Source organism: Solanum verrucosum, unplaced genomic scaffold, assembly GCF_900185275.1.
Source record: "Solanum verrucosum unplaced genomic scaffold, falcon-dt-bn FXZP01000263.1, whole genome shotgun sequence".
NCBI lineage: Eukaryota > Viridiplantae > Streptophyta > Magnoliopsida > Solanales > Solanaceae > Solanum > Solanum verrucosum.
The window spans coordinates 241,385-313,473 of NW_026020353.1; the positions used below are offsets into that span (position 1 = coordinate 241,385).

Sequence of the window (72,089 nt, forward strand, 5' to 3'; positions counted from 1 at the left end):
CTTGATATGATCTTAGGCAACTTCGAAGAGTATGAACCAATTTGACATATACTTCTTTTGTGACCTACCTTGTAAGTGTGGTATTCTCTCTTGAACACCACTTGAGCCTTACCTTTCATTGGAAGAAACTTGATGAAAACTAAACATTTCTTAATCCATCACCCATAATCCTTATGAAATTGTGGTTAGTTTGAATAAGCCTAAGTCGGGGGTGTGGTGAAAGAGAAGGCAAATCAAGAAGTGCAAGAAAGTCCCTCCTACCCATGTTTTTGAGGAAAATGGAACCCCTCCATATAAAAATAAAAGAAGAAGAAAAAGAAAAAGAATGAAAAAGAAAAGTTTTGGAATAAAGTTGAAAAATGAAAGGGGGTTTCCAAACAATTCTTGGAAAGTATATAATAGGATGACTTATAAGCACTAATGAAAATGATGAAGGAGAAATGAAAGGAAGTGTTGTAAGTACCACATCTCATGAGGATGAAAGTCACTGAGCCTAAATGACCATACTTTTGCACTCAACCCTATTACAAGATTTGAAAAGACCTTTTTGATCTTGAGTGAGCTGAAACAAGTGTTTATTGGAAAATACAAGCAAACCTATGGGTGACAATTATGGATTATGTTTTTCTTTGTGAGTGTGAGCGTTGCATCTGATTCCAAAGCTTTAAACTGTGAAACCATTGTGTGAATATGGAATCATTCTGTGTGAGAGAATTTGAACACTATAGTTGAGCTTGAACTTGCATTTGAAGCAAGTATTGTGAGCATGAGATTCGTTGATATTGGTGAGTCACAACTTGAATCTTTGAGTGCACATTTGATCTTTGCATAAATAAATTGAGTCTTGTCATGTGAATTCATGATTGATTCTTGTGTAGCATTGTTCTGATTGAGGACAAGCAAAAGTTTAAGTTGGGGGTGTTGATGAGTCCACAATTTGGACCCATTTTGGGGTATATTTTGATGAAATTAGTGTCCTCAAATGCATGTTTTACCTCAATATCTGATAAAAAACCTTGAAGATTTAGGTGTTTGATGTTCGAGGGTAAGCATGGACACTATCAAGCAACAAGGAGCAAAAGAAACTAAAAGAACGAAGAAATAAAGAACGGCGAATCGCTGAACCCATTCGTCCAATCGCCAATAGATCGCATATTCGCCTTTTGTTCCAGTGTGCCAAGCCGTGAAGGAAAGGAGCAAATCGGCGATGAAAAGGAGCAGTCAGCGTATCGCCGAGCAACTCCGCGAAGCAGTGCTACATCACCCAATTATCCATGACACAAAGATGCTAAAGGCAACTGATGAAAGGTGATGAAGTATACCAAAGGGCGGATCGCCGAATGCATCGGCGATACCCACTAACGTCGCCGAAAGATCCTTCGGAGCACATTTTATGAAATCAATAAATACTAGTTTAGTTTTTATTCTTAGCAGCGAATTTTACCTTGTTTTACCTAGGTTAAAGATTATTAAGTTTGAGACAGAGTTTTTGAGATATTCTCTCTAAGTTTTTGAGAGGATTTGGAAGAACTCGGAGCTTTCAAGGGTTTCATTTTCAAGAAATTGGACTTAGGTCTCTTGGATTCTTCACTTTTGGCTTGTTTTAAGAATTAATCTTGCATACCCATTAATGGAAACTGATATTGGTATACGTCTTTATCTCTTTTACATGCGTAGCTAAAACCCAGATTCTTGGGGTGTGATTTTGTGAATATGGGTTAGATTAGTTGTTAGGTCTTGCTTGATGATAATTTATTCGTAGTTTAAATGTGATTTCGTTTAGTGGTTGTTGATGAATTTAATGAAATTTTAGTTGCAAATACAAGTTTATTTATGTGTTTTCGGCTTGCTTGAGAGAGAGGTAATAAAACTTAAACCACTAAATTAATGGCCAGTGTGAGTGGGTCAACTTGAGGTTCAGCTCGAGAGAGTGAACCCTAGTCCCATGTCCACACACTTAGCTCGAGAGAGGGAGTGGGTTAAGGAGGAGGTTGTTCTTCATGCGGTAAGTGGGTGTTATGTTGCCCAAGAATCCCACCTCCATACTTGTATTTTTATTTATTTTCATTGTTTTAGTTGTTTCTTGCTTACAAACCCCTATTTGATACTTGACGCTTGCGTCACCCTTTTCAATTTGTTATGTTTTCATTTGCCAAAATCTTTAGCTACGATTAGTCTTAGAAATTTTCGCACTTAACCACTAATTTGCACGCCCACTCCCTTGGGACTCAACCCCAACCCTTGGTTGGGTTACTAAACTAATGTACGATCATACACACTTGCATCGGAAGTTGTGTCTTGATTACCTAAATATCAACGTGTTGCATATTGATGCCTTCGTGGCCACCCATAGAAATTCACTCTCCAAATCCTCCAGGTCTTTGTACACGACATCCTCACGAGCCTCTAACTCCTCCTCATTCGTCTCAGGCATGTCGGACTCCTCATCCTCATCAACCGTAGCAACTCCAGTAGTAGCTGGAACAGTAGGCATCTCAGAACTGGGGTTCTCAGCGATATCTATACCACCCCATAAAAACTATATGTACATGAATTTCAAATCATCCACATCCCAATGTAAACCAGTAATATCAGCCTATGAGGCCGTCAAATCAGTGAAGTTTTGGTCTGTCGTCTTACACACCTCAACCCGAGCGGTGAGGTGATCCAATGCACGTCAATGGGCCATAATTAACTCTTATTTTTCCCTAAACTCCTCCCGAATAAAAGCCATTGCAAAAACTATAGCTCAATCAATCATGGACAGGACGACAACCTCAACCCGAGAAGCCCTCACATCGACTGAATGGGAAATGTTGCCCATTTTGTAAATCATGGCCTTAGTCAAAGGAAGACGGGAGACAGCAGCAGGAGCAGCAACGGTAGAAGATGAGGGGGCAGGTATACATGAGGGCTAAACTACTGAAGCGGACTGAGTATGGCCAGCCTCCATGGACTCTACATCAACTACAAGGGACGTGTCCACCGAAGCTTTATTCTTCTCCGCCTCATCATTCATTTACTGCGCTTCAATCCAATGAATATCACAAGGCGAGGAGGGAGTAACCTCAATATCCGTCTTTGTCAAAAAGGGCACACCTGCTCTGTGAAATAAGGCATTGATCAAGACTGGAAATAGCAATGAGATTTGATTTTGTTTGGCCTGTATACCATTTCATGTGCAATGATGGACCTAAGATTTAGCCTCTCCTAGGTGATGATACACCGCAGAAGTGCAGCTTTTGTATGCCGGATGATGGACTCATTCTGTGATGACATCAATATGTTGCTAATAAACTGAACTAGTATTGCGTCGCGATGTCCAGGTTCTTCTTCTCAATAACTCCCCCGCTTCAGTCCATAGGGGTGTGGTATCACAAAAGTGGGGCAAGCCACCCCTTTAGATCATCTAGAGTCTGAATATTGATTTATCGGCCAGAGAGTGTCGAATATGTACCGTGTAGTCTAACTCATCATTTACGTCTGTTTCAATGCACTTAACAATCTTTCATCACATCTCTACAAAATCAATTGGTGCTATCGACCCTGTCTTTCTTTTCCATTTCCGGATCAACTTTGCACATCCCTCATTGAATTTTCGAACCTATGTAAGCACATAATATGAGGGTTCGGTGAACTTCTATTTGTTGTATTGCAGGGTCTCCCAAATTGTAGGATATCTTTCCGCCCTCCGTCAATGGACAACCGTTTCTCCTCAAGTATCGTTTGCAAGCCAACGACCTTCAACCTATAAATGGACCGAGGAGGATGTGCTGGAACATGAGGCACTTGTTGTGCCTGTGATGCTGGAGGCAATGTCAATGGATAATGAGCTACTTTAGACCACATCTATGAACGTTTCGATTAACCAACTCAAATTCGGGCACTGGTGAATATATTGGAGTCTCGGACCCTGCAACTTCCTTATTTTTAGACTCGGAGGATGTGAGGTGGACGGAATCAATGCCCAAACAGTCATATGAGCTGGACTCTGACACGATCTGCTTTTTACCCCTTCCCTTACCACTCACCTGAGGAGGTTTAGGACGAGTAGTTCGGGGAGTCTCAACCTCCACCGCGATCACAATCCGTTTAGCCTTCTTCTAGGGTGGTGGACCTCGTACTGGAACCTTAGGTCTAGCCATACCTGTAAAATCACACAAAAGAGAATAAATGAGGTTGCAGAGGGCTAGTGAAATAGAGTTCTCAAAAAATGCAGACAGACTAGCCAAACGGTTCGGTGAACAAAAGAGGACTCACCAAATGTTACAGAAAATATAAGCAAAAATTTCAATTAAAAAAGGTGAGACCAATATCTATTCAGCGAGTCGCCGAGCACACTCAGTGACTGAGAGAGATCTCACCAAATATTCCAAAAATATTTAGCAAAAACAAAGGTCAAAAAGGTGATATTAGTACGATTCGGTGACTCGCCAAATCACTCTGGTGAGCTGAAGAGTCATTGCTGAAAGTAACAGTGACTCCCTCTCATTAACCTGGCAAATAGGCGATGGGGAGGATTTTTGGCGATACAATGAGTCAACTCGGCGAACTCGACGAAGCTTGTTGAAATGGCAAACGCATCACCTCCCCAATCATTTTTTTATTTACAACCAACATCCTATGACACACCAATTTAAGCATAATGTCCAACAATTCCAATGTACCCACTATGAATTTTTAAGCTTGTGTACTCAGACTTCCCCTAATTGATTCAAATTCAACAAAACGATTATTTTGCCCTTAAGAACGATGTCACACAATCTATCATTGGGCAAAATCAAGTCATTTGGTCGAATTTGGGTTACTCAGACTTCATATGTACACTAGCCAACATGCAACACCAACAAATTCAACATCAGACACGAGGAACTAACACAAATTGGCCCACAAGATTGATTTAACATGTTCGATTCGAATTAAAACTATATAATTCAATGAGCATACAATCAAGGCAGAAAATTCAAATAAGCATGATAGACCCATTACACTAACCATTAGCATTTCCAGTATAGTATTAAAATAAACAATATTAGGGAATCCAACCTCAAATGAATCAGAGAAAAACTAGGCAATGAGAAAAGGGAAAGAGATTACCACGACTCTTTAGATGCAATGCACATGATACGCAAACAAACAAACTGTATTTTAAAGTTTGGTTGAAAGAGTAGATGAGTAGAAAATTTCAAATAAAAGAGAAGATTTCAATTTAAAAGGCGAGGGACCCTTCAGTTCGTTCCCCATTCGATGACCTTATTAACGTCGCCGAGTCAATTCGGCAATTCGCTAAATGGGCCGCAGCCCACCAAATCTTACAGAACCTATAGCCCTTTAGAAGGTGAAAAAGGTGATCTCGATCGGGTCCACCGATCCAACTCAGTGACTCATCGAGTGAGTTGTGAGCTCACTCAATTTTGACATTCAAGGGGTGATGCATTTGGGTGATTCAGGGGACCATTCGCCGACTCACCGAGTGTTCTAGTCTCTTGCCCATTTATCTTTGTTCCAAAATACGAACTCCAACCTGCATATCCAGCAAACGTTATTCAAATAACAAAAAAGTAAAACTTAGGTTTCCTCCTAGAAAATGCCTTAGTTAACGTCGTGACACGACGTGGACATGCATGCAAGCATCATCCAAATACACCACATTAATCACTATCACATTGGGCCATTCTCCAAAGTAAAGCTTCAACCTTTGCCTATTCATCTTGAACATTAACCCACCTTCATTCTCAACTTAGATTGCCCCGTTTGCAAACACGCGACTTACTTTGAATGGACCTGACCATTTTGACTTGAGTTTTCCTAGAAAGAGCCCGAGACGATAGTTGTAAAGTAACACAAGATTACCAACATTAAACTCTTGATGAAGGATTTTTGCATAATGTCATTTCTTCATTTTCTCCTTATAAAGGGCTAAACTCTCATTAGCTCAAAGCCGAAACTCTTCCAAAGAATGGAGTTTGTCAACTCAATCCTTCGACGGATTCTCCCAATTCAAGTTTATGGCCTTCAAGGCCCACAAAGCTTTATTCTCAAGTTCAACCGGTAGATGACAAGATTTACCAAACACCAATTGGTACATGGACATACAAATCAGGGTCTTTAATGTATTTCTATACGGTCAAAGAGAGTCATCTAACTTCCGGGACCAATCAGTTTGATTTGCATTTACGGTCTTGGCCAAGATTCCTTTGATTTCTTGGTTTGACACCTCAACTTGCCCACTTGTTTGTGGATGATAAGGAGTAGCAACCTTATGCTTGACTCAAAACTTGCTTAACAATGATGCGATCATTCAGTTACAAAAATGAGAGCCCCCATCACTAATGATTGCACGTGGAGTGCCAAACCTCGTGAAAATTTTCACGACCGGGATTACCCCCTAGGAGCAACACGGTGTACTTGACCCCGAAGGGGTCTCATACAAGCTCTTAGCATAATCATAAACATTAAGTCATAGAAATGATGCGGAAAAATTTAAAAATTTTACAATTCAAGTCAACTTCTTTTTCATAAACGAATATAAGAGTCTAGACCTTGTCTCAACACCATCTAGTACAATAGAGAATACAATTGGGTCAAAGCCCTTTACAATAAAGTCTCCAAAAATAGAAAGTACAATAAAAGCTAGAAAAGAATCACATCTTATCCTCGAACCATAAGGACTCACCAAGCTTAGGGAATGGTCAACCCAAGCTTTACTTGAAAGGAGAAGTACGTCTCAATGAACAGAACCTACACTCATAGTAAATGTAGAAATATTGGTTAGCACATAAAGTACTAAGTATGGAAGCCATACATAAAATTCCTTAAAACATGTGAAAAGGGACATTTAGTTGAAATCATGCATTTATCAAGTTTAAAAGTCATCATGCACATATAAGGAGCAACATAAGTCAAACCATATCATAAGCAATTTCAAAGCTATGCTAGTGCAATGCAAAGACAAGATCCCATAACCCTACCATATACCAAGTACCACTTTTAGGTCACCAACATCATACATAACATATCTTGTCCTCATCCATAGCCAATACTATATACAAGGAAACATTCAAGTTCATACTTGTAGCAAGTAAGGTCAATCTTAACAATCATACATATCATGCATATATAATCCATGAGTCCTCATAGCATAAGAGAAACCACCTCACAACCCTTTTATAAGTCTATTTGTGCAATGTACAAGTGAAGTCTCATACCCCCACTCACACCAAGTAAAACTCAATAAGAAGTCATAAGTATAGTTCATGTTCATGTTCATATTAATATTCTTGTTCTTGTTCATATTCTTATCATATAGGGAAATTTAGCCTTAACCGACATAGACCATGTAAGCTACATGGAATCCGTTGTCATGACCCCACACCGAAAAGAGGTGTCCTACTTGCCTAAGGTAGAACTAACATGTATAGCATTTAGGTGGATCCTCTAGCTAAAGACTTATGTAGGCACATAGTTATGGGATAAGGAGATTGCTACTACAAACCCGGACTTTCTAACGTAAAAGGTTTCCATCTCATGAGATAACTTGTATTGGGAAGCCAGACTTTCTAACGTAAAAGCTTCCATCTCATTTTCATATCCACTCGATGCTAAACATAATTCCCTTTAAAGTCATATTAAGTCTTTACTTAAATTCATGTTCATGAAAGAATGCACTAGGCACTCAAGTCCACATGGTATCATAATAGCTCATAGATTCATTTGGTGAGAATGTCCTTTCAACCTTAGAATCATCAGTACATGAGTAAACCTTTCACATCATATCTATATAGTGTGTTTTGAGAATAGCCTTTCATTCAACACAACAATATTAACATAGTCATAAACATATCATACATAGTCATGTGTAAGGGTAGGGGGAAAACAATATTACAACCATACCACATTTACACAATAATCGTAAGATCTTCACTTTCTAAGTGAATCATAAGATGATTCATAAATTCTCATAAAGATGTACAAACCCTCATACTTTGCCCTTCAAGGGTCTTGAATCACAATCAACTCAACCATATACAATTACTACACAATATAGGAGGAATTTCATGATTCAATAGCTTAATCAACATAAACATATTCAATTTACATACTTATAATATCAACCAACCCACATCATCAATTCATGATTTATCAATATGGGGGAAACATGGGTCTATGGGGAATTTTCATCATAAAACTTCAATACTCCATTAATTAAACCATAATTCATCATAACAAACCATAATCAACTATAAATAAACAATTGAAAACGTTTTGGAAGGAGACCCATGTCATAGATTGAAAACCCTAGAATTGGGGAAATTGAAATCTTGAAAACCAACTTTTGAGGGGACTCTATGGTGGAGACTACCCATAGATGAAAAGCATCCATACCTTGATTAGAAATCCCCAAGAAATTTGACGAAGAACCTATGAAATCCACAAACCCTAGCTCCAATGGCTTCCTTCTTCTTCTTTGAGTTTAGACAGAGAAATATTGAGAGATGAGGGAACTTTTTTATTTGATTTTGGCATTTGTGTATAATGAATTGTTTTGGGTGAATTTGGACTTAAAATTACTTATATATTACTCCTAAAAATACCCAAAATGACCTCACTTTAATTGGATTAAAATAGGAAAAGACTAAACTAACCCTCACTTAATGACCACGCCCATGTGTCACGAGCCACCTTTACGAGCCGTGGTGAGGACCATGACTCGTGGTCCTACCCATGAAGTTAAGGTAGTGGCTAGGCACATGATTCCTTAGGCTCACAAGCCCAAGGCATTACCACGAGGGGCTCCACGAGCCATGGTCCTTGAGGCAGTGAGCTTGCCACTTTGTGCCCTTAGCTTTAATGCCTAAGGAATCTTCACGAAGGGCTCCATGAGCCATGGTCAAGACCACGAGCCGTGGTCCCTTTCGTGAAGTTGAGGCAGTAGCTAGGCCAAAGGGTGGCCACTTTAACATGGCCAAGGAAACTTCACGAGCCCCTTCACGAGCGGTGGAGTGGACCACGTTCTATGGTCCCACTCGTGAAGGTGGGGCAGTGTGCTCCTAGCTAGGAGCGGCCTTTGCCTTTTGCCTTGGGTTAGCCCCTTTGCCTTGGCACTTGCCCCTTGGCCTTGACTCACATAATCTCCCTTTCAATTCTAGAAGGTCTTCTAATCCATACGGAGTCATTTTATAATTTTTAAACTTACGTTTACACTCTAGTTTAACCTACCATTTTCCGGAGTGCTACAAAAACCTACCTCTTGAGGAATCGAACCACACTTCTTACTTCATTGTTGGGAAAGCCCACCACCTCTACCCATTTAGAGACATAATCAACGACTACCAAGATGTATTTGTTTCCATAAGAACTCATAAACGATGCCATGAAATCAATTCCCCAAACATCAAACAACTCTACCTCTAGAATAGGAGAGAGAGGTAATTCATGCTTTCGTGAAACTCCCCCTTGCTTTTGGCATTGCACACACTTCTTAACAAGGGGGTTTGCATCTTGATATAACGTTGGCCAATAATAACCATTTTGGATTACCTTAGCAGTTGTACGCACTTCACTATGGTGCCCACCAACCGGTGACGCCTGACAAGCGTCAAGAATAGCATCTACCTCAACTTCTGGAACACGTATCCTAATTATGCTGAAAAAGGTAAGGTTCATCCCAAAAGTACTTCTTAAACATATAAAAAAGAATCTCTTTTGTAAGTAAAAATTCAGCCCATCGTGAAGAATCCCACACACCACGTAATTTTTAAAATCAACATTCCAAGATGGAGTACCATTCGAAATAATCATCACCGGGTCATCGGGAAAGGCTTCCTCAATATATTTTTCGCCGGAAACAACCATATTTGGTTCAATCCTTAACAAGTGGAATGCAACTTGGTTCTCACACCCCTTTCGATCTTTGATCAAAGTCATGATCTTACAACAATAATACCCATCAAATCAATCTTGATTTTGCATCTTTCTTAGCCATCAAGTAACGTATAGCACCATGGTCGGTGTGTACCACCACCTTGGTCCCCAAAAGATAAGCTATAAATTTTTCAAAAGCATACACCACAGCTAACAACTCTTTCTTAGTGACAGTGTAGTTCTTTTGAGCTACATTCAAAGTCATGCTTGCATAGTAGACCAGCTGAAACAAATTTCCCTTGCATTGGCCAAGCACAGACACCAAAGCCACACCGCTCACATAACAGATTCAAATGGAATGCCCCACTCCAGAGCAACAATAAATAGGAGCCCAAACAAGCTTCTCTTTTAAACAAAAAAACACATTGACACAAGCTTCATCAAATTTGAAGACGTTTTCCTTTTCAAGTAGCTTGCAAAAAGGGTGAGCCACCTTAGAGAAATCTTTTATGAACCTTCAGTAGAAACCATCATGACCCAAGAAACTTTTAACACCTTTAACCAAGATAGGAGGAGGCAATTTGGTGATAACTTCAACTTTAGCTTGATAAACTTGTATGTCTTCCCCTGAAATTTTGTTCCCCAATACAATACCTTCCTTGACCATGAAATGACATTTTTGCCACTTAAGAAAATGGTTTGTTTCGACATATCTTTGCAAGACTCTACCAAGGTATTCAAGGCACGCTTCAAATGTATTCCCACAACCAAAAAATCATCCATGAAAACCTCTATCGAATATTCTACCATATCGGCAAAATAATACATCGTTGAAATGTCGCTGGTGCATTACACAATAGAAAGGTCATTCTTTTGAAAGAAAACGTCCCACAAGGATATGTGAATGTTGTCTTTTCTTGATTTTCCCCTGCAATGGAGATTTGATTATAACCAGAGTAACCATCTAGGAAGCAATACCATCCACGACCAACAAGTCTATCAAGCATTTGATCTATGAAGGGCATCGGGAAATGATCCTTCTTGATCCACACATTCAACTTCTGATAGTCCATACATATACACCAACATGTAACTAGTCATATTGGCATAAGCTCCCTTTTTTCATTAGGGACCACAGTCATACCACCTTTCTTTGGAATGCATTGAACGGGACTAGCCCACTTGCTATCTGCAATAGGGTAGACAACCCCCACATTGAGCCACTTAATAATCTCTTTCTTGACCACTTCTTTCATTGGATGGTTCAACCTCCTTTGATGTTCAATACTTGTCTTACAATCACTAGCCAAAACTTGAACCTAGTTAATACAAATACCAGGAGGGATTCCCATAATGTCGGCAATCGTCCACCCAATAGATGTGATAAACCTTTTCAACACACTAATAAGCTCTTGCACTTTCAATTCAAGCAAATCCGTTGCAATAATCACGGGCAAAGTATTATTGGCTCCCATGAACACATAATGAATGTGAGGTGGAAGTACCTTTAATTCTAACTTTATTGCTTCCTCAATAGATGGCTTTGCCGGAGGACCTTCCCTATTTTGCAAATCGATATCAAGTTTCAAAGGACTCTTAGAATAAGAACCTAAACTTGATAGAGCATTCCCTATCTTATGATAATCTTGAATTTCCTCCCCATCATAGTTCAAGAGGACGGCAACCAAAGATTCACCAACACAAGAGACTTCTCTCATACTAGCAACCGCTTCATCAATCACGTCAATGACCGATATCACATAGAGGTCACTTGGTTTCTTCATAGATTTACAAATATTGAATGTAACTTCCTCAACATATACTCGGATTTTAGCTCACCAGTTTCCACATCAACTAGGGCTTTCAAGTGGCAAGAAATGACCTACAAAGAATAATAGGGGCCTCGGCATCAATCTTGCAATCGAAGATCACAAAATCAGCCAGAAATATATGTTTGTCTTCCTTCACCAAAACATCATATGAATACCAATAGGGCGTTTGATAGAACAGTCGGCCAGGAGAGATGTATAGTGGTAGGCTTAGACTCATGTAGCCCAAGTTTCTTGAAAATGGCATAGGGCATCAAGTTTATACTAGCCCCCAAATCACATAATGATTTACCGAATTGAAATATTCTGATAGTGCAAGATATAGTAAATGCCCTCCGGTGATCCTTCTTGAGAACCACGTTGTTCGACATAAACTATTGGATACCTCAATCGTCTCGAATTCCATACTTCTCTTTTTTGTGACCAATTCTTTCATAGACTTTGAATAACCGGGAATTTCTAACAACGCCTCCACCAAAGGAAGATTAAGGGAAAGAGTTTTAAAGATGGAAAGAAATTTTTGGAACTTTGCGTCTTCATCCCTCTTCTTCAATCTTTGAGGAAATGGTGGATTAATTTTGGGCAGAAACTTTGTAGGTACCAAGGAAGGTACGACCCCCAAATTTGACTTTTTAGCATCACCGGAGTTAACAGTTTTCGGTTCATCATCAAACTCATTGGAGGCTTCCTTGTTCAACTCTTCGGCAAGTGCATCATTCTCAGAAACAATAGCTTTCCCTTTGCTTGAACTTGCATTACTTTCTACAACTTTCCCTCTCTAGGTCACGATGGCTATGCATTGTGCATATTCATTCTTCGGGTTTTCCATGGTATCACTAGGAAGGTCCCCTTTTGGCCTCGGATTCAAGTGAGCCATAACTCGGCCCATTTGGGTCTCAAGTTGTTTTACAGACACCGACTGAGAGGTAACCGTTTGATTCAAATCCGAGAAATCAACCTTCATCTCCTTGAGTATTTTGTCTGATCCTTCCACCTTGTTTAGGATGCGGTCAAGCATATCTTCGTTCTGAAAGCTTTCGGGATCGGCATTTGGTTCCTTAGATTTTGGAAGGTCGTGAGGAGGCACAGAACGATCTTTCTCACACCAATCTCGTTCCCTATCTCTCCAACCACCATCACGGTCTTTAGTCCAAACTTGATTCCCCCCTGACCTTTGATAGCTCGGACGAGAACCTCCGTTTGGTTCAACAAGAATTGTATATTTTCATTATACACGAGTTCAAATCATGCATCATCCGGGCTCATCCCACTACAAGCACCAACTGCATTCACGGCCTTATGACCACCTCACATGACATGTTTCGTTAACAAGTCCTATTGGGTAATCATCTTGGCCATATTTTCATGTTGCTCTTGGTTCTTTTCCATTTTTTCTTTCATCAACCCAACACTTAGAGGAGACACTTGATCCTCCCTTGTATGCCACACCCAGGTAATCTTGGTCATCTCATCAAGCAAAGCTGACACCACGACAAATGGTTGTCTAATAATTCCACCCCAAATAAGTTGATCGACGACACCTATTGAAGGTATGATTTCGATAGAAATATTGCAAGAGCACATTATCCGACAATACATGAGTAGGACATTTAAGAAGTATCTTTTAAAACCTCAACCACATTTCATGAATAAGTTCACCATCAATCCGCTTGAAGTTTTGAATGTTATTCCTCAACTTCTCCATCTTTGAGGGAGGAAAAAATCATTCATAAAACCCATCCGTGAATTCCTCCCAAGAGGTAAAAGAGTCTCTAGGTAGCTCAACCAACCACTTCATTGCTTTCCCCACTAGAGAGAAGGGAAACAAACGGAGTCGGATTGACTCTTGAGAGATATTCTTGAAAGAGAAGATCCACACACAATCACAAAATTCTGAATGTGATCATGAGGATCTTCATGAGCAAGTAACACAAAGAAACCTTTCATTTGGAGGAGCTGAAGAATAGTTCCAGTCACATGAAAAATAATGTTGCCCACAGTTGGGGGCAAACAAATAGCACCGGCATTTCCCATTTGATCCACATTGACATTGTGTAAATTTCTGATGTCATCATTGTTTCCAAGTTGTCTAGCAGTGTTGCTTCCATTCACACTCATTTCTTCACCTATAGAGAGCAAACAGCAAAAACACTAATAAGAAAATTCTACTACAACCAAACTAGTTCACAGAATCACTTCAATAAAAGAATTCTAAACACCACTCCCCCGCAGCGGTGTAATTTTTGATAATGCTCAACTATATCTCTTATAATTTATAGTGTAGGCGGTTGCTAGAAAGTATAAACCAAATGATGAGTTGGGCTCGATCCCACAAGGAGTGATATGGAAAAGAATTCAAGTACGAAGTATAGAAGTGCTCTAATTTCTTGTAGAACGGAAGTAAATAACACGTAATATAATTTAAAACAATAGGTTTCAATGATCAATATCAAGAGAGTTTAGTATCCAATTGTTAACGAAACAAATAGTTCAGAGTTTGACAAAGTATAAAGAGGACATTAGGAGTGTGTGAGCAATCAAAGACTAATTTCCCTTAATGGGTAATTAGTAATTACTAGAAGTCGTTGAATCTCAACGGGTAGGATGGATTTTACTTATAATAGTCATTTGTCAATCAACTATTATGCTTCAAGTGAGCTCCTTCGAACCTCAACAAGCTTAACACAAAATAGCCAAATTCTTTAATTTAACCCACTTTATGAAGCTCGGTTGTAAAGACACAAGTCATTACAATTATCAGTCATTTATTCTACTCTACCCAACTTTCACAAGCAAGAATCGAGAGCTAATTCTATAACTAAACTTGTAACTTCAGTTTATAAGTGAAAACACGAAAAAACAACTGAACTCATTTCAAAACAACATTAAATCTAGTAATCAAAAATACACACAAGCTAATTTATGCATTTGATTACATAGTAACACCCCCAAAGGAAAGGGGGATTAGCAAAACATAACGAAAAGCAAGAAATAGTTACCAAAATGATGTTCCATTCGAATGATCAAAATCCCCAATGCTCAATGCAAAAATTATGACTCAAAACCCTTTCCAAGAATGTTCAGTATTGTCAAAGTATGTCCAAAATCCGTAGGAATAGTGTAAACCCTTTTTCTCTTTTCAAAAATCAATTTATACATTTCCAAGAACTTCTCAAAATTTTAGTATGCATTCTAAATGGAAAAATTAGTCACGATCGCTGAACAAATTGGTGATTCTCCGATTACTACGCGTCATCGCGTTTTGGCTTGATGCATGCATCCAGTTGTTCTGTTCAATTAGGCGAGCTGGGTCGAGCTCACCGTTCTATTCGGTGCATTGCCGATGTGCATTTTCCGTCGCCAAGTTGGCTTAGTTCATGAGACAACTCGTTGGAATTTTTGGTGACCTGGAAGTTCACTCACCGAGTCGTCGAGTGGCGTATGCAAGGTCCAGCCTTCTTTTTCTTTAGTTTTTCCAATTTTTTTGCTTCTTTTCACATTCTAATGTCCTTGCCTTGTTCTTAAGGCTTCATTGTTGCACATAAATAATTTAACATCAGTTATGAACTCAAAATATGCATTGAGGATACTAATTCATTACGTAACAAGCCAATAATGAGTCAAAGTTCCCGACTCATCAGGTGCCGAATTCCTTTTGGACAGAAGCACTCAATACTGCTAGCTATATTATTAATTTTACTCCTACTATTGCTTTGAATGGTGATATCCCTGATAGAGTTTGATCTGGAAAGAATGTTGTTCAAGATCATCTTAAAGTTTTTGTGTGTAAAGCCTTTGTGCATGTTCCTAAGGATGACAGGTCAAAGTTGGATGTTAAAACTATGCAATGTATTTTGTTGGTTATGGTTAAGATGAATTTGGCTATCGTTTCTGTCACACCTCTTTTTCGACCGGAGGAAGGGTTTTTTCAATTAAAGTGACGGTATTGATTAAGGGATCATTTTATTTGTTTCAAAGTCACCACTTGGAATTGAGTGGTGGTTTCCAAGTCACCTTTTTATTTAATCCCTAATTAGAAGGAAATCACACTTTATTTGGTCTGCGAACTAGAAATTTGGGTAAGGAATTTTGTTGATCGAGGGGAAGGTATTAGGCATCCCTCCAGTCCCATGGTTCTAGCACGGTCGCTTTTATTAACTTTTACTTATTTTAACTATTTTTTGGATTTACTTTTTATAGGCCATGATTTACTTATTTTTATTAGTCTGAACCTAGATGCGTAACCGCATTCTTGGTCTTGATATTTAGAGGCATAACTGCCTTTTCCTCTCGAGTACCTCACACCTAATAATCCCTATTTACACCTCTTGATTTGAATTAATGAAAGTTTAATTATTAAAATAATTTGTCTAAGGTGCGTAACCGCATCCTTGAATATGGCCAAGGTGCGTAACCGCATCCTTGAATTTGGCCAAGGTGCGTAACTGCATCCTTGAGTTTCTTAAGTATGTCAAAAAGATGTGGAACCGCATTCTTAATTGAGATGAAATTTAAATATTATTGTTACATGAACTAACAAAAATTTAAAAAAAATATTTTCTAATACATAATGAGTTATTCTTATAATAGTTGTCAATATACTACATTAAAAATATTTCCTTAAATATTAGAATAAATAGTTTCAACATTCTAAAGATCTTCATTGTTTAGTGATATGTAAGATTTAAACAATTATATTTCAACATTATAATATCAAAATTAAACACACATAAATTTCGAGCAATTTCATAATATTGGAATCATGTCTTATATAATCATGAAATAAAACTATACTATGAACATTTATTACGTAGGAAACATCCTTATTCTTAAGGAGTTGGACAGATACAATAAACACTAAGTCAATAAACACTAGTACCCTATTTAGATTATTATATTTTATGAACAAATTCACCATTAAAACAAAACCAAATTAAATCAATATAGTATATCATTGTGCCCAGCAAAATAACATAAGTCAAACTACAATTAATACGAGTTGATGTCAATTATACCACCTACTAATAATCATTATTATACCAGAAAATGATCCATAATAATCCACATATAAAAAGCTAATAAGCATACGTACAGGAGAACAATTAACACAAAAATTTGAAATGTATCTTATCAAAATCTCAACTATTTTATAAAAGTAGAATATAGCATCCACACGCCCAATAAAAATAAGTGAATATCATACCCCTTTTTTAGCATACAATGAATAATTATCATATTATACAAATATTATTCTAAACTTAAGGATATAGCAGGTTCACATATATTTAAATATTATAACATTAAAGAATATTAACAGATTAAACACATACGAAATCTGAACAACTTTAATATATTGAAATCAATTCTTGCACAATCATGGCATAACATCATACAAAAATAAAATATAAATAAGTGTTACCTCTTGTGAAAATTAGTTCACGAGAAGAAAAGACTAACAATCAGGAGCCACAAACTTGAAACCGCGAAAATAAACCTCGAATTCAACCTTTTTTTTTAGTGGAAAGGAAAAGAAAAATATATGTAATACGAAGACGAATACATATGTTGTATGTGTGGGAGGATAAGTATGTTGCTGAATTTTTCTTCTTCTGTTTTCATGTACGTTTTTGTGTGTGATGTGTTGTATCTGTATCAGTATGTGTTGGTATTGTAGTATGTATATATATGTAGGTATTGTGTGTGGAGAGGGAAAATGGTGGGGTGGTGAATGTAGTGGGGTGTAGTATAGGGATAGTGGGGTTGTGGTGGGTATTGTGCAGGTTACTTAGATTATTATTTTTATTTTTTTAGTTTTCTTATTTTTTAAAAGAAGGGGATAATAATTAACTATACATATAAAGTAATAAATTATAATAAAATATAAACTAATTATTTTAAATTAATAAAAATCTAAGAAAAAGTCAAATAGCTAGTAAAAAAATTATAATTAAAAAAATCTAGCTTATTTATAAAAACATAATTTTAAAATAATATATATTTTTGTAATCTTTCATTTATTTTTAAAAAATTGAAAATAAAACCTACCTTAAAGTGTGACTCTATTTTTTTGTAGTTTTCAAATCTTTTAAAATAAACTTAATAAAATAAGGTAAAATTCAAAATATTTAATTTAGATTTTTATAAAATATCTGAGCTCTAAAAATGGTGTTAAACTTAAGTTCGATCAAAAATTACGTGTCTATAGTTTTCCCCTCTTTGACTGGAAACACGAAGAGTTTTCAGACAAAAAAGTAGACAATGCGACAAATTTTGACCGGACTCTTATTTGAAAGAAAAAATATGTTCAACCGAGTCTTGGTTTTGGACATCCTGCATATCCCGGGTTATAAGAAAATCATGTCACATGTAGTTCAAGGAGATGAGGTGATGAGTTGGAAGTTAAGTGAGGTTCCATCGAGGCTCCAGGTCGCGGCTCTTATCCTTACATAAAAAAATGAAAGCTAATAGTCAAAAGGAAAATAAAAGTACAAGCTCCTATCTACGCAGCATCTCTTGAGTCTTCACTTGAGTCTTGAATTTGTGATATCACCTTGACTTTGGTGAGTATCTTGATCTTGAATGGATTCGATGTTTAACTTGCCACTTAAGGTGAGTTTTGGGCACTCTTCAAAATGACAATTTGAATATATTCTTGAATGACTGCATGTTTCTTGATTAGAAGCTGAATAGAAATAGATGTCAGGAAGTGAGGCTGCTACATGCATTGAAGAAGTTGATTCTGGCTATCATGGGATTGATCGTTTTGATAAGAGTTGAAACTTTGTTCTTGAATTTCAAATCCATGTTTCTCTTGAAGAAACCTGAAACCATCACAAACAAAAGAAATAAACAAAAAAATTTGCCCCAGTTTTCACTAAAAAAAATTTGTGAGTTATTAGCGAATGTAAATTAAAAAATAAAATAAAAATAAATAAATTCAAACTAGCAAATGTTTATCCTAGGAGAAAGTAATCAACTATCATTATGTAAGAGAGTCCTATTTATCCCATTGTCCAGGAGGGTCCTGCTAATCTAAATCTCATTGTTCAGGAGGGTCCTGCTACGCTAATTCCCATTGTTTATGAGGGTCCTGCTACTCTAATTCCCATAGTTTATGAGGGTCCTGCTACACTAATTCCCATTGTTTAGGACAATCTTGCTACTCTTATTCACATTGTTTAGGAGGGCCCTGCAACACTAATTCTCATTGTTTAGGATGGTCCTGCTACACTAATTCCCATTGTTTAGGAGGGTCCGGCTACTTTAATTCTCATTCTTTAGGACGGTCCTGCTAGTCTAATTCTCATTGTTTAGGAGGGTCCTACTACATTAATTCCCATTGTTTAGAAGGGTCCTGCTAGTCTAATTTCCATTGTTTAGAAGAGTTCTACTACTATAATTCTCATTGTTTAGGAGGGTCCTGCTACACTAATTCCCATTGTTTAGGAGAGTCCTGCTACACTAATTCCCATTGTTTAGGAGAGTCCTGCTACACTAAATTCCATTGTTTAGGAGGGTCCTACTACTTTAATTCCCATTGCTTAGGAGGGTCCTGCTACTCTAATTCCCATTTATTTAGGAGGGTCCTCCTACACTAATTCCCATTGTTCATGAGGGTCCTGCTACACTAATTCTCATTGTTTAGGAGGGTCCTGCTACTATAATTCTCATTGTTTAGGAGGGTCCTGCTACAGTAATTCCCATTTTTTAGGAGGGTCCTGCTACACTAAATCTCATTGTTTAGGAGGGTCCTACTACTTTAATTCCCATTGCTTAGGAGGGTCCTGCTACTCTAATTCCTATTATTTAGGAGGGTCCTGCTACACTAATTCACATTGTTTATGAGGGTAGTGCTACACTAATTCCCATTATTTAGGAGGGTCCTGCTACTCTAATTCCCATTATTTAGGAGGTTCCTGCTACACTAATTCTCATTGTTTAGGAGGGTCCAGCTACTCTAATCTCCATTGTTTAGGTTGGTCCTGTTACGCTAATTCCCATTATTTAGAAGGGTCCTTCTACGTTAATTCCCATTGTTTATGAGGGTCCTGCTACGCTAATTCCCATTGTTTAGGAGGGTCCTGATACACTAATTCCCATTGTTTAGGAGGGTCCTGCAACGCTAATTCTCATTGGTTAGGAGGGTCCTGCTAGTCCCATTATTTAGGAGGGTCCTGCTACTCTAATCCTCATTGTTTAAGAGGGTCCTGCTTACACTAATTCCCATTGTTTAGGAGGGTCCTGCTATACTAAATCTCATTGTTTAGGAGGGTCCTGTTACTCTAATTCTCATTGTTTAGGAGAGTCCTGCTACACTAATTCTAATTGTTTAGGAGGGTCTTACTACACTAAATCCCATTGTTTTGAAGGGTCTTAGTAGTCCCAATATGAGGAGGGTCCTGCTAAACTAAATCATCAAATACAAATACCATAACTTTTTTTAAAAAAGAAAATAGTTTCTTTAAAACTTTTTAGATTAGAAAATGTTTATCCTAAAAGAAAAAATGAAAAATAACTGCCTCTAACTAGAAAATATTTATTCTAAGATAGAGAAAATAAATAAATAAATAAAACAATAATACTAATAATGGTCTCCTACAAGGAAGTGTTTATCCTAGGAGAAAATGAGAAATAAATGTCTCAAACTAGGAAATGTTTATCCTAGGAAAAAAATGCAGTATATTTTACTTTATTTTTGCAATAATGTTCACAAATTTCAGTCTTCAATTTTTTTATTTTTTTTTTAATGGCCGTCGATTTGTGGCATTGGCTTTGAGGATAGTTTCTCTTATTGTTGCCATGTTTGAAGATAATTTTAGCTTTGAGATAGATTGCTTTCGTTTGCTAGTCAGCTCACCTTGATAATCTTGAAAACATCTCTAGTTGTTCAGAACTTCCAACTTCATACTTGTTATATTATTTCCACCCTCCAACAATCGTTGAATCTTGTATTCATATAAATTCTCAAAATTTGTCAATTATTGGCAAGTTACTACGCATATCAATATTTCTTGAATCATGTCACATTTGAGGTGCTGACCAAACTTTGCTTTGTGCAATTGAAAAGATGGTAGCAATTTTGAAATCATTTGCTGATTGCTTTAATGAAGGCTAACCCAAGGGAAAAAATGAAACCGAATTGATTGATACAAAATAAGAAGAAGGAAAGTAAAAATAAAAATTAACCCTTTAGAGAAAAAAATGAAAATAAAAAGAGACTCATTTGAGAGTGATGGTCAATTCTAATGATCATGATATGCATGTGAGATTAAATGGCTTGATTTGTCCAATCAATCTAAACTTTATCTTTGTCAAACTTTCAACCTTCTAAAGTCAGACTTTTATAATCCAATTTTTGCACTAGATTCATACCACACATTCGACTTGTGGTGCCTCGAAAGTTTTTTCACCACTAACCTCTCTCATTTTGTATGTCTCTCACTCACCATCGTCTTATAGTGCCCTAAGTGTTTTCACCAATAAGGCTCTCTCATTTTTCACTTTCTCTCAACACAAATAATGCCTTACAGTGCTTTCGAGGATTTTCGTCGATAAGATTCCCTCATTTCTCGCTCCTTATGCGAGGGACATGACGTTTTTCCTTATATGATAATCAATACTAAAAGCTTGCTTAACTTGTCATTGTTAAAAATTGATTAGAAGGTCTTTATTTGGATTATAACGTGGCTTTTGGATAGGGTTACAAAGAAAGGGTGAAAGCTCAAATATAATACTTATAAAACGGTTAAGACTTACAACTTTTGGAATCGACTCTATTTTGCTAAAATAAACAAATAAACAAAATAAAATAATAATAATAATAATAATTTTATTATTATTATTATTATTATTATTATTATTATTATTGCCCCAGTTTTGGTGATGAGGATCTTAAAGATTTTTTCTTGTGTTGACCGAACCTCAGAATAAGGCTGCCTACGTATCCTGTCAAAGCAAGAATCAGGTCAAATGTAGTTCAGGAAGTTGGTTCTTTTGTTGTTATTGATTTTTTCAACCTTCTTTTTTCACTTTTTATCCTTGACTCTTTTTTGTGACTTCTGTTTTTTTTTCTTTTTTCTTTTTTTGAAGTTCTCACTCTTTTTTCTTTTTTCTTTTTCTTTTTTGAATTTGTGACTCTTTTTTCTTTTTCTATTTTGACTGTATTTTGATTCCAAAAGAGGGGTATGAAAGAAAATAAAATTAAGGCTCAAAAGGGACAACAAAGGATTATACGATGATTGGATAGTAGAATGAAATGCCTTCGTCATATCAATTATTACAAATGTCAAATACAAGCATGCCCTTTAAGATGTGAAAATCATATATTATCTCTTTGCAACATATGCCTTGATGGATATGTTTATCAATTTTGTTCCATATTTGTCAGCTTGAAATCTCCATTTGAGTAACACCTTCTTGACAAATGGCATACGTCAATTTGAATGAAATTTTTTCCTTTAATTTAACCATTTCTGATACTAAAGGTCGTATCAAGGTGTTTAAGTCCTTTATTCATTTCCTCGAATGATTTCCTCTTTGACTTCAATGGTGTACCATGGCTAGATATAATCTTAAGATCTTACCAAATCCTCTTGCATATCATGTCACAAAAATTGAATTGAAAAGAGATGTATATGTGGAAAGACAAATAGAACAGGTCACTTTGACACATAATAAAGATATATTAAAATAAAAAGACTTGATGACATGACAACAAACTAAATTTTCGATTACAACTCTGTAATAACCCAAACTACGACAAGACTCAACAAACAAACACATAAGAGAAATGATAGAAAGGTCTGACTTACTATAATAAAATAAAAAAGAATTGCATAGTAGAAATGATGAAAAAATAAAATCCATACACTCTTTTTGAGATAAAATAAGAGTGTATCCCAATCACCATTCTTGACTTCTCAGCCACTACTTTGCAAGCTAGCCTTCATGAAAGCTCCAACAATTTCAATTGTCTTTTCCTGAGAATTGAGAGAATTGCCATATTCTTTGTCATCACATATCATCTCGATGAAGTGTACATCATTATGCGTCGGTAGAGGATTCTTAATAACATTTGAGGGTCATCATTTTGAACCACAATCATCTTTGTTTGAATCATCTCTTCCTCCTTTCTTCTTAAATTTTGACAATCTTCAGTACTATGCCCTGGAGCATCAGAATGGTATGCACACCGTATTGTAGGATTGAAACCTTTTGCATGTGGATCCACGTAATTTTGAGGAATTGGCTTTATCATATATAAACGTTTCAATTTCTCAAATATACTTGTGTAATACTCTCCAATTGGTGTGAAATTGTTCATAGGTATTTGACCTCTCTCAAATCCCTGTCTTGGACGGGGATTATTAGGTGCTCAAAAATTTTGAGAAGAAGGACGAACATTTTGATTTGATGGTGCTCTCCATTGAGGATAGTTTGGTGGATATGCATATGGTTGTGCACCATAGACTGCATATTGAGGTGGGACAATAGAGTATTGTGTATCTTGCATGGGGAGATAGTTATGGAATTGAGGTGGCGCATATTGATAAACTGGACCCCTTGGACCCTTTTGTGTGTCTGACACAACATTTTCTACATCCTCCTTCATTTTATTTCCCCCAAGATTTCCTATCCATTTTTAATCACTTGTGTTGTGGCTTTCAAGCCAGCTTGACTTACAATCTTTCTAGACTTGATGCTATTTTCCACCATTTCACCAATCTTAATAACTTCATCAAATATTTTTTCCAACAACAGAAAGTAAATAATGAAAATAGTCTGGTTCTTGCACTTGGAGGAAAACATCAATCATTTCAGACTCTTTCATTGGCTGATTAACCCTAGCAGCTTGCTCCCTCCACCTAATAGCATATTCACGAAAATTTTCGGTAGTCTTTTTTCTCATGTTGGCAAGTGAAGTACGATCTGGGACTATGTCAATGTTATATTGAAATTATTGAACAAAATATCGAGCCAAATCATCCCATGTATGCCAGTTAGAAGTATCTTGATCTATGAACCATTCTGAGGCAATTCCCATCAATCTTTCCCCAAAATAAGCCATGAGTAATTCTTCTTTGCTTCCAGCCCCCTCTCAATTGATTACAATATATATATAAATGAGCTACAGGATCTCCATGTCCATCATGTTTCTCGAACTTTGGAGTTTTAAAACCGATGGGTAGATGAACATGGGGAAACATGCGCATATCATTGAATGAGACACTTTTGTGACCTCCTAATCCTTGCATATTTCTTACACTCTATTCCAAACTCTTGATTTTTCTAGCCATTTCTTCATGTTCCTCGTTCTTAATAGCTTTTTCAGCGTCAACATGAGAATTATACTGATGAGTGTGAAGGTAAGAGCCTGAAATTTTAAGAGCCTCTTCAGGGGTGTAGCCATGAAGAACTTGGGATGAATGATCATTATTGAATTTGGGCACCATTGTTGGTTGTGGAATGCTATTAGTCGGCGCAGTTGGCACGAAGAGTGGATTACTCATCATAGGTGTACTCAAACGGAGCACAGTAGTGTGTTAGCGTGGGGCCGAATCCAGGTGGATAAATTGGATCATTTGTCGACACTTGGATAGGGGGTGGCATATTTGTATTTAGATAGTCACGATTGAAGATGGCGGAGCTTGTCCACTCATCCAAGCTTCGTACATCTCTGCCATTTGCTGTCTTAATACCCTTACCTCTATAGTTGACACTTTTTCTTGTGAAGCCACCTGATTTCAGAGCTCATCATTGTCTGACTCATTTCCATCTTTCTGGGCCACTTTCTTTTTCCCTTTTGATCTTGTATTATAGGGATGTGATACCAGCTTAACCACAAACCAACCACCTTTAAGTTAACTATGTGTATTGACAATAAATCTTGTTAGGGTTAGACATTTTTCATTTATAACCACATGTTGCACATCATGCATGCACATGTCTTTTTATTTATAGAATGAGCTTACAGAACCTAATGTTTAATTTTGACTTGCTCAACTATATCCATTTCCTTATTATAATTTGTTTATTTATTTACTTCTTTTTTTTGAAAAAATAATTTGATAAGACATTGATCAAATCTATTTAGGATTGCATGTGTAACACGCTTGATAACATGAATAAGATCTTTGCATATTCTATTTTTTACTAAAACTAAATAACAAAGCTTTTTTTTTTAGAACTTTAAGATAAAATCTTGTTTCTTCTTGAATTACTAAAAGAAAATTAAGAAAAGTCTATTTTTGATCTTGAATTTCCTACCAAAATGAAATAAAAAAACAATCTTTTTCTTACTTTTCTTTTGAATGATGAATTCGAAAATAAGGTTAATTTTTTGTAAGTAGATAAAAATAAATATTTATTGAATAAAGATCAAAGCTTCTATGCTTTTTTTTGAAGGAGATAAAACTTTTTCTTTTTCGAATAAAGATCACCGAACCCAAATAGGGTTGCCTACATATCTCATTGAGTTGAGAATCAAGTTTGCGTAGTTTGTTCAGATTGGATGGTTAAAAAAAATAATTAAAACTTGACTTGACAAATGCAATATTTTTCAATGTATTATGAAAGCAAAATATTTCGAAATATTTTATTAATTGTACAAAAAACATAAATATTTTTTTTAGTTAAGTAGTGAAAAATCTTTCATTTCATTTTTTTAAAAGGTATAATAACTTCTAAAAGAAGAAATATTTTTATGTTTTATCTTCTTTTTTTCTTTCTAAATATTGAAATATAACAGCTTTCATTACATTAACCACACTAAAATGAGTCAACTTATAGAGACTTTCTAAATAAATGCATTTTCATGTAGCATATAAGATGATCTAAGTGGTCAAGTAAAAGAGGGATACTTGTCCTAGACGGACCCAACTCTTATTTTGAGGCTCACTAAATCAAAATGCAAATTATGCAAATTATGCAAATAAGTGGAGTCTTCTAGGGATAAGCATGTCTATGTTCCAGTTTTACTAGGTTCAAACCTGAAGGAGATAGGTATCTTGACTGACTTACCCGAGTGGACAACTCGAGCCAGAGATGGGCAACTTATCGGTAGCAACGCTATTCCGACTTCATTGCTGGTCCAATCCCGCCTAAAATGTGTGACTAAATATCCTTCACTGGGCGTCAAGACACTCTAGCTTTATCTCAAGGGAAAGTAGGATGCATAACTGCATTCCTGTGAACGTGTGTTAAGTGTATTCAAAGACTCAGAAGGGGTGCACAAGAGAAGATAACTTAGTACTGTTCAACAAATATAAAAGCGATAAATGAGCATCAAGTAGCACATTAAGCCATCATACACAATATATCCAAACAAATATTATAATAAAATCAAGTAAAAGTCAATATAACAAAGCTCGAATTCTGGTTAGTCCCCAACGGAGTCGTCAGAGATGTCACACCCCTTTTCCGACCAGAGAGAGGGTTTTTTCAATTAAAGTGACGGTATTGATTAGGGACCATTTTATTTATTTTAGAGTCGCCACTTGGAATTGAGTTGTGGTGCTCCAAGTCACATTTTTATTTAATCCCTAATCAGAAGGAAATGACTCTTTATTTGGTCTGCGAACTAGAAATTCGGGTAAGGAATTTTGTTGACCGATGGGAAGGTATTAGGCATCCCTCGAGTCCCGTGGTTCTAGCACGGTCGCTTTTATCAACTTTTACTTATTTTAACTATTTTTTGGATCTATTATTTGTAGGACACGATTTACTTATTTTTATTGTTGAATTTTTATTAGTCTGAACCTAGATGCGTAACCGCATTCTTGGTCTTGACATTTAGAGGCATAACTACATTTTCCTCTCGAGTACGTCACACCTAATAATTCCTATTTACACCTCTTGATTTGAATTGATGAGATTTTAATTATTAAAATAATTTGGCTAAGGTGTGTAATAGCATCCTTGAATTTGGCCAAGGTGCGTAACCGCATCCTTGAGTTTCTTAAGTATCTCAAAAAGATGTGGAACCGCATTCTTAATTGAGATGAAATTTAAATATTATTGTTACATGAACTAACAAAAATTTAAAAAAAAAAATTTCTAATACATAATGAGTTATTCTTATAATAGTTGTCAATATACTACATTAAAAATATTTCCTTAAATATTAGAATAAATAGTTTCAACATTCTAAAGATCTTCATTGTTTAGTGATATGTAAGATTTAAACAATTATATTTCAACATTATAATATACTACATTAAAAATATTTCCTTAAATATTAGAATAAATAGTTTCAACATTCTAAAGATCTTCATTGTTTAGTGATATGTAAGATTTAAACAATTATATTTCAACATTATAATATCAAAATTAAACACACATAAATTTCGAGCAATTTCATAATATTGGAATCATGTCTTATATAATCATGAAATAAAACTATACTATGAACATTTATTACGTAGGAAACATCCTTATTCTTAAGGAGTTGGACAGATACAATAAACACTAAGTCAATAAACACTAGTACCCTATTTAGATTATTATATTTTATGAACAATTCACCATTAAAACAAAACCAAATTAAATCAATATAGTATATCATTGTGCCCAGCAAAATAACATAAGTCAAACTACAATTAATACGAGTTGATGTCAATTATACCACCTACTAATAATCATTATTATACAAGAAAATGATCCATAATAATCCACATATAAAAAACTAATAAGCATACGTACAGGAGAACAATTAACACAAAAATTTGAAATGTATCTTATCAAAATCTCAACTATTTTATAAAAGTAGAATATAGCATCCACACGCCCAATAAAAATAAGTAAATATAAATTTTTAGGCTTGATCTCTTGGAGAAGCATAGATATCTTTGGAGAATATTGTAAAGAAATGTATTAAGTAAAAAGTTATCTGTGAATCTGCAGTAGTTGGATTTACATAGAGTCTGTACTAACAAATACTTATAACAATAACTTTACCGAAACTTAAACAACAAAGTTTAAAATATGTACTCAAAAACAACAATTAATATCATAATCATAAATTAATGACTGTAGAAAAAACATACCAGGATCTGTAACAATAGAATGAAACAGAAAGGAAAAATCGAGCTCATTCAATGCACAATGTATCCTTAAGGAAATAATTCCCCTCTAGTACCCAAGGTTTAAAGAAATAGATCCTCTTAGGATGAAACGATTTTATTCACCACTGTAATGATACAAAAACAATAGTGTCAGTGATTCACTCAACATGAGCTAAGTACACAATATTTAATTGTGCAGAAGAAGAAGAAGAAGTTCATAATCAAATATTTAATTGTGCAGAAGAATAAGAAGAAGTTTAGAATTTTCATTGTTTTAAAATGAGAGGGAACCCCTCTATATATAGACAACAAATGGTAGTATGAACAAATGCTTATTGTGCCTAATCGGAAAAGGTCACAACTCTTTGGAGAAGTCACAACTCTTCGGAAATGTCACAACCTTTCATAAATGTTACAACCTGTCACAAAAGTCGCAACTCTTCATAAAAGTCACAACTTTTCATAAAAGTCAGAACTCTTCATAAAAGTTACAACTTTTCATAAAAGTCACAACTTTTAATAAAAGTCAACCTTTTATAAAAGACGCAACTCTTCATAATAGTCACAACTTTTAATAACAGCCACAATTTTTCATGAAAGGGAAGGCTAATTTTGGAAATAAATAAATTAAAAAGGAATCCTTGTTTGTGGTGGCGCTTTTGAGAATGTTGTAAAGAAATGTATTCTGTAAAAAGCTATTTGTGAATCTGCAGTAGTTGGACTTACATAGTAAATATAAATTAATGACAGTAAAAAAACATACCAGGATCTATAACAATAGAATGAAACAGAAAGGAAAAATCGAGCTCATTGAATGCATAATGTTTCCTTAAGGAAATCATTCTCCTCTAGTACCTGATGTTTAAAGAAATAGATCCTCTCAGGATGAAACGATTTTATTCACCAGTGTAATGATACAAATACAATAGTGTCAGTGAACCAATCAACATGAGCTAAGTACACAATATTTAATTGTGCAGAAGCAGAAGTTCAAAATCAAATATTTAATTGTGCAGAAGAATAAGAAGAAGTTCAGAATTTTTGTTGTTTTAAAATGAGAGGGAACCCCTCTATTTATAGACAACAAATGGTAGTGTGAACAAATGCTTATTGTGCCTTATCGAAAAGGTCACAACTCTTTGGAGAAGTCACAACTCTTCGGAAAGGTCACAACCTTTCATAAATGTTACAACATGTCACAAAAGTCGTTACTCTTCATAAAAGTCACAACTTTTCATAGAAGTCACAACATTTAATAAAAGTCGCAACTCTTCATAAAAGTCACAATTTTTAATAAAAATCGCAACTTTTCATAAAAGTCACAACTTTTCATAAAATTCACAACTTTTAATAAAAGTCAACCTTTCATAAAAGTCGCAACTCTTCATAAAAGTCACAACTTTTAATAACAACCACAATTTTTCATGAAAGGGAAGACTAATTTTGGAAATAAATAAAATAAAAAGGAATCTTTGTTTTTGGTTGCGCCACGTAGGCGGGCCTAGGGTTCTCTTTTATATATGATGATGATGATGATATATATATGATTTAAGCCAAATTTGGATTGGCGCACTTTGTCCATAAGCACAATATTATGGTGCATATGTAAGAATTTCTTTTAGGTCTTTTGTTGAAGAATAACAAGAGTTTGATCAACAACCATATAGAGAGAAGAGTGAGAGAGTGCAGATTTTCGCACAAGCCCTAGCAACCAATTTCAAATCGCGATTCCTGCTTCGTTTCTTGTCCAATAGAGCGATTTTTGGAGAGTTTGTTCCTTTCAACCTAATCTTTGATTGGAACTGAGTGGGGATGATTTGGAGTCCTAAAGATCCATATTTTTTCTCGTGAACAGTAGCTGTGTATTGAGTGATTTTACACCTTTATTTCTCTAGTTTTTGGTGTTATCTTGTAGTTGCATTGATAATTGTTTGGCAATTTATTGATGGCTATTTTGGAGAACACTTTTGTAACCCTTCTTGATTTTAGTGGAGCTTTGTCCTTGTGGGTTTTACACTTCACACCGAAGAGGTTTTCTATGTTAAATTTGGTGTCTTATGTGTTGATTTTTTTTTTTTGCTTGCTTGGTTGATTTGTTAGCTGCCCCAAACAGTGTTTTTCTTGCATTATTTTGTCTTCTATTGGTTCAAATATAAGGGAAAGTTTGGACTTGGGTTTCTTCCGCTATTACCCTGTCGTGCACATTTATTTTGTGTTTGCCTTTCCCTATGGTGGCACCCTTCCTAGGAGGTGGTCATGAGGTTAGTTGCTCTTGAAGTTGCGACATATTGTTGGTTACTAGTAATAAATACGTTCACTGTTATCACAAAAAAAAGTGATAATGAGCAACCACAACTTAATATCAGAAGGGTTTTATTTGGTTTGGTTATGTAAAAAACCTGATATTGTAAGAAAATTAATTGTATTCTTATTAATTATAATTGTCAATGATCTTAGGCATATTTATATGCCTAAGTAGTCGAAATTGGCCCACGAAGTGATGATGTTTGATGACGATCTTGAGTTATTAGCTTGATTTTTAGTTTAACTTGTGATGATTGCATACTTACACACGTGATTAGTTGTTTCAGGAAATCTTGACGGAAAATGGATTGGGAAGATGGAAGAAGGAGCAAGGCAATGCAGGAAAATGGCTAAGGCAAAAACCACTAGTGGCTGGCGCACTGGTTGGCGCGGTGCACCATTGGTGGTACTTCAGAGAGCCTTTTGAGGCGTACTGAGGGGCGCGACGCACCAGAAGGGAATCTTTAGAGGTGCTGCCCAGGCGCTCTGCTTGGCGCGGCGCGCCAGGAACTAAATGACTGAAGAAACTTTGAGGCGCGATAAGGGGCGCGACACGCCACCTGTTTTCCAATTTTTCCATATTTTAAATATTAATTAGGAGTCCTTATTTGTGTAGGATTGGTTCCTAACTTCCCCTACTATTATAAATAGATTCTTAAGCCTCCATAGTTAGCGTCGGACGTTTGTTCAGTGTGCAAGAGCAAGAATTCAAGTTTGTAATCCTTTAACTCTTCTATTTTTTAGAATTTTGTATAAACATTTATCTATTATTGATTTCTAATAGCATGAGTAGCTAACCGCCTCAATTCTGGGCTGTAGCTATGAATTATGTGTTGAATGCTTGAGGCTTTATGAATTGATTTTCGGTTGTCAATCCAAATTACTTCTACGTTCTTGTTTTACTATTTTATGCTTGCGCACCATAGAATAAATCTAGTGTCTAATCTTAAAATCGAACGAGGAGGGATTAAATAGACCAGAGGATAAAGAGAGCTCGGTCCACCCATTAGATTAAGGTGATTAGTGTTCAGGAGTGACGCCCCAACGAACACCTTGCTTGGTTATGAAATAGGATGAAATATAAATGCTCGCCCGTTAGTTTATCTATCCCCCGCTCAATGATGTAGTTAGATGGCTAACTAGGGTAGGCGGCGAGAGGCGAACCATCCGGACCATACTATTAACCCTATAAATCAGTAATTTGACAACTGAAGAGAATTCTAAGCTAATGATATGATGCATGATATTCAATGTATGATGCAGCCCTGAAATTGTTTTTAAACTTGCTTGAAACATATTAACAAAGTCGTTCACTATAGGTTACTTTTATTTAGTGCATAATTATTAGTAGTTACTTAACTAAATCATCAACTCTTGAAAAGGTTATTTGGTTACTTTTAGTTGTAGAGTTAAGTGAATATAAGTTGATCACAAGTCCCTTGGGAATGATAACTCGTTTCTTAAATAATCTATACTACTTGTGCGACCACTTACACTTGCGTGTATTTTGGGGAGCAACAGTCAATATGTGTTCTCTAATCTTGATTATAAAATTTTAGTTCTCTAGATATCCCTGAAGATGTGAAGAGTAACTGAATATACTTGTTTTGATTTATAAATGTCGTGTTCAAAGTTGGGTCTGAGCTAGATTTAGGTAGAGTGTCAATCAAATTCAGTAACTTTTGTCTAAACTTTATATTTGTCTAAAGAAATTCATTTAATAAGTATTACTTGTTAATTAAGAACTTAGTAGCTTAAAACAAGTAGAATCCGGAACACAAACTTCGAATCTTAATCCCACACCTGAGGAAAGTTAGTCACTATGGAATGAAATGCCTATATAAAATTCTTTCATATGGTTTTAATACAGTAACATGAGTGTGTAGAAGACTTTTAATAAGTTGGCATTTTTCCAATTTGTTGAACCTTTAAGCATGAATTACTGACATACTTGTTTCCATGAATTCTAATGATGTTTATGCCAAAAGGATTCATTGCACAGGCATTTGAAGAAGTTCGTGATGAATTAACTTAGTAGCTCAAAACAAGTAGAATCCGGAGTACAAACTTCGAATCTTAATTCCACACCTGAGGAAAGTTAGAGTCACTATGGAATGTAGTGCCTATACAAAATTCTTTCATATGGTTTTAATACAGTAACATGAGTGTGTAGAAGACTTTTAATAAGTTGGCATTTTTCCAATTTGTTGAACCTTTAAGTATGAATTACTGACATACTTGTTTCCATGATTTCTAATGATGTTTATGCCAAAAGGATTAATTGCACAGGCATTTGAAGAAGTTCGTGATGAATAGGGATTTAAGATCAAAGAAGCTAGAAAATGGAGATAAAAAGGGCAAACCTGAAGAAGTCGTGATGAATAAGAATTTAAGATCACCCCATCTCTTTTGCCTATTGTCACTTGTCTAATCATGTTTTGTTCACTCTTCCCATAATAGCTGTAATCAAAATAGGAGTTGATGTCTTATTCCAATAGGTAAGCAAGATATAAATAATTAAATACAATACATTAGGTGCTAATTTAGGAAAGAAAATAAAAAGGGATTCCTACCAATGTGTTAGCTCATTATGCGAGATTCCTACATATCTACTAGCTAAAATTATGCCTATGCACGCTACTAGTATGATGTCTATATATATTTTGTAACACTCTTACTCAAGTTGGTACATGTATATTAATCATGCTCAACTTGTTGCAAAGGTAATCGACTTGAGTTCAATTAACCACCTTTGTAAGAATATCAGCTAGTTGCTCTCTTGTCTTCACATAGCTAGTAGAAATCATGTTTTCTTGAATCTCGTCATCAATAAAGTGACAATTAACTTCAATATGTTTAGTTCTTTCATGATACACTAAGTTTAAGGTAACATGAAGACCAGCTTGATTATCACACTAATATTTTGTTGGTGTATGATGCTTCAACCCCATTTCAGTTAAAAGATGATAAATCCACATAATTTCACACGTATACTATGACATAGCTTTGTACTCAAATTCTGCACTGGATCGAGATACAAAACTTTGCTTCTTACTCTCCATGCTACCGAGTTTCCTCCAACAAAGATACAATATCATGAAGTGGATTTTTTGTTAACTTTGGAACCAACCCAATCAGCATTTACAAAACACTTAATACGAGTATAGTTGTGACTTTTATACAATAAGCCAACTCCACGAGCTCTTTTCAAGTAACATTGAATCTGTTCCAAAGTTACCCAATATTTGACCGTAGGTGTAAGCATAAACTGACTTACAACACCACAAAGGCAATATCTGAATGAGTCATTATGAGTTAGTTTAACTTCCTAACTATCCTCTTATACCTCTCTAGATTATCAAAAGGCCACCATCATCTTTCATAAGATGCACATTCGGAACCACTAGAGTACTGCAAGGTTTGGCTACCAATTTTCCAGTTTCTTCAAGTAGGTCAAGAGTATACTTTATCTAAGATAGAAGAAGTATTCCCTTCTTGGTTTTATTACTTCTACTCCCAAAAATATTTCAACTGGCCGAAGTCATTCGAATGAAGCTAAGCATGCAAGCAAGACTTAAGGGAAGAGATCCCCTCAGAATCACCTCCTCTGATGACAATGTCATTAGCATATACAACAAAAAGGATAGTGTCAACTTCATATTGTTTGTAGAAGAAAGATGATCACATTTACTCATTTTCAATCCAAACTCTTAAAATACATCACTGAACTTGCCAAACCAACTTCTGGACTCTGCTTCATGCCATACACAGAATTTTTCAAATGACACACTTTCCTATACTCTTCAAGAGAAAAAAACGGATGGTTGCTCCATATACACTTTCTCTTGAAGATCAATATGAAGAAATGGATTCTTGATATCCAACTGATGTAAAGGCCAATGCCCAAATGCAAATAGAGAAATGAACAAGAGTACATAAGTGAGTTTGGCAACCGGAGAAAAAGTGTCTGAATATTCCACCATGTAAGTCTGAGCATATCCTTTAGCTACAAGCCTGGCCTTAACTTTAACTGTGAACACCCACTTACATCCTACTGGTTTTTTCACATGGGGTAAATCCACCAAATCTCATGTGTGATTTTCATCTAATGCATATATTTCCTTAAACATCACATTTCACCATCCAGGATGATGCAAAGTCTCCTTCACTGTTTTGGGTACAGAAACACAGTCTAGAGTAGCAATCAAGGATCTAGTTATAGGAGATAATCGATCATTGGAAAAAAATTTAGCAATAGTATATGTGGATTTGCAAGTCCTTGTAGCTTTATAAAGAGCAATAGAGAGGTTAAGATTTTCTGGAGAATGAGTTGGTGCAGGGCATGTATCATCAGTCTCTCGTCTCCTTGAATAAACTTGAAAAATTGGCAGTCTTGTTGGAACATGTGCATAGAGCCACTAGGAGATTGAAGAATAACATCACTTGATTCCACAACACGAGAAACCTTATAAACTAACCACTCATCATCCTCCCCCTAACTTATGGTTTTAGGAGGAGTCTAGAAAAATGGTGTAATCTCTGAAAATATCATATCATTTGACACCATATATTTTCAAAGTTGAGTAGACTAACATTGTTACACCTTTTGAAGATGAGAATAACCCAAGAAAACACACTTCAATGCCTTAGGGTCCATCTTAGAAATAGATGGACATATATCTCGAACATAATATGTACTTCTGAACACTTTTGGTTCCACCGGAAATAATGATTTGTTTGAAAAAAGAATATTGTAAGTCATATTACCGACAAGAATTGTCGATGGTGTAACACCTCAAAAATTGGAAAGTCAAAAGGAAAGAAAAGGAAAATTTTCTTATTTCTGGCTATTGGTTGAATCCATCAGACCAGTCTACAGTTCGTAGAAGTTTCTATGGATCATAGATGGAACTCGTAGGAATGAGGTTGATATTTGAGAAATTCAAATTTCTGAAGTTTGACATACGAATGGAAAAGATGGGTTGTAGGATGTTCAACGGATGGGTTCCGTAGAAAGGTTCCAGACTTAGAAAGATTTTGAGGTTAAAGTTGATATCTATGGATGAGGTCTATGGACCGAAGGAATTTAGACGGTCCGTAGAAGGGTGTCATAGAAAGTTGTCCAATTTTAGGCCCTAGTAACTCGACCTACGGTTTACCAGTATGGTCCTTAGGAATTTCTACAGTCCGTTAGTCCAAACCATACGGTTCTCCGACAGTTATTTCTTAAGGGTATTTGGCTCTTTTCCTTTGAGTTTAATACCTATACTATGTTGTTTTGACCCTAATTTTAAGTCCTATAACTACCACTGTACCCCTATAATTACCCCAACTCTCACATTCACTCAAATCCCCAATCATATCCACACTTATCCTCTCCAAATTCTCTTAAGATCAATGAAGAACACCTAGGGTTTCAAGCTTCAAGTCTCCAATTCCTCCATTTATTTTGGGCTTTGATCCTCAAGGAATGTAGGGCTTCATCAATGGGTTTCATTCATCCATTGAGCCCCAAGAACTTCTCAATTCTCCAAGTTCAATTTCACCAAAATTGATCAGGTTTTCATTCAATTATTCATAGGTTCAAATTGTGTTGATTCAATTGTATGATTTTAATCTTATTATGAATTTTGAATCAATTACATATTTAACTATTGATTTCACATGAACCCAGACATTATTCTTGATTATCAATCCTAAAAGACATGAATTTATAAAGAAGCTTGAATCTATGAAAGATGTTTTCATGAAAAGTTGTGCCTGATTTATGTAAAGGAATGTTTTATGATCTAGTTTGCTTCAAGATTAGCAACAATGAAACTGTTAAAAGATTTTATCACATGTGACAAATATATCTTTATTGGATAGAGAACACAATCCAAGGCCTATAAGTTATATAATCAAGTGAGTGAGAAAATGGTAAATAAAAATGTTGTGTTCAATGAAGATGCAAGTTGGAACTTTAATTCAAGAAATGAAAGTTCAAATATTTAATGTCTACCTTCTGACAATATTGTTCATCAAGAGTATGGAGCATATCCTGTTTTGACAAGTCTATCGAGTGTCTCATCAATTGCACCAACAACATTTTCAACATTGAAAGAACCATCAGCTAAGACAACTGCATTAATAAGATCAATAAGGGATAAAAAACAAAATCCCACATATGTTGACAATACATCTTGTACTTTTGCTTTACTTCTTTCAGATCGTATTTACTTAGAAGATGCTAAAGAGAGGATAAATGGTGCAAAGCTATTGAAGAGGAGTTGTTGTCTATTCAAAAGAATCAGACATGGGGATTGGTAAATTTGTCGGAAGGAAAGAAAGATATTGGGCTCAAATGGTTGTTTAAAAGTATATATTGATGGCAGCATCCAAAAACACAAGGCAAGGCTCATCGCAAAGGGTTATTCCCAACAACAAGGTACTAACTTTGAAGAAACATTTTTTTCCTATTACCCTATTTAAAACTGTGAGAACTTTTTTAGCCTTGGCTGCTAATTTTAATTGGCTACTGTACCAATTCGATGATAAATTTGCCTTTTAAAATGGTGATTTGAGAGAGGAGGTCTATGTCTCACAACCTGAACGTTTGTAGTTAATGGCAAAGAAGATAAGGTCTACAAGTCTTAAAAAGGCACTCTATGTCTTAAAGCAAGTGTCACAGAAATGGTACTTTAAGATTGATTCATATTTCCATGAGAATGGTTTTGAAAGAAGTAACAATGAGCCTACTATTTATGTAAAACAAGAAGGTAAAAATGATTTTTTTGTGGTATGTATTTACGTTGACGATATGATATATATGGGTTCAAGTGAGTCTATCGTCACTGAATTTAAGAACTGCATGATTAAAAAATTGAGATGTCTGATTTGGGTCTGTAGCATTATTTTCTTGGTCTTGAGGTGAAATAGGAAATTGAAGGCACATTTCTTTAACAAAAAAAATATGCAACAATTTTTTTGAAAAAGTTTACTATGGTAAATTGTAAAGTTGCTGCTATGCCGATGAATATTAATGAGAAGTTTGTCGTGATGATGGTTTTGAAATGGAAAATGTGACTAATTTTAGAAGTCTGGTTGGTGGTTTGAATTACTTGTCACATACAAGACCATACATTGTTTTCTCTGTTTGAGTCATATTGAGATTTATGCACAATCCTAGCAAGCTTCATCTTGGTAATTTAAAATAACAAATTTCACATTAACTGGCTTTACTGATAGTAATTATGCGTGCATCATTTATGATATAAAGAGAACACATGGTTTCTCGTTTAATTTTGGATCTAGAACAGTTTCATGGAGTTCATAGAAGCAGGAAGTGGTGGCCTTATCAACTTCATAGGCAAAATATATTGTAGCAACCTCTATAGCTTGTTGAGCAATTTGGTTAAGGAAACTTGTTGCAAATTTTAATCAGAAACCAACGGGTGCAACTGAACTTTTTCACTATCACTATATTTGAGGTCTTGTCTCTACTGGTGAAATTATTTTGAAGTCTTGTCTTACAAACGAGCATACACTTCCCTAAGCAAAGCAGGATTTCTTCAGAGGTCAACTTGGAGTTTGCATGTTTGAGTCTGGGGGGAGGGGGGTGGGGGGTTGTTGAGAAGTGACTCAATGATACTTGACCAAGTCTTATTTTCCTTTGTGCCAGACTAATAGCTAATTAGTAATTAGTGGGTACCTAAATTTTAGTATTTCAATTCCGTTGTGAGCCTATTTAATAGGCAGGTCTCTTAGTTTCAAGTTGCATCAGAAATAAAGAAGACCACGGTAGCTTTTTCTTCTCTTTTGCTCTATTTTTCAGTTCACTTTCTTCTTTTCTTCCTTTTCTTTACAACAGTTGTCATTCACTTGGAGGGTATGGAACATAAACATCAAAATATACTTTTTTGATAAATACTAACAAAATTATAATACTAAATAATTTTGTCAACGAACAAAACTAATCCTTAGTGTCTTTCTTTTAACTTCAACAAATATATTTATTTAAGGTTGTAAATTATAATGAAAACGTATCATATATTTTCCACACGAACTTTTCAAAATTCAGATTAAAGATCATTTTAAACTGCAGGGGCTTGCTGGTGAACTCAATGAGTGCACTACACCTTGTCTCACAATTATATAAAATAGAAAAGAACTTGGGCAGTACATGTGCATCTCATATTTCTAGTATTTTATCAATTGAGTGAAACAATTAGATTTCTTGTTTTGTAATTGGTTGTGTTCTCATGCATCGTCTCTTTTAACTAAACAAATGATAAAGGGTAAGTATCCTGTAACACCCCGACTTTTCAAAACGTCTAAATTAACTCGTATCTTCGTGAAAAGATAAGGAGGGGGGGTAATAAATTAGGAATGATGTGATATGCCATATTTTAAGTGTTCCAGGGTTGTATCCCATGTTTTGAAGTTAGGTAAGTGGCAAAATAAAAGTTGGCGAAAGTTACCGTAAGTTCCTTTTTACAGATTTCTCTGAAATTTGGGTCAAATGTCTTGGATGTTTTCTCCCAATATATAAAGAGTTAGAAGTCCTATCACCCATTAAATTGAAGGCCTACGATTCTAGTTTTCAACGCACAAAATCCCCGTATCCAACCAACATCAGAGTAAAAAGTTACGAGGGTTTAACTACGGACTGTCGGGGCAGAATTCGGGTCGGGTAAAAAATGTGGTATGTCGGCTTACTCAACGTTTTAAGCCATGAAAACATTTCATTTCACTTCCAAACCAGAGAAATAGCTTAAGAGAGGGTTCCTATGGAGTTCTTGCATGATGAAGGTTATTTTTTGACGATTTCTACCAATAAACGTTGCCCCCGTGCCTAGAAATGTGGTCTCTACACGTGGCAATTGTTTTCCCCTACTATTAGTTGCGCTTGGAGCTGGTTTTTGAAGATATAAATTTGTAGTTATTGGTGTTTCTTCAAGGTTTATACTTGGTTAACTAAGGTAGTCATCTCGGGACTCTTTTATGATTGTTTTTATGAATTTTTATGGACGTTTCGACAAGTTGGGGCAATATGGCAAATTTGCCGATTTAAGATTAATTATGAACTGTTTATAGGTACGTACTAGCTGTGTATATACAGTGTTTGTGAATCTTAGGACATAAGGAAAAACTTTCGTGAAGGAACTACGGTCTTTTGAGCATTCATTGGAAAGGTATGTTAAGGTTATTCCCTTCGTTCGACATGTTTCCTTTGAGGTAGTTAATGTTGGTGATCTTGTAGATGTAATTGTGAGTGGTTGGCTGATTGAGTGGTTATAAACCCTCATTTTAGGGACTCATAATCTTTTAAGAACGACCCTAAGTTAGGAACGACTTGGAGATTATTCATATATATTGTTTATCTTTTAGCCTATTTAATTGTTGTTGTCGCCCTTAGGGCTATTGTGGTTAGTTGTTGAGCTATGAACTGCCTATGGGGGCAATGATGTTGTCTAATAGGACTATGTTATTTCCAAAGAGGGCTATGTGTTGCCCACGGGGCTATATTGATGCCAAAGAGTGTTATGTGTTGCCTACGGGGTTATTTTAATGCCAAAGAGAGCTATGTGTTGCCTACAGGGCTATGATAATGCAAAAGAGGGCTATTTGCAGCCCACAGAGCTATGATGTTTTCTAAGAGGGCTATGTGCTTCCTACGGGGTTATATCATTGCCAAAGAGGGTTATGTGACTTCTTACAAAGAGAAGGGGCTACCGATAGGTGTATGTAGATTGATTTGGCACCTTCTGGGCTTATAGGGGCCTAGGTAGGTGGTATGTTATTTGTACCTGCCGAGCTTATGGGGACTTGGTTAGGTTGATGTTTGATCATTTTTGTATTTTTAGATTCAGTAGCGGGTTAGCATGCTTATCTAAAATTTTGATTTTCTTACGTGATTGTGTTTGGTATATTATGATACTTGCTCACTTAGTTTATAGCCTTTCATACTTTATACATTACTTTGTACTGACGCTCCATTTCCTTGGGGGCGCTGCATTCATGCATGCAAGTCCCGACAGACGACCCAGTAGACCTCCTCAGCAGCAAGATTGACTTCTATCTGATTGGCTATCCCCTTTCCTCAGGAGCTGCCAGAGTTGGGAGGTTTGTTACATTTTGTTGTATATATATTTATGGGTAGGCTGGGGCCCTGTCCCGCCAATTTTTACTACTCTTAGAGGCTTGCAGACTAGTGTGTGGGGTGTATAGCTACGTTATGGCCATACTGGCCTAGGTTGTTGATTTGTTGAAGCTTGTGAACTGTTTGATGTATTGTATTGATATATACCTGCTTTTAGTTTTGGTATAGATATCATGGTGTCCTCGACAGCCCAATCAGGACTTCTATGCTAGTTGGCTATTTATTTATATGATATCCTGGGAGTAGCTGTTTCTTTTATAGATTAGTTGACAGGGGTCTTGCCGGCCGAGGGCTTAGTTTTAAGCCGAGATATACTTGTTTGTTTTCTTGATTGCGTGTGGCTGACATGCGCTAGTAGAAAATTGTTCGGCAAGGTCGGCTCGAGCCTGAGTTTTAGCATTAGGAGACAGTTTCGTCCCTCGAGTTTGAGGAGTAACATATCCTATGTCTTTGTCCCCCAATTATAATAATTTAGAGATGGAAAAGTAAACGATTTGGACAAAATCGGAGAGATTAAATCTGCAAGACTCTATCTTTTAGTTATTCCAACAAATAAATAGAATTATTCTTCTCTTTATTCACTTATGTATACATTGGAACAACTCTTCAAACCTAACCGATCTTTAGTTTGTTAAAGTTGTACACAACAACATGTTCAATCTCTCTATCAAAATCTTTCTGTTGTGCAAGTTTTCCTTGACGATACGACAAAGAAAGCCAAAGATATTGAAACTCTTAAGGTTATAGAAAAGAGGATCACAGATGTAATATACAAAGCAGAAGATAAAGTTGATTCAAGCCTAAGAAGCATTGTTTTAGTTGATATAGAGAAGGATGTCACGGACTTAGACTTCAACTAAACTCTTTGTAAGGCACTCTGCAACTTACGATATTTTCACGATCTTGTAAACTCAAGCTCACGTAAATATTTACATATTTACGATCATATAAGATTTCTTGCTTTTTCTTGATTGAGTTACAAATGAATGCCCTCCTATTTATAGTTCACACCTAAGGGCTAAAGTGCAAAAACAAATTGCTATACAAGTCCCTACATATTTACAAATAGGCCACTTTTCTAGAATTCTCTAACAAGTCTAGGCCTTCCAAGTAATCTTCTGTAATATTCTACAGTCTTCTTCAAACCTCTCTGAGACTGTAGACTCTTCCCACTAAGGCTAGCTCACTTATTCTTTAATTTCATGCCCAAGTGGTATGACAAAGTTGTGGGTCATGACAAGGGGCTTGTAAATACTTCGAGGAAAAATTGCTAAAAGTGGAAAAAGATGTTGATTCTCTTGGGAAAGAAGTGCCACAGATTGAGTTTAACAAGCATGGAAGAAAATTTGCAGAACAAGTCCTCACCAAAAAAAAATACAATTTAGTAAAAAAATACTATTGTTGGGATGGAGGATGACTTCAATGCCATACCTAAATACCTCACTGCCCAAATAGACGATTTAGCTGTCGCAGTAATTTTTTGTATGTGCAATAAAGGTGAGACAACTCTTGCCAAAAAAGTTTATGATGATTATATTTATTCTCAATTTGATAAACATGCATGGTTCACTATCTTCGAAGAATACAATGAGAGACAAATGCTTCTTGAAGTTGTCTCTACAATTACAGGAAGCAATCAAGAAATGAGCGATGATCAACTAATGAAGATTGTGTAAAGAGGTCTGAAAGGTGGGATATTTATAATTGTCAAAGATGATAAATGGAGTACTGAGGCATGGGACCAAATGCAAAGAATATTTCCAAATGATGACAATAGAAGTCGAATTCTATTAACCACTCACCTCTTGCAAGTTGCTGATTATGTCAGTTGTCCTGATTTTCCACCTCATAGAAATACTTTTATAAGTCTTGATGACAATTTGAACCTCACCAAAAAATCATTCAAAAAAATATTTGTTTCCTTCTTTAATTGTAGAACTAGGGAAGCATATTGTACTACAATGTCAAGGATTACCTCTCTCGATTGTTGTCGTTGCTGGACTTCTTGGTCAAATGGACCCAACACATGATAATTGGAAGAATGCTGAGGAATATCTGAACTGATTCTTTGGTACTGTATCCGAACATTTTCATCAATTCTCTCTTTGGAGGTTTTCCTGAAGATAAAGAGATTAATGTTTCCAAGTTGATTAGAAACAATAAAAGGTTAGAAGTGGTGGCATAGGAGTATCTAGAAGATTTAACGGGTAGAAGTCTAATTTTGGCTTGTACACGAAGGACTAATCGAAGGATAAGAACTTGAAAATTCATGATGTTCTTCGCCAACTATGCCTAAGTAAATCCATATATGATCAACGGCGAGTGATCCTTCTTTCTACACTTGAAGAGAAACATGATTATCGTAAGCGACATAGCAATGGTATAATTCACACCTTTATTTCAATGCAAGTAGATATTCCAAAACAGATGTTTTATAGTTGAAGTTGCTTAAGTTATTGGACGTATTTTCAATTGAATATGATTTCTCTTGTGTAATACCTCAACTTGTACATCTGAGATAAGTTTCTGCAAGAATTGAGAAATCTACAGACCATAATTCTTCGAAGAGAAATGGGCAGGGTTGATGCTCCCAGTAGCTATACATCAGAAAAATGTCAGAGATAAGACATTTGGATATTGGATCGCTACTATATATATCTAATCCTCTTGAGGAAGAAAATCATGGTATTGAAGAAAAACCGTTGCTTCTCAATATTTTGTAATAACTTGATATATGTTGATAAAGAAGAGATTATATGTTATGCAATTCGAAGGATAAAATCAACATGATAATGGACTAAGAACATAACAGATATAATTAAAATTACTAACTTCAACTAAATCATAACTGATGAGCACAACACTTAGTACTGACTTCGACTGAATCATAACTCATGAACATTTCATGATGAACACCTCAAATGACAAATGAACCTAGACACTTAATATAATACTTAAGTTTTTAAATTTTACTTTCGACACTTCCATAACACGCGCACTAGTAATTGGCAACTGTGGAAGAAGTATTCCACTAACCCTATTAGCAACGGGTCCACCAACATTGAGTCCATATGAAGAACCTTACCTAGCACAATTAGGAGGAGTCCAGGCACTTCCCAATGTCTAAAATGGGAATGCATTATTATTCACCATTTGTGCCTCTTTTTAAACCTTTTGCTTTAGAATTTTCAATGTCTTCTTCAAGTGTTGAAGTTGGAATAAGTTAAGTTCTTCCATAGGAGATTCCCACCATATACCATTAACTCTCTTCCTAATTTCTCGAAGGGATTCTCCGAGATATTTCTCCATTTGGAGAACCCCCTCGAGGTTCATGAGCTTGGTATTGAGCTCATGAATACCAGCTTCTCTACAAGCCACGATTTTTTGATTGTGGACATCGTTATTTGGTAGAGGGAGGTTCCTCCCAAGGAACCTCTCAACCAACGTGTTCACGCTAGGGTGACCAAAGGAGAAAACTCCTTTATCGCTCGGGGAAAATACCACAATGACAATTTCAGCACCACATAGCGTACAAAGTTCACTAGCCTTTTTGAACAGACCAGCACGACGCTTAGAAAACGTAAATTGTAAGTTCCTCGCATTCTTCATTTTCACCATGTCAATCCTTTGACAACCCTTGCTGATCCTTGTTGTCATGTCTAAACTATCACTAAGAAATTGTGAAAGTAAAATTGTAATTTTTGGTCTTAACACCAACAACTTTATATAGGAAATTGTGTTTTAAAATAACTTGGGGTGCCTATAAATTTATGTTCTTTCCTTTCTTCTTTTTTTGCATTGAAGAAAAGTATTGAAAATGAAAAAGATTAGATTCACTTGCCGTTCATTCTTTGTCTCGGTAGATATAAATCATATTATCATAATTACACGATAAATATTTTTCCTAATTAGAATTATATTATTGGATTGCACTTGACCGCCATTTTATTTGAGAACAATTTTTTAAAAAGTATATATTAAATGATTAATAAAACCCTTAATGTTTTAATAGTAAAATGAACTTTGCATTTACCATTGAATTTCCTAGTCAATCATCATTTAAAGACCTACAATGTATCACATCATGCATATGCGGGTGTTTGGATTTATAAATATATCACAAACTCCATGTAGTGATATATTTGCCTTTTTAATTAGTAAATGTTAAACAATTCACATTTTAAATACTATATTGATTTGTATTAGATTTATTTAACAACAAACAACTCTCTCTAAATAATAAAATTTGTAAGCTAATTTATTTGAATAAATTTATTAGTACAAATATAAAACATAAAATACAGAAAATACACAAAATCGTTAAAAGAATTTGAGGGATATTTGTTTTTGCTTTACATAGATTTATACCATGTTATTAAATTCTATGTATTCCTAATATCACCAAATGTAAGGTATTAGTTATACATCATATACCATGTAGGGTGTATAACTAATCCATGAATTAGTTATACATAGGCCTTAAATTTCTACCAAACATAGTACTAAATAATATCATACAAACACATGGACTATTTCTCCTATCATTCCCTTCCAAACGACTCATTAATCCATTTCAGTTTTTTTATGTTTCTACAACTGATATAAACTTTGTCCTAATTAAACTTTCTTCTGCTTGTCTCCGCCCAACCTATGTGTTACCATAATCTGGTATTCCATTAGTGATGAGCTACCAAAGGAATTCGTACCAAAACCATAAATTTTCATCAGATTAACTTTGTTGGTAGGCGTCATTGTCAACGCAACGATAGATGGCCTACGATCCATACTGGTGAACCACCACCAAAACCACCATTGAACTATGCAAAAACTTTTAATAAAGTAGAAGACAAAATCACAATGCCTATCCCTATCAAAGATATTACTTACATCCATGGAGACCCAACTTTATTATAAGAGGAAGAGGAGGTTCAGGTCATGATCATTAAAGAAGAATTACAGTATGCCATACCTGCAAATTTTTCTTACGGCTGGTCAAACCTAGAAAAGATTCGTAAATTGATCCTTTACGGTGTGAGATTCGAGTCTGAATGTAAGGAAGGATTCTTGAGTGATAGACACATACTAATTCGTCTTATCAATATGAAAGATTACATACATTTCATGTCAAAACCAACATATTTTTTGAAGGCTAAAGACCGATATATATAATATCATATATGACCTCAAAAGTGGGAACCCTAGTTCAACCCAGAGGCGGAAACTACCCTAGCGTGGATCTCTTTTTCATCCCTATCACCTAATTTTTTTCGTTAAAGAATCCTTGTTTACGATGGCCAAAGCAGTGGGAAAACCGTTACATGTTGTCATGGCTACAATAAGCAAATCTAAACCTAGTTTTGTCAAGGTAAAGGTTGAAGTCGACTTATTGAAAGAATTTCTCAAACGGATCAATGTTGGAGTTAAGAAGACATATTCTGAGGAAATCATCTCAACATGGATAAAATTCTTATACGATTACTTGCCAAAGTATTGCAAATATTGTGAACTTCAAGGCAGAGGCATGATTTTCGTCGAGGGGGTTTAAAAAGATAAGTAAGCACACTAACAGTATTCACAAATAAGTGGATCAAGGAGGGTCAAATATAAACAGGTTTGATTTGATATACTCAACTAAATAAAATTTCACTCTACCTCAACACAAACAATGAAATTGAGGAAGTATGTGTTTGACATAATATTAAAATGAGTACGAGAGAATGTATTTTTTAAAATTTTATGTATGGTCTTGTCTCCATTATTGTTTTATATATATGTTACTAGTATATGTACCCGCGTAATGCATATATAATATGAAAATATTTTTTAAAATTTTTTTATTGTGATATCTTGTTCGAATATATTAAATCATACAAAAGTTCAACAATCATACTGTTCCTCATTAATGAACTGTAATCCCTCCCCCTCCCCCTCCCCCTCCCCCCTCCCCACCCCACCCCATCTCATAACAAATTTATGTAAATAGACACAACGAATAAATTTTATGTATCATATTTTATTATTACTATTATATTGTTCACTATTTAAAATCATTAAATTGTTAGTATTGATTTTTATTAGCTTATCATTTATCTTAATATAATCATTAAATAATTTTCTAATTAATATTAAACATATATATTTATTGTGTTTACTCGTGATCTTTTAAGTTTTATTTTATTGTTCACATCTCTCTAATTTAAAGTTTTATGGACAATAATAGGTATATTATTTAACTATTTTATTGTATTCTCAAAATTATTCAAAATATTTTCCCCACCCCTCTTCCGCCTTCTTTTTTTTACTGTATTTTTATTACTTTTCGCTAATCTAATTTGAATAAATTTTTTATGTTACGTGTCATAAGCAGTTTAGTGTTTTTTTATTTCAATATATAGAATACTAAGCTTAAATTTGTTACTTAAATTCTATATTTTAATGTGTCATTCTTTATTGAGATTTTAGTTATATGATATATAGATTTTATGTCTTTTCTCATTATAATTGAAAAAAATATGTTCTCATCTAAAAGCCCTTCAACTATTTTTACATTATAATTTATAATTTGTTTCCTAGTTTTGTCCTCACTTAATAGTTATTGTATTATTCATAAATTAGTATTCTTACATTAATATGTAAGTTTTTAATAGCTTGTCGCTTTATCTAATATTATTATGGTGCGTCAGATATTAATAAGGACATCAGTTAGTTATATCTATTTACATTTTATAATGAATAAATTTTGTACAACATGAAATTAAAATTGATAAAATTCACTAATAAAGTTAGTGATCAGTAACTTTATAAAAATAAAAAAGAGAAGTAATATTAACACTATAAATCATTGTAGAAGTATATGTAAGAGAGGCTAAGAAAGTAAAACTCCATTACAAATCAAATTTTATTTAAGTTTGAATTCAAATATTAAAATATAATAAGAATATTTATTATCATATCACTAGTATGATAATAAATTTATTTCAAACTGACTGTTCATGATAAACATATTTATTTTATACCTTAACTCTATTTTAATACCTAAAAAATGTTATAAACATGAGTAAATGTGTATGGTTGAGATCTTGGTCATAGTTCAGGGGTACTTATGAATTATTTCTTTTAATATGTATGCAATTTTATAGATTACGCAAAATATATATATCAACAATACGGCATTCACTAAAGATCGCAAACGCCATGTAGTGATATATTTGTCTTTTCAATTAGTAAATGTTAAACAACTCACATTTCAAATATTATTGATTTGTATTGGAAAAGTAAAACAAATGAAAAAGATAGAAACAATCTATCAAAAATTCTCTAGATAAAATACAATTATTCACTAACAAATCTATGAAATTAACATAATTGCGAATCAAAAAAAATTGTGCTTTAAAATTGTGATAAAAAATAAAGAAGTGTGATGAAAATAAAGAATGAAGAAGAAGAGGACAATGGGTGGGGTTTGAAAAAGAAGAGGTGTGGGGGTGGGGGTGGAAAAGAGGATTCGAATTTTTTTTTACTTTAATTTCAAACTGACGCGCCTATTTTTATTTATTTTTTTATTTTTGCCACGTCGGTTGTAGGGGTAAGAAAATTCACTTTTGAATAGTATAGGTGTGTAATAGGTCACTATGATAGTTTAAGCGTGTAACTGACTTTTTGGAACAAGTTCAAGGGGAAATTTATGCCTTTTCCCTATAAAATATTAATCATCTATATCATGTTTAGGAATCTTGATTTAATTAATTAAATATTAACCATTAATTTTTCTTTTGTCATGAGTCTTCAATCTAAGTAAAAATTTGAGGAAATGAAAAGGACTTGGATCCAAAAATAAATAAATGATAAAAAACTACAATATTTTTTTTATAAAAAAAAAATTGGGGTCTTGAAGAGGTATATTGCTTTGGTTTGGATAAATATTAAGAAACTATCTAATTGAGGTGGGCTCTTCATATTATCCAATAGGAGAATGCCACATAATAAATATTTTTAAAAAATAAAGAATAAAGAGAGAATTGTTAGTTTCAAGTGTACAAGTGAGTCAATAGGTGAATGGAAGGGTATTTTTAGACCAAAAGATGGATGAAGGGTATTTTTAAACCTTTTCCTATAGTTTAGGAGTATTTTTGATCCTTTTCCGAAATAAAAACTCTCTCTAAATAATAAAATTTGTAAGCTAATTTATTTAAATAGATTTACTAGTACAAATATAAAACATAAAACACAGAAAATAACAAAATCGTTAAAAGGATTTGAGGGGTATATGTTTACACAGATTAATACCATGGTATTGAATTCTATGTATTCCTAATATCACTACTAAAAAACTGTCAAAAAACGACGGCCAAAAGCGACGGACTGCGTCGCCTTTTTGGTCAAAATTGACGGAAAAGCGACGCAGTCATGTTCGTCGCTTGTTGGCTCAATGTTTTAATTATATTTTTTCGGGAATTTTTTTAACAAAAGCGTCGGACTCCGTCGCTTTTTTAAAATTTTCATTTTTTTTAATTTCCAAAAAGCGACGCAGTCCATCGCTTTTCTAGAAATTTATATTTTGAAATTCCCAGAAAAGCGACGGACTAAAGGACCCTGTCCATCGCTTTTCTGGAATTTTTTTTTTGAAAAATCTAGAAAAGCGACGGACTAAAGGACTCTATCAGTCGCTTTTCTGAGCGACGGACAAAACCACCCTGTCCGTCGCTTTTTCTGCAATTTTTTTGACGCCATTTTCTGCTGCCCAATCAAACACACAACATAATAAAGAAGCTACACAAAACATAAAACAACAAACTTAAGTTAACATTCAAAAGTATCTAAATCACAATTTAAAGACTTATAAAGTGTGCGATCTACAAAATCATCATCCTCGTCATTGTCGTCGTCGGTGTCCTCGGCAGGAGAAGATATAATAGGTCAATGAGCGTGGTTCATCACTTGTTCTTTGATTTGCTGAATGGTCGCGCTCATGCTTTGTTGTTCAACTACTCTTCTCCGCTCTGACTTAGCCAGTGCCGATGTAAGTTGTGCTATTTGAGCCAACATAGTAGCAATCTGAACACCATCAAGTGTCTCGGCTTGACATGATGATCCAATACCTTGTAAGCCTAACTGAAGTCGTCTTACATTGTTTCGAGAGCCTAGACCATAGACTCTACCCTTGTGTGTCCCCCCTACCACTTTTTATGTCCAAATTTGGATGGACAGTTCACGTGTCATTTGGACCGAACTATCTAGATTCTCAGTGATGTAGTGATTAAACTCATGTTGCATATTAAATATAAAAATTAACATCAATATATATACATATCATAAATATATTCACTATTAATATATATTATTCATATTAAATAACTTACAAAAGTTCGTTCAGTCCTTTCCTCCATTCACACATCCGGATCCGACTCATTTTCCTTCTTCTTCACATGAGTCATCTTGAAAACCTCCGGTTCAATGGGAGTGCGCCCCATTTCTTTTTCCTATAAATAAAAACTACAATTTATAACAATATATATGAATCAACTAATTATTTATTTAAAAGTTTGAATTAGAACTTACCATCTCTCTTGTAATTGTTCCAATGGTCTTTGCACCTCCGGTGTGCAACGAGCCACCCTTAAGACTGCATCTATCCTTTTTGACTTGTTCGGACATTGCCTTGAACTTATCTGTGTTCCAATACTGACGCAATTCATCAAAAACATTAGGTAACATCCAACCCGGACGTTGATCAGTATCCCAAATTTTTTTAGCCAGCTAGACAGTCTTGCGGATGCCTTCCTCTCAAATGTGGTCACAATGACCATATTGTACCTCGGCTCCCAAGTACACACAATTTGCAAAAGAATTTGAATAGCGTTAATTAGATCGATAGTAAAAAAAGTAAATTATACTAAAATTATTAAACTTGACTAAAATATATATACCTTAAATTCATAAAACATCGTCTGGCGTATACTGTTTGGAATCTCGCTCCAAGAGTGATAAGCCTGTGTAAAAAGTCTTCTAACACAGTCTTTTAAAGCCCGGGCAGCATCCTTTACAGGATTCCTGTCACGCCCCGAACCTACACCCTAGGAGGGACTGACACTTGAGAATCATTGTTGGCCCCAAGCAAACCCTTGACCTAACTTAACTCATTAAGGAAGACTTAAAGCATTAATACAAGGATTCAAATGCACTTTAAAACAACTGTCTCAAATAAACTTAGATCGTTTCAAGATAAACATTCAAATTAGCCAAAGTGGCAACTCAAGTCTTTTAGCAAATCAGTTGAAATACAAAACTAAAGAACTTATATCTAATTGCCTATGAAGCCTCTAAATACTAAGAGGGATGTCGGGACAAGACCCCCCCGATCATCCTAACAAATGACTAACAAAGCAATAAAAAGGGAATACTCCAGAAAGCAAGGAGGCTCACCATCTGACTGTGAGTGCTCAATTGGATCAATGAGGCGCTGGATGATGATCCTGGTTACCTTTCTCTGCATCATAAAATGATGTAGGCCAAATGGCATCAGTACATTGAATGTACGAGCATACGAGGGGAAAACTAAACATGACATAAGCTTGAAAGGAATTTGAAAGAAAACTTACCTTAGCTTTACTCAACTCATGGATACTCAACTCAAATGCAAAGTAAAACAACAATAAAGGTGCAGTTTATACAAAGCATTTAAAACACTAGGTGATAACTCAATGTATTAAAAAAATACAATAGCAACTCCGTTTACATATAAAGTAATATAATACTGTGGGACTTTCTCTAACCGATAACCATCACTATGAGTTAAAGTGATGATACAGCGTCTCACCCACGCTGCCAGAACTGTCCTATACCTTGCCGTGATATAGAATGCCTCAACTAAGTTGATCCACTAGTCTATGCTAAAAAGCACTAAGGAATCATCAAAAAGAATATGACCATTTCTTACACATGATGGCTACATGGTTTATGGAGACTTGAGTTACTATGAACTCAAAACTCAAGCCTTAAAACAAAGTTAAAACATTTGTAAAAGACTTTTGGAAGACTCTATGAACTTCTCTTGACTTGACTCTTAACTTTCCTTGAATTGTATTATGGATTCAAGGCTCATGATCTCATGTTTATGGATGATTTCATGATGTTTAGATGCACCTTAGAGTATAGAAATCAACTAGAAAAATTCGGTACGTTGCTAGGGAACTCAAACGGAAAGAAGTGGGAAAGGGTAGAGGACCTGGCGTCCCTGGCGCTCTAAGTGGCGTGGGGCAATAGAGGGCAAATTTCAAAGACAGGCTTGGGGCGCTCTAGCTGGCGCGGCGCCCAAGAGGCCAAACTTCAAAGCACTTGGGGTGCTCTAAGTGGTGCGGCGCCCCACTTCTTTTCTCCAGATTTGATGAATTCTTTTGGTCGTTTTTCAACTCTAAACTCAATTGGGTCTTTCCCCAAAAGTTTCAACTACATAATCAAAATATACAAGAATCTACTCAAAACAACACCTAATTTCATGAATCTAAATCAAGAACTCCTCAACAACACCAACAATCAAAATTCAAATGAAACTTTCAACTATATTAATCAAGAACTCATAAACTCTTCTTTCAAGAACATAAATACACTGAATCAAATCATGATTGGTGCGTGGGTGAACTAACCCAACGTTATCTGATCTCACATACCTCGTAGGGATCACCTTTTGTCGAAATCCACGATCTTAGCTTCAAGAACTTGACGATCCTTGTTTTTTCTCCTCTTTCTCCTCTTATTTTCTCTTCTCTCAAAACCCTAACTCAATTTCAAAAGCGTAAACTGAATCCAATCAGTTTAGACCCAACTTAATTACCAAAAACGAAATTAATTAATTAGGTATGGAAAAGATGAAAATACCCTTCTAAAATTCGGTTTTGATTTTCCTTATCTAGACAACTCAACTTCAAATGGACATATCTCCCTCATACGAACATGGAACTGAGAAAATCAGCAACGTTGGAAAGATAATTCAAAGATCTTTCATACGGTATCTGGTAACACACCTAACTCATCCTGAGTTAGGAGTTATAGTCATTTGAAGTTGACCCAAAACTCAAACTTAACATAACTTAACAAATTTTCGAGATTTTTCTTTCTTTCCAAATATGACTCTTTCTAATTCTAGCTCTTTCTAGTTCTTTCAAATAGTGAGGTGATACAATTCCACATGCAAAACACATAATAAATATTTTAGTTCATGAATAATATATTAAAGTATAATAAATAAATAAAATAAAGTAACAAATAGATAACAAAACAAACTTACGATGATCCATCCAGCTCAATCATGACTCTACCAAGTCTGTCCTTCTGGCCAGGAGTTAGAGTAGGCGTCTCATCATCTGGTGTAGCACTAGGTGTACCTATAGATGAAAATGATACACTAGAATGCACAAAACACTGAGTCAATAGAGGCATACCGGTCATAGCATATGACTGCTCGCTACTAGAATCTCAAATCCTCATGGCAGATAACTGAGGAGATGTACCTGTAGAAGCTGGAGTACCATCCGATATCCTACCAACCGATAAGGGTCGTGCTCGACGAATAGCCTGTAAAGGTAGGTCCTCGTAGTGCCGTGGAGGGAATGCATGTGAAGTAGAGGAAGCACCGACTAGTCGACGATAATTAGGATAATATGCCCGAGGATCCGCCGTACCAAACGGAACAAAAAATAAATAAGTATCATGACTGATGCACTCTGGCACAGAAGAAATAGATCCTAGAAAATCCTTAGGATCTATGGGTCTCCTAGACTTCTTCTTTTAAACCCTATTAGTCTGGATAACTCCAAGATGCTCACGAGATCTATCACTGTCACCGCCTGATGACATCTGTATGCAAATTTACATGTATAATATATAAAAATCATAAATGAAATAAAATTAGCAAAATAAATTAACTTACATATACTAGCTTTCATTCTACTACTATTCCTCCTCGCTTGTTTCAATTCCATCATTCTCCCATTCTTCCTCCTCAATTGTTTCATTTTCATTATCGTCCCATTCTTCGTCATCAAATGATTCCTTTTCCTCATTCTCGGATATTTCTTCCTCAACATTTACTATCTCATCATCAGATACTTCTTCTAATATGTATTGAGGATGTTCTATTGTAGTTTCCAATTCAACATCAACTTGTTAATGAACAATTGCAACATCATTTTGATACGCCACATCTAAGACATTGTCAATTTCAATTCTTCCCACATGCTTAGTTTTTATAACAACCCACTAATAAGCTTTATCTCTACGCAATAGATATGGAGCTAAATACATATGTTTAGCATTTTGTGCAATAATAAAAGGATCATAACTTTTGTATTTCCTGGTGTGCTTAACTTCAATTATATTATGTTGATGGTCCACCTTTGTACCTCTATGTGATGGGTCAAACCACTCACACTGAAACAATACAATCTTCCTGTTAGGCCAAACTGAATACCTCATTTCAATAATCTAATGACTGACACCGTAATGTTCAATAGTTTGGCCAGTACCATCAACATCACCTTGTATGTAGACACCGCTATTATTTGTTTTCTTGTTCCTAGAAACTTCTTCAGTTTGAAACTTAAAACCATTGAGACAATACTTATTCATTGTCAGTACTTGAGATTCAAGTCCAAGTGCTACTTCTTTCACTAATTGCAAATTTTTGACACTTGAGTATTCATCGAAAACCTACATGATTGTTATTTAAAGTAATATAATTTAGTATAACATGAATATATTATTAAATACTTAGTGATTCAATGTAAGCTTGCACACTTACATAGTTTGTTAGCCATATGGAAAATTTTGTATAGATGACTTCACTACCCCATGTGTTTACGAACAAGCTGATCATTTTACATTCAATAATTCGTTAGTTAATGAACACTTATTAGTATGTAATGTTAAGCACCTACATGCACTACAAGGACACCTAACCAATCCATTATTCTTGAAAATGTCAAGTGTCATTGTATGTTCAATAAAATCTCTAACACTGTCAATAAACTCAGGTTTCAGACCAACACCAGTTTCATAATGCATTTATACATCCACAAACGATAATCTATCTACAAAAATATAGATATTCAATTATATTATAAATTTAATTTAATAATAATTTTACTACATTAAACTAATTTATATTGTTAATATATATTTATAATTACTTGATAATTATATTTATTATTTCTTATATATATATATATGAGAGAGAGAGAGAGAGAGAGAGAGAGAGAGATCTAAATTAATTCATAAATTTTATTTAAGTTTAAGATTTTAAATAATTAATTATACTAATTCTAATTAAGTTCAAGTTATTATAAATTAAGTTCAAAGTTTCTAATTAATTAACTTCAAATTAAGTTCAAGTTCTAATTAAGTTTAATTATTAAGTTCTAATCAATTAAGGTCACCAAGAATTAGTTATATCCAAGTTCTAAATTCAAGTCCATATAAAAATGATTAGTTATATATAAAGTTCAAATCCAATAATTTGTTATATTCAAGTTCTAAGTTCAAGTTCTAATTAAATTCAATAGTTATATTCAAGTTCCAAGTTCAAGTTCAAATTTTAAATTCAAGTTCATATCTAATCTATAAAATTAGCTATATAAACTTTTAATCCAAAAATTAATTATAGATAGTCAAGTTCTAATTCAAAAAAAACTATTCATGGCATTCAAACATTCATCAATATATATTCATAACATTCAAACATTCATCATATAATACTCAAAACACTTCAATTACTAATCTAACTTCAAATTAACACTTTACTAACTAACAATCAATCAATTTTAAAAAAAAACCCTAAATTCAAAAATCTTCAATTCAAAACCATAATAAAAATCCTAATTCATTCACTAACTAACAATGCCCAATTTTAAAAAAACAATGCCCAATTCAAAATATGCCTAATTTTAAAAAAAATCCTAAATTCAAAAATATTCAATTCTTTATACCTAACTAACAATAATCAAATCAAATTAACAATTGATTAAACTCAAACCAATAAACTAAAACAATAATATACTAACTAAAAATCAACTATAATCACTAGAATTGAAAAAAAACCTAAAATTAAACACTAATATTAACAAAGTGGAGAGGCAGCAACAGACGGCACACTGGCAAGGCGGTGACGGATGGAGACAAGCGGCAACGAGTAGGGGAGGCGACTGGTGGCGGCGATGGTGGCGGTGGAGGCGGCAGATCGATATAGAGAGAAGGGAGAGAATAACAGTGAAGAGAGAAAAAGAGAGAAGAGAGAGAAAAAAAATAAGAAAATCTCGATCTGGGTCAAAGATATTTTACGAAAAGCGACGGACAGTGTCTCTTTGTTCGTCGGTTTTTTTTTAAATAGTTGACCCAAATTTTGACCAAAAAAGTGACGGACTAAGAGACGTTGTCCGTCGCTTTTCTTAAATGTTTGACTAGTCATTTTGACCAAAAAGCGACGAACTTTGAGATGTTGTCCGTCGCTTTATTTAAAAATAATTAATCAACTATTTATTAATTATATATATATATATATTTGGCGCAAAAATGCGCAAAAAAAAACCGACGGACTAAGAGATGCAGTCCGTCGCTTTTAAAAATAACTTTTTGAAATTTTTTTTATTAAAAAGCGTCGGACAGTGTAGCTTATGGCGTTGTTTTTTGAAGCGACGCCATCCATCGTTTTTCTGTCCGTCATGTTTTAGCAGGTTTTTAGTAGTGTATCACCAAATGTAAGGTATTAGTTAGACATTCTATACCATGTAGGGTGTATAACTAATACATGAATTATTTATACATAGACATAATATTAAAATAAGTAGGAGAAAATGTATTTTTTGAGACTGTGATCATTAAAGAAGATTTACAGTTTGCCATAATTGGAAAATTTACTTATTGCTGGTTAGAACTAGAAGAGATTTGTAAAATTAGTCCTTTACGGTGTGAGATTCAAGGCTGAGTGTAAGGTAGGATTCTTGAGTGATAGACACATCCTAATTCCCCTTACCACTATGTAATATTACGTAGATGTCATGTCAAAACAAACATATTTTTGAAGGATAAAGACGGGTATACTATCAAATGCACTCTAAAGTGGGAACCCTAGTTCAACCCAGAGACGGAAACTTCTACTGCCTTTGCGTGGATCTCTTTTCCATCCCTATCACCTAATTCTTTTTCATTAAAGAATTCTTGTTTACAATGGCCAAAGCAGTGGGGAAACCGTTACATGTTGACATGGCTACAATAAGAAAATCTAGACCTACTTGTGTCAAGGTAAAAGTTGAAGTCGACTTATTGAAAGAATTTCCCAAATCGATGAATGTTGGAGTTAAGAAGACATCTTTTGAGGAAATCATCTCAACATGGATACAAATCTTATACGATTACAATATTGCAAATATTGCAAACTTCAAGATGGAGGCATGATTTATGTCGAAGGGGCTCAAAAGGATAAGTAAGCATACTAGTAGTATTCACAAATGATTGGATCGGGCGGGTCAAATAAAAATGGATCGGAATCGATATAAGCAACTAAATAAAATTCAATTTTACCTCAACACAAACAATAAAATCGAGGATGTATGTGTAACACCTCAAAAATTTCTAAGTTAAGACCCGAACTATTTTTTATTTACATGTAGGGTCATATCGGGTTATTCTTAAATTGCCCATATATGTTGAAAGGTAAATTCTTTAGTGTGAGAATGATTTTGGATATCAATTAAGGTCACTAGAAACTCCTAGCACAAAGTAGAGTTGAAAGTTTCCTTACCGATTAAGTTTTGATGTAAGATTTTCTTTGGGTCAACTTCCAATGATCATATTTCTTAGAATATAAAGAGTTACATGGCACATAACCTATCAAATTAAAGGTATTTGAATTTTCTTTCCAACACCACCAATTTCGCAACTAAATTACCTACAAATTTCTTAAATCCGCAAGTACTAATTACCTACAAAGGTTTTTCCATCGGATTTTAATTGGCCAAAAAATTCGCAGGTAATCAAATTACTTAAGGATTTTATTGTATTAGCCCTATGAAAATCCTCAGGTAATCAACACTTTTCTTGTAGTGTGTGTCATGGCTTTGTTGAGGATATTCTAGTGACAACAATAATATAATAAAAATAAACTTTCAAGGGATTAATTTTACAACTTAGTTCATTCGTGTGACTAATTAGTTAGCAATTGATCCAGTGCAAGCATCCAAGTATATTTGTTCAAATTATTTATGATTTGGTAGAGGGTAAAAAATATCATTAACTAGTAAATGGGCCCGCGCTTCGCACAGTTAGATTATTTTTCTTTAAAAGTTATTAGAATAGAACTTTTCTTGTATTTTGATGTTATAGCATTTTTATATAAATCTATTTTCAAGAGTATAGAGGTTATTCAATTGTAGTTTACCATTTGTTTTATTAAAAGAAAAGGCAAAATTACAAATCATAACACTATTTTCTCCTAGTTTACATAATTTCATTTTACAGATTCATTAATTTGCTTTTGAAATTTTACAATGATTAGTTTAGTTTTATCATCTATATGCATGGATAAATAGTGTCTTTAATTAGAGAGTCAAATAAATATTTTTCTCAATTTTCTTCTTTGCAAATTTCTTTAGTATAACACTATCAATTACTTTCAAAATTAATACTTATATATATATCAAGAGCAAAGGTTCCATAATCATATGATATATTAATAAGTAATATGTAGTCATTATGTGTTTTAAAATTAAAATGCAATCTTCCAAAATCCAAATTTCATATGTAATATAGTTATGATGGTGTTTGGGAATTGAGGTTGTTCACGAACAAAATATTAAGGATCCTTGAAAAGGGTGAAACAAAAGTAAGAGATAATGGGGAAAAATTTCAAAAGAGTACTTTGGTGTGAGAGAATAGTCATTATTGTGTATCATACAATTGTAATTTATTGCTAGTTTTAGTTCTATCATTTGAGTTTCGATTTTGTTTTTACTCCTGTTAATATTAACATTATTATGACAACAACAAAAAATCATATAAATTTCTAGGCTTGATCTCTTGGAGAAACATAGATATCTTTGGAGAATGTTGTAAAGAAATGTATTCTGTAAAATGTTATTTGTGAATCTGCAGTAGTTGGATTTACATAGAGTCTGTACTAACAAATACTTATAACAATAACTTTACAAAACCATAAACAACAAAGTTTAAAACATGTACTCAAAAACAACAATTAATATCATAAGCATAAATTAATGACTGTCAAAAAAACATACCAGGATCTGTAACAATAGAATGCAACAGAAAGGAAAAATTGAGCTCATAGAATGCACAATATTTTCTTAAGGAAATCATTCCCCTCTAGTACCCGAGGTTTAAAGAAATAGATCCTTTCAGGATAAAATGATTTTATTCACCAATGTAATGATACAAAAACAATACTGTCAGTGAGCCACTCAACATGAGCAAAGTGCACAATATTCAATTGTGCAGAAGAAAAAGAAGAAGTTCATAATCAAATATTTAATTGTACAGAAGAATAAGAAGAAGTTCAGAATTTTCGTTGTTTTAAAATGAGAGGGAACCCCTCTATTTATAGACAACAAATGGTAGTGTGAACAAATGCTTATTGTGCCTTCCCGGAAAGGTTACAACTCTTTGGAAAAGTCACAACTCTTCGGAAAGGTCACAACCTTCCATAAATGTTACAACCTTTCATAAAAGTCGCAACTCTTCATAAAAGTCACAACTTTTAATAACATCCACAATTTTTCATGAAAGGGAAGGCTAATTTTGGAAATAAATACATTAAAAAGGAATCCTTGTTTGTGGTGGCGCCACGTAGGCGGGCCTAGGGTTCTCTTTTATATATATATATATATATGATTATATAAAATTGAATAAAAATGTCATTACTTAATAGTTTCATTTAAAAGTACCTTTATAGTTTTAAAAAAAAGGAAGTTTAAAGATGATACTCATCCATAAAACCATAACTATGGACTAGCACATCATATTTATTCCACAAATTTCTTTTCTTACGCTAGAGAAATAGGCAATGTCTGCTTAAGTTGTTTTTATTGGGGAAAAGTGACACAAATTAGATTAATAATTAATGAGTTGAAATTCATCTTGACTTGTTCTTAACTTTATTTTTCTTTCCTTTTAAAAAAAATAAGTATCAAAAACTCACCTAAACTATATCATTATTTTGAGTTTCATACTCAAACTATTGAGAGTGTGAATTTTATACCTAAACTATCACTTATTAATTTGAGAAACACACCCCTCTGTTTTATTACATTCTCTTCATGGTGTGTACCACATTCTCTCTTTTATTTTAAAAAATTTGTCACATAACACTCCACATGGAAGAAACATTCCACCTTGACAAAATTAAATAATTGTTAGCTTAGTTAAAATTAAAGATTAAAAAATTATTAACCCAAAATTTATTTTACTTCATCTCCCCCTTTTACCTCAAATTAGATATTATTTTATTTTTTTAATATAAATAAAATAATATCAAAAAAAATTTTGAATGAGTGGGTGGTTGGGCAGGGGGGTGGAGGGGAAGGGAGGGGGTGAAGTATGAATTTTTAAAAAATATTTTATAAAATAAAATTTTAAAAAATAAAAGGACGGTGGATGTCCGCTGGGGGAGGTGGGGAGGTGGTGTAGTGGGGAAGGAAAAATATTTTAGATTTTACTTTTTGAAAAAAAATGGATATTAATACTTTAATCTTTAATTTTTAATTAATATTAATAGATTATTATTTATTTTTTGTCAATGTAAAATAATTTATCCATGTGGAATGTCATGTGTCAATGTTTTTGCAAATGAAAGAGAGTGTATTACACACACCACTGGTTCCACGCCCTGAGCCTACACCTTTGACGTGGTTGGCACTCGAGAACCATTGTTGGCCCTAAGTGAACCCTTGGCCTGGCTTACTTACTCAGCGGAAGACTATATGCAATAAGAAAGGAATTTAAATGCTAAACAACTTAACTGTCTCAAACTGAACTCATAATGTTTTGAAAATAAACATTTAACTTCACCAAAATGGCAACTCAAATCTGAACATAAGTCAATAACAAAATGATGACGGATGAACTAACATCTGACTGACTATCTATGAAGCCTCTAAAACAACTGAGATGGATGTCGGGACAGGCCCACGACATCCTAATGAACTATCTAATATTGAAAGTAAACAAAAAGGATCCTCAGGAATGCAAAGAGGCTCACCAACAGACTCTGAACTGCTCACTGGATCAACGATGCGCTGGATGCCGATCCGAGTTACCTGCGTCTGCATCATAATACGATGCAGGCCAACTGGCATCAGTACATTGAATGTACGAGTATGCGAGTTGGAATGCTAAACACAACATAGGCTTGAAAAGAATCCGAAAGGAACTGAAGAACTTACCTGGCTCAACTCAACTCAACTCAACATAACTGAACTCATTTCAATATAAAGCATTTTAAAACAAGTGCAATATAAAGAAATGTTGTTTAAAACATGATGTCAACTCTGTGTGTATGCAAAGATACAAATAAATCTGAGATGTATGTAAAAATACAAATAAATTGATGTATATAAAAATACAAAGTACTGATGTGAGAGTTTCTCTAACCGACAACCATCACATAAGAGCTATTGTAATGATACAGCGATCTCCCTCACGCTTCCAGCGCATCCTATACCCTGCCAGGGGTATAGGACCTAAATTACTAAGTGGATCCACTAGTATATGTGAAAAGGATTCATCTAAAAAGTATGATCCTTTTCTACCCATGATGGCTACATGGTTTATGGAGACGTGAGTTATTTGAACTCAAGCTCGTCCCCACATCGGTGCTCAATACTACTCCCAAAATATGATACTAGCTCTTTATGTTTAAAACATACTTCTTTCTATGATTTGAGATAATTGCTCAAAAATCAAAGTTTCCCCTCTTACTTAATTATGAAAGCATTTACTCTTTTCTGAAAACTAGCTCAAAGACTCTTTGGAAATCAAGGTTTTCTTTTCTTGTTTAAATGTGAAAACATTTTAAACCCTTTGGGAACACATAGTCCCCATACACTTTCGAAGAAATAAACTTCAAGCTTTACTCTTTACTCAACTCAAAACTTAAGTCTTAAAACAAAGTTAAAACGTTTGTAAAAGACTTTTAAAAAGGAAATTTATGAACTTCTCTTAACTTAACTCTTGACTTCTTGACTTCTCTTGACTTGACTCCTAACTGATCCTTAAATTGAATTATGGATTCAAGGATCGTGATTTGTGATAGGAAAGATCTCATGATGTTTAGGAATGAATTTAGATAGCTAAACATGAGAAAAAGACCAAAAATCAATATCTAAGAGTGGGTCCGCGATGCGGAGACATAGTTAATTTTTAGTTTTGAAAATGACTTTTGAGGCAGAAGACTCTGTGACGGCTCCGCGACGCGAAACAAAAATTCCCAAAACTGGGAACCAGCTCCGCGATGTGCCACTGATGTCGAATTTCATCCGACGAAATCTCTTCTTCATTTTTCGGCTCTAAACCCTCTAAACTCTGTGGGTTCTTTTACCCAACACTTAGAATCGATTAAATGTTCAAAGTACATCAGATTCTACTCAAAATCGAACCTAAAATCACATATTAGGATCAAACAACTCCTCAATGAATTCAACGAAACAAGAATCTAATGAAACTTCAACAAACCCATTCAAGAACTCAATTTCTAAGCTTTCAAGAACTTAAATTCGCTAAAATAAATCATGATTGGCGCGTGAACGAATTAACCCAATGCTATGTGATCTCACATACCTTGTAGGGATCACCCCCGACGACATCCACAAGACAAACTCGACGATCTTGACGAATCTTGAATGTTCTTCTCCTTTCTCCTCTTTTCTCCTCTTCTTTTCTCTTCTCTCAAAACCCTAACTTTTTTTCCAAAAGCGTAAACTGACTAAGTTCAGTTTAGACCCCTAAGTAATTACCAAAAACGAATTAAAATAAAAGGGTAAGGAAAAGACCAAACTACCCTTCAAAAATCCGATTTGGACTTTCCTTAATCCAACAGCCCAACTTTCAAAGGGCATAACTTACTCATACAAACTTGGAATCGCGCAAACTCGGCGGCGTTGGAAAGATAATTCCAAGATCTTTCCAACCATATCTGGAACTACACCTAACTCATATTGATCTAGGATTTATGTTAGTTTGAAGTAGACCAAAAACTCACTTTTCCTAACCTAAACAAATTTCCAGATTTTCAATTCTTTCCAAAAATGACTATTTCCAATTCTTAGCTTCTTCCTATCTATTTAAAATTGCAAGATGTTACAATATCTCCCCCTTGGGAACATTCGTCCTCGAATGAGATTACTCTTACTACGCTAAGGGTAGTAACATCAAGTTCAAACACCCAATAAGCAAAGCAATTACAACATGCTAACTTATAATTTAATGAGTACTAAGAAGAGAATTAGTACCTTGGTCTGCATTTTCTCCGGACTCAGAGATGTGGATATCTCTTTTTCATATCTTCCTCAGCTTCCCAAGTAGTTCCCTTAACAAATTGGTACCTCCAAAGAACTTTGACTGATGCTACCTCTTTTGTTCTCAACTAGCGAACTTGGCAATCTAGAATCTGAACATGAATCTCTTCACAAGACAAGCTATCCTTGATACCAATATCTTCAGTGGGTATGATAAGTGAAGGATCTCCCATGCACTCCTCCAACATGGAGACATGGAATACCGGATGGACCGTTGTTAACTCTTGTGGTAACTCCAATTCATAAGCTACCTTTCCAATCCTTTTGGAAATTCTGTAAGGGCCAACATACTGGGGGCTAAGTTTCCCCTTCTTACCCAAACCTCATAACACCTTCATGGGTGAAACTTTCAAGTATATCCAATCACATAATCCACCTTGATACCTCAAAACACTATCTCCCCTTGTTCAAAAGCCATGCTTATGAACCCTTGCCTTTAATTCAAGCAATAAAGGATCTTGGTCGTGCTTTCCTTTTACTTCTGACACTAATGATGATTCAGTCCCATTCAACACCACCACTCCTCCTTCTGTGGAATCCATTAGTAGAACTCATAATCATGCAAGTCTATGCATATCTTTTGCTAACTCTTTCTTATCTTCCTCAACATGGGCGGTACTACTCATAGACAACTTGCTTAAGGCATCAGCAACAACATTAGCCTTACCTGGGTGGTAAAGAATACTCATGTCATAACCCTTGAGTAATTCTAGCCACCTCCTTTGTCTAAGATTAAGGTATTTCTAACTAAACACATACTGAAGGCTCTTATGATCGGTGAACACATCCACATGCACACCATAAAGATAATGACACCATATTTTCAAAGCAAATACTATGGCAACCAACTCTAAGTCATGTGTTGGATAGTTCTTCTCATGAACTTTCAATTGTCTCGAGACATAAGCTATAACTTTGCCTTTCTGCGTTAATACACAACCCAAGCCAACACTAGATGTATCACAATACACCACAAAACCTTGAGTACCTTCCAGTAAGGTCAAAATTGGGGCAGTAGTTAACCTCTTTTTTCAATTCTTGAACCTTCCATAATAGTCAGCCAACCCCAAGAAACTCCTAATATCCATTGGAGATGTGGGTCTAGACCAGTTCTGCACTGCCTTTATCTTCTGAGTGTCAACTCTAATTCCATCACCGGAAACTATGTGGCCCAAGAGTGCCACAGACTCAAGCAAAAACTCACACTTAGAGAACTTGGCATACAACTTCCTATCTTTCAAAGCCTGAAGAACTATTTTGTGATGGCTAGAATGATTTTCTTCACTCATTGAATAGATTAGTATGTCATCAAGGAAGACTATAACAAACATATCTAAATAAGGTTTCAAGACTCTATTCATAAGGTCCATAAACGCTGTTGGTGCATTAGTCAAACCGAATGACATGACCAGAAACTCATAATGACCTTAACGGGTCTTGAATGTTGTCTTTGGAATATCACATTCCCTTACATTCAACTGCTCTTATAACTCCCGCCGAGTTCGTATAAGTGAGATATTCCCATTTGAAGTTGGGTTGTTCAAATAAGGAAAGACTAATCCAGATTTTTGAAGGGTAATTTAGTCTTTTCCTTACCCAATTAATTAAATCCATTTTTTGTAAATTATTTGGTGCCTAAACTGAGTTAGTTCGGTTTACGCAATTAAGATATACGTTAGGTCTTTGAGAGAAGAGAAAAGAGGATAAAGGAGAAGAGAAGCTCAAGATTTGTCAAGTTCTTGCGATTGTGGTTGTGGAATTTCCAAGGATTCGATCCTACAAGGTATGTGAGACTCTCATAGTGTTGGGTTCATTCACCCACGCGCCAATCATGTTTGTTTCGGCGAAAATTCATTTCTAGAAAGTTGAAAGTATGATGTTCTTGAATTATATTCTTGAAGTTTGCTTTAGTTCTTGATATTTGATGGGATTGTGGAGTTCTTTATGGAATCGTGCCGATTTAAAAGTTGTTTTGAGTTAGATTCTTATGTATATATACTGGGCATGTGAATCTATAGAGGGATTGAGAAAAAGAATCAGATTTAGGCGAATTGGTGAGAGAAAACGAAAAAGGAAAAAGTCGAGCAGGTTTCGGCACACAAGTCCGCATCGCGGACTTTCTCCCGTAGTGTACAAAAATCACCTATGTGTCGCGGTTAGGACGCGGACTCCTCTGTTTCAAAATTTAATTTTGCGATAAATATTTAAATACATCTCCGCGTCGCGGACATGTTTCCCAACAGTGATTTCTTGATCTTTTCTCATGTTTAGCTATCTAAAAACACTCCTAAACATCATGAGATCTTTCCTATCACAAATCACAATCCTTGAGTCCATAATTCAATTCAAGGAAAGTTAAAGTCAAGTCTAGAAGTTAAGAATCAAGTCAAAAGAAGTTCATAAAGTATTTCAAAAGTCTTTTACAAATGTTTTAACTTTGTTTTAAGACTTAAGTTTTAAGTTAAGCAAAGAGTAAAGAGTTGAGTTCATTTCTCCAAAAGTTATAAGGGAATAAAGTGTTCCCAAGAGTTTAAAATGTTTTTCACATTTGAACAAGAAAGGGAAATACCGATTTCCAAGAGAGCTTTTAAGCTAAGTTTTGAGTAATTATCTCAAACCAAAGAAAAGAAGTTTTGTTTTAAAAACATATGAGCTAAGTATATTTTGGGAGTAGTATTGAGCACCGATATGGGGATGTGAGTTCATAATAACTCAAGTCTCCTTAAACTATGTAGCCATCATGGGAAGTAAAGGATCATACTCTTTAGATGACTCCTTAAGTGCTTTTTAGCATAGACTAGTGGATCCACTTAGTTAAGGCGTTCTATATGACGGCAAAGTATAGGACAATTCTGGTAGCATGGGCAAGACGTTGTATCACCACTTAGGCTCATAGTGGTGGTTGCCGGCTAGAGAAACTCCCACAGAACCTATATTACTTTATTATACGAGTACAGTTGAGTTTGTTATTGTATTTCTTTAACGAACTAAGTTGCTTTCTACTATTTTAAAAGCTTTCTGGCATGTGGTTTATTCCTTTATATTGAGTTGATTTATTCATGAATTGAGTAAAGCAAAGGTAAGTGTTTCTGTCAGACTCTTTTCAAGCCTATGTTATGTTTAGCATTCCAACTCGCATACTCATACATTCAATGCAGACGCAGGTAACCAGGATCAGCATCCAGCGCCTCGTTGATGCAGTTAAGCACTCAGAGTCTGTTGGTGAGCCTCCTAGCTTTCCGAAGGGATCCTTTTATCATTTGCTTTCAATATTTCATTGTTAAGATGATCGGGGGTCTTGTCCCGACATCCCTATTTTTTTAGAGGCTTCATAGACAGATAGTTATAGTTCTTTAGTCTTATTCATTTCAGTTGTATACATTTAAGACTTGAGTTGCCATTTTGGCTAAGTTTAATATTGCTTTAAGACATTACATGAGATTCCCTTTTGAAATTGTATTTGATGTTTAAGTTTTCCGTTGAGTAAGTAAGCCAGGCCAAGGGTTCACTTGGGGCCAGCAATGGTTCTCGAGTGCCAGTCCCTCCTAGGGTGTAGGCTCGAGGTGTGACAAACTTGGTATCAGGGCACAGAGTTCAAGAGTCCTAGGGAATGTATGAAGCAGTGTCAGTAGAGTCTTAGTTATCGGTGTGAAGCGCGCCACATCTATAATTAGGAGGCTGCGACACTTAAGAAGTATTCTCACTTCTTTCATACTCACTTCGAGCATTAGAGTTGGTCTCTAAAAAAGGTTCTTCTAATTCATGATTGAGCGTGTTTTCAGATAATCATGCCTCTACGAAGTTAATGACTCTAGCGTTGAGATACCTCATATTCAGTCAGTTTCAGTAGTAAGAGAGTTCACAGAAGTCTTTCTGGGAGTCCCTCCTGAGAGAGAAATAGACTTCGGTATAGACATTCTTCCAGATACTCGTCCTAAATCTATTCCACCATATAGAATGGCACCAGCGGAGTTGAAAGAGTTTGAAGAACAGTTGAAAGATCTCTTTGATAAGGGCTTTATTCGACCGAGTGTCTCACCTTGAAGTGCTCCGGTCTTATTTGTGAGAAAGCAAGATGGTTCCCTTAGGATGTGTATAGATTACCGTCAATTGAACAAGGTTACCATCAAGAACAAATATCCTCTTCCGAGAATTGATGATCTTTTTTATCAACTTCAGGGTGCCACTTGTTTCTCTAAAATAGACCTCAAATCAGGCTACCATCAGTTAAGAATAAGGGAATGTGATATTCCAAAGACAGCATTCAGGACCCGTTATGGTCATTATGAGTTTCTGGTTATGTCCTTTGATTTGACCAATGCGCCTACGGCATTCATGGATCTTATGAACAGAGTATTCGAGCCTTATTTAGATATGTTTGATATCGTCTTCATTGATGACATACTAATCTATTCGAGGAATAAGAATATCATGCTAGTCATCTCAGAATAGTTCTCCAAACTTTAAGAGATATAGAATTGTATACCAAGTTCTCTAAGTGCGAGTTTCGGCATTCTTAGGCGACATGGTGTATGGAGAGGGAATTAATGTTGATACTCAGAAAATAGAGGTAGTGCAGAAATGGCCTAGACCCACATCTCTAACTGACATTAGGATTTTCTTGGGTTTGGCTGGCTACTATAGATTGATTGTAGAGGGGTTCTCATCTATTTCATCCCCTTTGACCAAGTTAACTCAGAAGACAGTGAAGTTTCAATGGTCTGAAGCTTGTGAGAAAAGCTTTCAGGAATTGAAAATGAGGTTGACTACTGCCCCAGTTTTGACCTTATCAGAAGGAACTCAAGGTTTTGTGGTGTATTGTGATGCGTCTGGAGTTGGTTTAGGTTCTGAATTAATGCAGAATGGCAAAGTTATAGCTTATGCCTCCAGACAATTGAAGGTTCATGAGAAGAATTATCCAACCCATGATCTAGAGTTGGTTGTCGTAGTATTTGCTTTGAAAATATGGTGCCATTATCTTTATAGTGTTAATGTGGATGTGTTCACCGATCACAAGAGTCTTTAATATGTGTTCACTCAGAAAGAGCTTAATCTCATACAAAGGAAGTGGTTAGAATTACTCAAGGATTATGACATGAGTATTCTGTATCACCCAGGTAAGGCTAATGTTGTTGCCGATGCTTTAAGCAGGTTTCTATGGGTAGTACCACCCATGTTGAGGAAGAAAAGAGAGAGTTAGCGAAAGATGTGCATAGACTTGCATGCTTGGGAGTCCGACTAATGGATTTCACAGAAGGAGGAGTATTGGTGATGAATGGGGCTAAATCATCATTAGTGTCAGAAGTAAAAGGGAAGCAAGACCAAGATCCTACTTTGCTTGAACTGAAGGCAAATGTTCATAAGCAAAAAAGTATTGGCTTTTGAACTAGGGGGAGATGGCGTATTGAGGTATCAAGGTAGGTTATGTGTACCAAGAGTGGTTGAACTCCAACAGAGGATCATGGAGGAAGCTCATAGCTCCAGATATTCCATTCATCCGGGTTCCACCAAGATGTATTGCAATTTGAGAGAGGTTTATTGGTAGAGTAGTATGAAGAAGGGCATTGCAGAATTTGTTTATAAGTGTCTGAATTGCCAGCAAGTTAAAGTAGAGCATCAAAGGCCCGATGGTTTGGCTCAGACTATAGAACTTCTGGAATGGAAGTGGAAGATAATTAATACGGATTTCATCACAAGTCAACCAAGGTCTCTCAAACAACACGATTCTATTTGGGTGATTGTTGATAGAATGACAAAATAAGCCTACTTTTTACCGGTAAAGATTACCCATACAGGAGATGACTATGACAAGTTGTATCTTCAAGAGGTAGTTAGACTTCATGGGGTGCCAGTTTTGATTATTTCAGATAGAGGTGCACAATTTACTGCAAAAATTTGGAAATCTTTTCAGAAAGGTTTGGGTTCAAAAGTGAACCTGAGTACTGCTTTTCATCATCATACGGATGGTCAAGTAGAGTGCACTATTCAGACTTTAGAGGATATGTTGAGGGCCTGTGTGATTGACTTCAACGGCAATTGGGATGATCACCTACCTCTCATTGAGTTTGCTTACAACAATAGTTACCACTCTAGCATCCAGATGGCTCTTTATGAAGCTCTTTATGGGAGAAGATGCAGATCTCTTATTGGATGGTTTGAAGTTGGTGAAGCTGGGTTGATAGGACCTAATTTTGTTCATCAAGCTATGGAGAAGGTGAAAGTGATTCAAGAGAGGTTGAAAATAGCGCAAAATCGTCAGAAATCCTATACTGATTTTAGGAGAATGGAGTTAGAGTTTGAAGTAGATGATTGGGTATATCTTAAAGTTTCACCCATGAAGGGTGTTATGAGATTTGGTAAGAAGGGGAAGCTTAGTCCTCGGTATATTGGCCCTTACAGAATATCAAAAAGGGTTGGTAATGTAGCTTACGAGTTGGAGCTACCACAAGAGTTAGCAGCGGTTCATTCGATATTTCACATCTCCATGTTGAAGAAGTACATGGGCGATCCTTCATTGATCATACCAACGAAAGATATTGGGATCAAGGATAGCTTATCTTATGAAGAGATTCCGGATCATATTTTAGATCGCCAAGTTCGAAAGTTAAGGACTAAGGAAGTAGCATCAATCAAAGTTCTTTAGAGAAATCAGTTTGTTAGAGGAAGCTACTTGGGAAGCTGAAGAAGATATGAAGAAGAGGTATCCACACCTCTTTGAAACCGAAGAAATTCCAAATCAAGGTACTGATTCTCTTCTTAGTACTCTTTAATTTATGAGATTTCATGTTGTAATTGCATTGCTTGTTGGGTGTTTGAGCTGAACGTTAGATGTTACACCCTTAGCCTAGTAAGAGTAATCTCATTCGAAGACGAATCTTCCCAAGGGGGAGATATTGTAACATCTCGCAAATTGAAATAACTAGGAAGAAGTTAAGAATTGGAAATAGTCAATTTTTGGAAAAAAATAGAAATCTGGAAAATTTGTTAAGTACGTTAATTTGAGTTTTTGGTCAACTTCAAACAACCATAACTCCTAGCTTAGGATGAGTTACATGTGTTTCTAGATATTGAAAGATATATCTTGGGATAATCTTTCCAACGCCGCCGAGTTTGCGCGATTCCGAGTTCGTATGAGTGAGATATGCCCATTTGAAGTTGGTGTTGACACCTAATTTCCACAATATAAATTAATCAGGAGATTAGAATTCCATCTCATTCGAACATCAGAAGTATAAAAGGACCTCGGTTCCACAAAAATTGACTTCTCTAATTCACTAAGCTCAAATCAAATACACAAATTACTGTCTAATTTTCCTATTTCTGTGGGCTAGTTTATCTTTGAGTAAAACAATTTTTATGTGTTTGCAGTCATGTGTGTGATATTTTGTATTATTTATCATCTACACAAACTAACACATCTGTCTTTTGAGTTATTTTTCTTTGTCAAGTACTCAAAATTGATCTGTGTTGAGAAAATGGCAGAACATTCATACTTCACGAGGTCTGAAGATCCCTAAGATTCCTTCTCTGACCAAAGTTTGTCAAAAGACAAAGAAAAAGTGGTTGAAAATGTTGAGAACACTGAATTGACAAAAATCATTGCTAAACAGAACAAGCTCATTGCCCAATTGTTCCAACAAATTGCTGAGATGGGGGCTAAAATGGATCTGGCTATCATTGCCAACACTCCTACTCCAATCAACGAAAGCCTCAACTCCATTTTCCTACTTCAGATCCAACATCCGATCATTTTCCAAACAATTCATTCACCGCTACAATTCCAAAACCTGCAATCATCGACCCAACCATTTCTAACCCGCATCATGCTAAAGCTACCTAATCCAAATACTGCCAATCTCCAAAATTTTCCTCCCGTCCATCAAATTCTTACTTTAATTATTCAAAACCCACCTACTACTCAACTCATACCTCTAAAAACTGTTTGTCATATTCCAACATCGTCAGAATCATACCCTCCATTTACCACACAATTTGAACTCGATCATTATGAGAAGAAGGAGAAGGAGTGGAAGGTCATAAAAGGAAAGGATGAGGAAAGCATTAGAGAGGAAGTTTTGAATGCAATGAAGGACTTTCAATACACCCCAGACATTGTGGGGTTGAATTATGAAGATTTTTGCATTCATCCACATTTGGACCTCCCAGAAGGTTTTAAAGTGCCGAAATTTGACACTTTTAGTGGAGTTGAAAATCCTTTTGCTTATTTGGGGGCTTATTGCAACCAATTTGTGGGACTTGGAAAAGATGAGACTTTGTTAATGCGGCTCTGTAGTCGAAGCCTGAAATGAGAAGCTTTTGAATGGTATATTTCATAAGAAACGAAATAATGGCCAAGTTGGAACGCTTTGGCAAAAGACGTCATTGAAAGGTTTGGTTACAATGTAGAATTCAATCCTGATTGATACTCTTTGGAGAGAATCAAACAGAAGTCTTGGGAAAGCTAACGAGAATATGCCTACGGTTGCAGAAGAGAGGTTGCAAAGGTTAGGCCTCCCATGACTGAGAAAGAGATTATTGAAGTCTTCGTGCGCATTCAAGAGCCAGAGTACTACAATAGGATGTTGCTCATTTTAGGAGGGAAGTTCACTGAAATAGTCAAAATTGGTGAAGCTATTGAAGACGGTCTCAAGACCGGAAAAATCATTCGAACGACTCCCCAAGTTGAATCCCCGAGACCATTGAGGAGGAAAAAGAAAGATGTTTCTTTTATCTCATTTGAATCGAGCCAAAACCAAAGAGACATGCCGGTCACTATGTTCGAAATCTTTTACCATCCAAAACCTACCCCTTAGCTCCGCAAAATCCTTACCCTATCCAACCAAATTACCAATCTTCACCGCCAAATTATCCACATTACCAAGCTCCACCACCAAATTATCCAAACTACCAAGCTGCCCCACAAAACTTGCTAAATTACCAAGCTCCACAATCATGTTACCCAAATGTTCAACCAAATTACCAAGTCACTTTGCCAAATTACCCAAATGCCTCTCATATCTACCAAATTTCCAAACACCAGCACCAACTTGCCAAAATCCTCCACTTTATCATCAAGTACCTCCACCTCCACGAAATAATTACAATCTTCCTCGTTCAAAACCTGAGAAGAAACCTCCTCGAGACTTTACTGCTTTGGTTGAAAGTCGGACTAAGTTTTTTGAGAGATTGAAAGCAGCTGGTCTCAAACAAACAATTGATCCAAAAAATGCCAATGTCAATTCCAGACATTACAGGGCCGATCATCATTGTGCTTACCATTCAGGAGGTGTCGGACATACCACTGAGGATTGTATCAATT

The 72,089-nt window shown here is 35.2% G+C and overlaps 2 pseudogenes; one reads left to right on the forward strand and one right to left on the reverse strand.

Annotated features, from left to right (window-relative positions):
• Positions 1-30,374: 30,374 nt before the first annotated feature.
• LOC125837591 (putative late blight resistance protein homolog R1A-10) lies at positions 30,375-42,641 on the forward strand (annotated as a pseudogene).
• A 26-nt stretch (positions 42,642-42,667) lies between these two features.
• LOC125837592 (agamous-like MADS-box protein AGL62) lies at positions 42,668-43,856 on the reverse strand (annotated as a pseudogene).
• Positions 43,857-72,089: the final 28,233 nt, after the last annotated feature.